Here is a 72089-nt window from a genome sequence, read left to right as displayed (position 1 = left end):
ATCAGCCTTTGAACAATCTTCCAAATTTCTTACCTGTGTTTAGAGCATCATGTTTATTAACATAGCGACTAACTTATTAAGATACAAATCTGTAAACGAGTGTCAAATGCTTACACTTCTACGACTTCCATCAAGCATGACCCCTAACAAAATTTTTGCATTGATTAAGACTCTCCATCCACAAGAGTAGGCATCGTCCTGCTTAGGGACTTTGCAACTAATAATCGTAAGATTCTCATATATGTGCTCTTGTGTTAAAGCTTCAATAGCAAACACAAGCTGCCGAACAGATCTGCGCAAAATACAATTAAATTTCATTAGCAACTTTTAACAAAATTCTAAGCGATGTCGAACAAAATACAAAACCTCTTACCTACGTACTTCACCATGAAATCCATGGGATGAATTAGCAAGGTAGCACCGGTTTCGTTCAAGGTGTAAGAGAACAAGACTCCAATGAGCGCTATTACAAATAAACATAAGCAAAACATATGTCATCACAAAAAATTAGAGTTCAAGATAAAATAATTTCACTATTGAAAACATTGCGTACCCTTCATGATAAGCCAGAACAAAAAATTTTACCGTCTCCATGTTCAATGACTGGAACCAGTCAACTACTTCCACTAAAGATGTATCCTCGGCCGTCAAATCGACCGAGAGGTTTGAGTCAAGGACGGCAACATCATCTTGCATATTCCACGGCAAATTTGAAAGTACAAAACTGTAAAGAAATTCGTGTTATACAAAATTGAATATATTAAAAGAATTTATTGTGAAAAAAAGAATAGCACGCACCAAAGCAAGCAATTGATGATTTGAGTCTGTGAGTTCCCTCGTCCGGTTCTGTAAAATTGCAATCTTGTGGGGGTGATAGGGAAAATACAGAATGCGTCCCCACAGAGGAAGGCCAACATGGAAATAGGGAAACATCAATGACAAATCATCAGCGTTGGCATCGATGATGGCATCTTCCATTTGTTCCTCCATCATCTCAAGGCGCAACTGCTCCAATCTTTCACTTTCGTCTTCTGTTGTGTCCCGCTCGGTGTTGAGACGGGTGCTGTATCCATGCATTTGTGTAGACACTTCATGAACTTTGACCTTGTCAATAGGTGGTATTCTAAGAATATTGTCCATCTTTTGGTCTGAAATATCGACAGGCGATATTGTTTTGTCATACCTGAACCTGAGAAGGCGAAGTGTGTTGATGTCTCACGGCATCGATGTTGCCCTATGGATGTGGGCCGAGAGCATGTAGCTGTCCTAGAAAAGCTCTACAAAAAAATCCTCGGCAGCCTAGTGCAAGCACCCCATTGCACTTCGAGACCACCGAAAATTCAGGTTGTGTTGCTCGCAAATCTCGCGAACAACTCTCTGGAATGGCAGTTTAGGTATTGCCAATGAAATGTGCTTTTGGAGCTTACGAAGTTTGAGTAGAACACTCCTATTTTGCTCGTATCCTCTTCTTCGCATTGTTGCCCGTAACTGCGGCATGGTCTTGCCTGGAATCACCTGCGATGTTGACGGTTGCACTGCAGACGAGCTAGCCTGGCCCTGCGGACCAGACTGGCAAGGATAAATGTTCCTTGTTGTTTGCTTTGTGCGGGCCATGGCCTCAACGAGGAGAATGCGAGGAAATATGGAAATCTGGATGTGGGTAAAAATGCACAGTGACTAGAGACACTTCGGAAAAAACGATGAGAAAAAAGGGGGGGAGGGGGGTGTTTATATTAGTGAAATAAGTATAATGAGAAGAGGCGGCTGCATTAATCATGACATTGCAAGGTATGACGGGAAGCGTGCGAGCATAATGATTACGCACCACGTGGCACATCGGGACTCAACACAATATTAGTGGTGCCGAAATTAGTGGCACTTCGTATTCGCGGTGTGGCACGATGAGGAAAGATGCGTCCCAACGGGTTGCCCTAGCAACAACGGTATGCCGCGGCACAACGCGAGGAGGCGAACCCTGATGGTTCCGAATTGCATTGTTCGCATTGTGGCAAGACAAAATGTTGTCGCGTCATAACGCGATACGTAAAGTCCCGGTTAGTTTGACCACAAGTATCGCACTGTGGCGCGACAAAAAAGCGTTGTGTCACAACACGATACGGGGCGTTCCTGAGTACTGTCGCGCCAAAACGCGATAGTGGTGCTTTTGTGAAGCAACAACACCAGTTTCGCGTTGTGGCGCGACCGTTTCACGACGGCTGATAGGTGGCGTAATCATCACGGCAACTGCATGATGCACGGGTGGCGCGACAAAAAGGCGTCGCGTCACAACGCGATACGGGGCGTTTCTAAGTACTCTGGATTGGCCTTATGGCGTTATGACGCGACAACAAGCTATCGCGCCAAAACGTGATAGCGGTGCTTTTTTGGAGTGGCGGCACCAGTTTCGCGTTGTGGCACAACCGTTCCTCAGCGGCTGACACGTGGCGTAATCATCACGGCAACTGCATGATGCACGGCGGCCCCATGATGCACGTCAATCGATATAATCAATGTCCTCGGGAGTCCTATAAATATGACTTGCTCCCCCATTTGCCCTTTGTTTGGATGTTTTGCTCTCTTATCTATCTTCGCTTTTGAATTTCCGTTATGGACCCCTTCGATGTTGAAGCAGAGGAAGAAGTGCCTTGCTCTCAGGATGCCCCCCAAGAAAAACTATCTCATTTTCTATACTGCATTGGGCTTCAGCATCGTGAGAGAGAGATCAGGCCGATGTTCAATCTAGATTTTTCTTTGCATAGTGGATTGTCTCCGCGCAACATTACCTATGGGGTTTTGAGCAGACCTACCAACAGCAAACGTCCGGTGGCACTGTCGAGATACAAGGAGTTCGTTTTGTTCACATGAAGGATATCAATTCGGACTCCTCCAAGAAACACATATTTTCTAGGAGTTGCCTTAAGCTGCAAGTGCACTTGTGGATAACAGACTACAAGTGTACACTTCATAACCGCAAGTGTCGAGTTGCTGAATATTATGCAGGTTTTATTTTATATTTGCATTTAATTTTGGATGAGCATGTTGATGTTGCAGAGGCCTTGCTAGAGGATCAGACTGGGGAGGGTCAAGAGCCCAAGTCTCGGGGAAGCCTTGCCTTGCAGGTTTCAGAGGGAGTCCAGCTTCAGGAGGGTGCTTTGCCTACTAGTGTTCTACCTACCATACCTATTGGTGATTTTCAGTATGTCATGCTTAACGACATTATGGAGCTTTTTGACCTTTGAGAGGACTATTGCCTTACCATTGTGGCACAGAATCTCGAAGAGGATGATTCTGTCATTGACCCTGAGCACGACAAGTATTCTATTGTAGATGCCCATGTAAGTGAAGATGAGTTCGTTGACCCCGCAAGTGCACTTGTGATGATTTACAATGATGTTTTTAGGTATGAGTGCACGCTTCCAATAGAAAAGGAGTTCATGGAAGTGCAAAAAAGGCTAGGGATTGAAGAAATGGGCAAGGCAAGCACTTCTTCATCATCTTTGGCCTCAACCTCCAATGCGCCCACTGGAGGTCAGGGCGGCAGCAACCTATGGAATGAGGACTTACTTGAGAAAGATGAAAACCAGAAGATAATATTTTTTTATTTGCCTTAACTTTTTGGTTTCTACTTATCTCATTTCATTACTTTAATTTGTTGCAATTGGTGGTCTATGACGATACCTTCATTCCTCGCCCTCGTGGACGAGGCATGGGAGATTTAGGAAAGAATTCCTCTCTCGGCCAATACTTAAAAAATCTTTAAGTATCCGAGTTTTTTGGTCTTCCATTCGTCCTTCTCCAATGACAACGCGGAGCTACCCTTGATGACATTGAAGACACTTTCAAGATATTTAGGAGGGGCCGTCATTAGGTGGAACGCAGATAAAATAATGCTTTTAAAAAAAAGGCCGCATTGTATACGTTTGGCCAAGGGCCAGGAATGTATGGTTTGTGTAGTCGCTATTTTTTGACCCAAGCAGCATATGGTTTGGCATGCTGAATCACTGACCCTGTGCAATTACTAGAGTATGACAAGCATGCTATGTTTCGCAATAAACAATCAATTGCGCATCTTCCTACTGAAGAAATGTCTCTTGTGGCTGTGGAGGTGGAGACAAATGTATTGTCGACAAACGAACCTGCTAGGTTGCAAAAGACCAAGGCAAGAAGAAGACGATAACACACAGCAGGCAAAAAGGCCAGAATATTTTGTAACTTTTCTTGACAAAGATGAAGAATAGAGAAGCTCCAATGTATATTATCGATGCAAAAAAATAGTACATTTTCTATCAAAACAGTGAGTACATTATGTTTCTCACTTTTGTGACTGGTTGTCTTCTCTTCGCACAAAAAATTATATTGTGTTACAATGTGCTATCTTTAGGAAGTCTCAAACAACTTGGGTCGGAATTGTCCAAGTTTTTCCAATGCGTTCTTTTTGAAGTCGCCCCTCTGCATGTCGCGATGCCGCAGAAGATGCCTCCCATATTTCCTTCTTCCGTCGTTTGCTTGCTAATCTCATTGCTTGGCCAATCTGACTGTCTTTGACACATTCCTTTCGGTGTGTTCTATGCATAAGTTTTCGATAAGTCCATTGATGTAGTTCCACCAAACTGTTGGCTTTGTTTGCACCACCTCCGTGACCAGTGTGGCTGAAATAGCCAGTACGGGCTTGGTAGTGAGTTTTCTTCATACCTTGTGTAGACCATATAGCCAAGCTACCATACTGCCTAGCAAACCAAGGCATGTGGTTGCATATGATATGCTGCAAAAAAGACCAGCCTTTTGTTTATATGTAAATATATAATCATAATTTTATCAAATAAAGTAATATACCATGTACTGAGTTATGTGTTGATTTGTCCATGCAGCTATGAAAGACCTGTGGAAGGTCTCCAGAGCGTCTTGAAACAATGTATAGTCAATATCTCTCCAAGTATTGAGCTCACAAAACTTGAATATGAAATCCAAACTTTTCCACACGTTCGCTTTGCGAGTCCTTGCTGCACCATTATCTGCGTGGTCAACCACTGCATTGTGCAGGTTTCTCCACCGGTTGTATCTCAATGTCAACCTTTCTTGAGCATTTTGGATTTTGTGTTGTCTGCCACTTGTTGGCATCGACAAGAAGAGACAGGCTTTCACACCGCCAATAGACAAATTCTTTGGCACATCTCGACCATTCTTAGACCTCTTCTCGTCCTGCTCTATTTTCACATGTCCTCCATGCAAGCCCATATCTGAGAAAACTGTTTCCAATGATAATATAGCCCTTTGTTTTGCTGATGTTGGCCGAGTGGTCCAAGAAAAACAAATGTACAGAAACATAAGTTTCTCAATGATTTTGTAGAGTGCATGCATCGTGAAAATATGTACTCTAGATAGTGGAATATCCAACACTGGGCGGAAGTTAAGGTCCTACAAGTGTCGGTCTGGTGCTCTCCTCCAATTTCTTTTGTCCAAGACCAATGACTCCTCCCATGCAATACAAACAAGGGCTTTTACTTGTTGCTCCTTTTGAGATGTTGTACATACACTTTAGGGTTTTGAGATCTCCAGCCATATGCCACTCTACTGTGTATGAACCCATGCCTAATACATCGAGTGTCTTTCCATTTCTCTGTTGGCTTATGACTTCAAGAATACTTGTTTGATGGAAAACCCAGTTAAGAATATCGAAATTCTCTGCAGGCACCTGAAATGGGAAAACCAAACCAATCAAATGAAACATGTCTAACCATTTTTTTAAGCAAAAACTTGTTGATATCAAACCTTGAATGTGGCTAATAATAAAATATTGTTTTCGGATTGCACACTAAAGTTTCTAGGGTTGTCTGCAGCAATACTTTTATCTAATGCTCTATTCATAAGTGTTATTGTGACACGCTCAACCTTTATCTCTTTCACTAGCTCGCACTCATCCAGTTTAAGCACAAACTTCAAAACTCCATTGCATTCCTCTTGAGAAACCTCGAACAATTGAACAATATATGTCTCCAAAGCTACCAGATCATAAAATATATTATTGTATTTGTCATAGACCACTTCCTCTGTTGATGGCAATCTGTACATTGCTTCAATGTCAAAAGGAGTGCCCAATGTCTGAAGCACTTCCTGGTTGACCTCCAGTCTTGTCTTTCGAATGGAGAAAGGATTTGGCAGCAATGTGTGCTTGAGATTGAACTTCTTACTTTGTTGCTGCATAGTTCTGTAAACAAAAAATTAAGTAAATGGACTATTTCCAAGTTTTCAAATGCTACAGAAGACAATTGATTCAAACACCAGACATACCTAAAAATTGTAGAATAACCTTTGTTGGATCTTCCGGATTCATCCAGAATTGATTGAACATCACATGTTTGGAGTTGATTCTGTTTCAAAAGAGTGTCAAGTTGCTTAGCAACAATCTTGTAGTAGCGCTTATCGTCCAAAAGTCCGGCAACATCTTTGCGTTTTAGTATGAGACCATAAGGAATCGAAGAAGTTGGTGTGATGATGTCAATATGTGACTGAGGATGTAGCAAAGATCTAAGCATAAATATAAAAAGTAAGATATAAAACTACAAATGTAAAGATGAATTAAACATGCTTGAATGATAATCTTACTTGATTGCTTTAACCCTCTTCTTCAAACCCCCAAAACAACCTTCAGTTGTTCAATGTCTCGTAAGCGTCATTCTCTTGACCGAGGAGCCAAGACAATATTTTTTTCTCTGAGATCCTGCGTGAGCTGCGTGATGCTTTCGTCCTTGCCTTTAAGTTTTGCTGAGCGCACTCTGTCACAGTTTGCTTCAAGCAAAAGTTTTCTTTGTGTGCAAGGTCTCTCTCAAGCTTAAGAATATCACTTCTAGCTGCCAAATGCTTGGTGTAGCCATATAAACCAGAATAACCGTCTCCTACGTAGTTCAACAATGACATTATTTTTCTGAACGGTGGAGTTGAGTTGGTGATAGGATGCTCAGGATACATCCTGCCATCCACCCAAAGATCGATGCTTTTTTTACCTTGAAATCTGTAGTTCTCTTTTGAAGCTTCGGAAAGGATGTCTCGCTTATTCTTCTTATGGAGGGGCTCGTATTCTCTGGACAGTTTGATATGCATATGATACACATCGTTTTGACTCCTCGTCTGAGTTCTGTGTGAAGATGATAATGACATTGAGACGACTTGGTGAATGAGAAAGCTCAAAACAGAGGAGAGCACAAGAGTGGAGCAAATGCAAGAGAGCTCAAGGGAAGAGACTACGCGCAGGCGAAAAGCAAGAGAGACGCGAAAGTGAGGAGAAGAATAACATTCAATGCACCTCGTTGAGCTCCAAATCTTAGTTTTGAAAAATCCAAAAGATTGAGATAATCGGCGTTCAATTCGGAGCCGTCGTATGTTATCATTGTCTGAACACTTTTTGAGAGTTTTAATAAACGTACCCCCCAAATCTGATATCTGAGTTTTTTTGAAAGTGAATATCAAAAATGAAATTAGGGACTTTTTATTATCTCTCTCTAAGCTGACCTGGCATTTCGTACAAGGCCCATTTTTGAGTCCAAACTTTTCCTAATGAGATGATTGCAAATTGCATTGCTTTGTACATTGCCATGCTGTGATGGATAGCCTTGATTAAGTCTCTTAACCCTGAGTTTGTTCACATTGTAGGAAGAGATAACCCTGCTATTGCAGGTATGTTGTCAAGGGCCAGGTATGAAGATGAGGAGGAGATGATTACCACCAGTGATGATGTGGGCTTAAAGTTCTACACCTCTTCTATTAACATGCGAGATGTGGTACTAATGTTTGTGTTTTTGAAGTCTTGTCTAAAGAGCTATACGATGGAGAATGGCTTTTAATAGGCCGTTACCTTGGCACTCTTACCAGGCAAGAGGGATGGAGTGATCAAGAGTACAAGAGGATCAGGAAAAAGGCTCATAGCTACTTTTTAGAGGATGGTCATCTATGGAAGCAACCAAAGCATTCAAAAGGGGTACCACAGTTGGTTGTTTGTGATAAAGCAACTTAATAGTAGGTGATTAAAGAGTTTCATCAAATCTTATGGGTTGGACACAGAGGGATATGGGCAACTTTTGTCAAAATCAAGGACCACTACAAGTGGAAGGGAACATACAAAGATGTTGCTCAATTTGTGAAACTTGTTTAGTATGCCAGCAGTACTCTAGTAGACGGCATTGAGATGAATTGCATCCTACTTATCTGCTAGCTATGCATTACAAGTGGGTAGTGGATTTGATTAAAATGCCAGTGGGGGTTTGGTAGATGAGGTATATTGTTCTTGCTAGAGAAGATCTCACAAACCAAGTTGAAGGGAGAGTTTGCATACAAAGGCTACAAGTTCTATGTGTAGATTTTTGTTTGAAGATGTAATTCCTAGGTATGGTTGTGTTGGTAAAATCATTCCTCACAAAAGAGAGCGAGATGCAAATGAATCTCATGAGTTCTTTACTTCTTTGAGCATCAAATTGGCTCTTACTACGGCATACAATCTAGAAGGTAATGGGAAAAGTGAAAGAGGACATCAGCCTATTGTTAAGGATTTAACAAAGTCATGTTGAGGACATATTGGTGATTGGCCTAAGCTGCTATCTTTTCCTTTATGGGCTAATGGCACTATGCATAGTTCTGTTACAAGTTATATGCCATTTGAATTGATGCATGGAGAGAAGACCATTCTGCCTATAGAGAAGGCAGTTATTTCTTGGAATATAATGCCATGGGAAGTAGATATGTCTACAGAAGATTTGCTTGCTTTACGTATTTGCCTACTTGAGAGGCATCAAGAAGATATTGAGCAAGCCAAAGAAAAATTGAAGGAGGCAAGATTGAAGAATAAAGTAGAATTTGATAAAAAGCATAGACTACCACCATACACTATCAAAGATGGAGATTGGTTACTTGTTTATGAAAGTAGATTTGAAAATCAATACTCAGCTATGCAAAAGATGGTCAAACATTGGGTTTGGACCATTGTCAAGAATAATGGGTTCGCGAGATGAGCTGAAGCACCGGGCTGCTCATTGTGGGAAAAATGATAGACCAGATACACTACACCAAGTAAATAGATTGAGTAACACTTAAATGACTTAAAATTGGCACATTAAAAGCCTCAAGCTTGTAATGGTTAATCGAAGGTAAAATTTGATACAAAAGTTGCCATTAACGGCACTGCTTGAGAATTCTCGAGTTGGTGAGAGCTTAATCCTTCCAAAATCCACCCAAGAAGGTAAAATTCTTCCCTGGTTACAGCTTGAACCTTATTTTCTTAGAATGGCTATAATTAGCACTTAGAAATCAGTTCTTCTCTGCTTCGGTAAAGTGGCAAGCAGCCGAGACTTCCATTGCCCAAAGTCTACTTGGTAAGAGTAAGAGATATCACAATGTTGAGCTTTTTGTCCTGCTTTGCATCTCCCACTTCACATCCCTATTGGTATCTCCTTATTCAATGCAAGGCCAAGCCGTCACACTCTTCGCTTCATACCTTCATTGTACTTGTCACCTCCTTCATGTTGTTCTTGAGAACTCCAATAAGCGGAGAGAGAGAGAGAGAGAGAGAGAGAGAGAGAGAGAGAGAGAGAGAGAGAGATTTTATTATTGTCCTCAGAGGTCAAATATGACCTATGGGACCAAAGCTACATGTGATGTAGCATGTGTACGGTTGATGAGTGACTCTCATTGCTCCAAAAGTGTGGTGATGAGAGTCGCAATGGAGATCCCACACTTTGACTGGGAGAGGAAAGTGTGTAGGTCTAAGTTACGGCTGAAAATTTGAGAGAAGCAAGTTCGGATGTGACCAAAAGCTGAGCACTCTAGTAGTGCGTGGTACTCAGACTCTGGAACTTGCAGTGAGCATAATGTGCACAGTCAATTTGACTCTTCTCCATTGCCCCAATGCCTATCTCGCATCGAGGAAATGGGAGCTAAGCCGAATGACTGCGATACTGTGTATCGTCGAGAAGGGGATAGATTTAAGCATGTAAATGTGAGTACGGTTTCCTCTTTCGGCGAAGAACATGGTTTTGTAGTTGGGGACAATATGGGTGGTGTAATGTATGAAGCATGACCCACCGGATTTCTCTCAAGCCGGAATACATTGGTGTTGTAGAAAAGCTTCATTCACAATTGAAGCATCATGTACCAAGTGTAATGCATCCCATCTCCCAAACCACTTCTCTATGTCTTGCATCCATCTCGTGCTCAAGATCTTGGTTTATATGTCTTTTGTACATTTTTGCTTGCTTCCCATGCAATTGTAGAAAGTCGATGTGAGGGGTTTTGACGCATCTTTATCATGTACTCCACAACCCTTTCCATGCCCATAACCTTAATTGGAAGACATCTTGACTCAAGAAGTAGGAGCATATATGGTGTTTGTGTCTTCATTTGGAGAAAGTTTGTGAGAAAACGCTTTTGGACATTCTCAAACGAGTCTTTCCAAGTAGACATTGAGATGCTCCCGCCCCACACTTCAACTCCATAAAGAAGAACTGGTGTCACCAATGCATCAAAAAGATACTTCTTGAGAACCCAACACTTGATGTTTCCCGCATTACACATGTTCTCAAATGCATAATATGTTCTCTTTCCCGCTTCCAAACAACGCATAGCACATTCATGCCACTTGTGATTGGACGGAACCTCAAGGCCAAGGTACTTAAAGCTCTCAACAACTCCAAGTGTCTCATTGTTATACACAATGCATGGCTTCTCCTTATGGTTGGTTTTCACAAGCATAACCTTTGTCCTGGATTCGTTCACAATCAGCCCACTATGCAAGCAAAAGTTCTCAAGGACAAATATAAGCTTTTGTGCATCTTCTAAAGTGTGTGCTAAAAGCACTACATCATCCGCATACAACAAAAGCATAATTACCGCATTGAAAATAGTGACCTCTTCAATGCCTTCTTCTTGCATAAAGTCAAGTACCATTTGTTCCAATTGATCGATGCATACACCAAAGAGAGTTGGTGACAACGGACATCCTTGTTTAACCCCAATAGTGCTTACAAAAAATTCTGAATTTTCTCTTCCCATGCGCAATTGACGAATCACTTTCTCATACATTCAAGAAACCGCAAGCATAAACTCACTTAGCACCCCGCTTGGCACTTGGAGTTCTTCCATCCTTCTCCATAAATTGTTACATGGAATCATATCAAGGGCTTTCTTAAAGTCCACAAAACAACAATACAGTCGCTTGCCTTTCAACTGACTTTCCTCTATGAGAACACGAAGAGTGACAAGATGACCAATGGTGCTATGGCTTCAACGGAAACCTGTTTGTCCCTTTGCACGCTTGTCATTATCTTCAGTCCAATCACTCAATTTCATCTCTATTATGCACCCAAACAACTTTCCCATAAGAGACCCAATCATTATAGTCCGGTAGTTGTTTACATTCTTTACATCCCCTCCTTTATGCAAAGGCTTAACCTAATTAGTACTCCAATCATAAGGCATACATGTTGAAGTTCAAGGTTGAACATATCACACATCCACTCATGGGTAAAAGCTCCCGTTCATTTGATCATCTCCGGCTTGATACCTTGAAGATCTCTCGCTTTGCGAGTGGCCAACTTTTCAAGCCCACCGCATACATCCTCAATAGTAAAAAAGAAGGCATACATGGGAGTGAACCATAAAATGGCATTTTTTCAGCATTTGATTGCTCATATAATTGCCTAAAATGTGTATATATATCCACAAGACTCAAGTTACCAAAATTCTCAACCCGCTTGCCCCTCAAGTTTCTCCAAAATCTTCTACATGCATGTGCCTTTTCTTGGACTTGAAAAAGTTGTTGCTTTACTTCCCATCTTCTTTTCTTCTTTTGAATCAATGCCTTGTATGTATGCAAATGACTTTGATAGTTGTCTTTGTCCATAGTTGCATCAAGCTTTATCAAGGAATTTCGAGCATCTTGACACTCTTTATCAAACCACCTTTTGCGTGATCTATCTTTGTTGATACCATGAAGATGCTTTATAGCAACGCATTCTTCAGCACAAGAACAAATAACTTTCTTGAAAGCTTCCCATTTAGTTTCCAATGGTGCATCATATTGAAGCTTCTCCATCCATAAATTTTGCTCAACCATTTCAATATACATTGGTGCCCATTTGAAATCCATACATAGTGATAATTTCGCTTTCCTTTGGCTGAGATTATCATGCTTAGTTGCTTCTCCACATGAAAGGTCAATACATAAGGTGCGATGGTCAGATTGTGGGGTCCATTGGCCAAACATAAAACTCTTTATGCGATACATGATGGCTTCGGAGAGTAGCATATAGTCAAAAATCACACTTTCCCCATTATGTCTCCTACATGTAAATCCATTGGTTCCACTCCACACAAATACACCATTGGCAATGAGCATACCCGTGCTATTACACATGTGTAAAAGTAACTTTCCATAGTGATCCATCTCTTTCTCATCCATTGAAGAACAAGTATACAAGTGAACTTCCTTCAACTCCCTTGAAATGCATGGCATATCAAATTGTTGAGTATCACATTGCAATGTTTTTGTGCGAGCATTCATATCCCCATATACAATAACATCACCTTCATCTTTGAAATAAGTAATGTCCTCTTCTAAATCAAAAAATGGCTGATCTGTATCCATGCAAGCATAAAAGGGAGAATCATGATGAGGAATGTAGCAACCGGTTACAAAAATGGGTGCTCTTTTTGGTGTCATAATTTTCAGCCATACATAACGTTTGTACTCGTCATCTTTCACAATTGATACAAAATCTTTCAATCCTTTCTTAACCATACATGCTACCCCTCCTTGTCCTCTTCATTGCTTAATATTCTTTGACAACATCAATGAATACAATGTAATTCTCCAAGCCATTGATCCTTTGTGTGTCATGCTCCCAAGTTTCAACAAGAAGTACAACATCGGCATTGCTTGTTAGTTCATCAATGCCAACCCCCGCATTCCATGGGTATCCATTACAATTCCAAAAGCATATTTTCAATTGTAACTCGATCTCATAGGTCACGCATCCCTATTTGCTTAAGGGACTTGCCTCCTCCTTGGGCACATTTTCTTCATGAGAGATATCCTTGTTTTTCTTATTATTTTCCTCATATGCCTTGCGACACATATTTTGTTGCTTAATAGTGCAATATTCACATACAAAACATTTTGTATCCCTCAAATAGATCCAACTATTATCAAGGATAATCTTTCGCTTAGTCTCATCCGGCATGGTGCATACAATTGGCCGTTCTCTCGAGCGAGGAGCTCCTTGCTTCCCCACTCTATGTGCTCCATAGACCATAACTCCGGACATGCCAAAGTGGGTTTTGAAGAAATCTTCAATAACAATGGCAAGAGAAGGAGGTGTCTCTAGCTTCTCTTCGAGAATTCCACAAATAACAATGTTCTTGGAACGTTGCTCCCGTTCCTTCAACTCCTCCACATCCACATTCTCAACATTCTTTGTTTGAGCCATATCTTGCATGAGTGAGGAATTAGCAACCACATTGCTACCACATACATCAGCCCAAGACTTGTTTGTGCACATATTTTTCATGTCGCATACATCCCGGCTCATGGTGTCAAATTTCTCATCTTTCAATACATGGTCATGCTCTACTTTGCTCATCCGCTCCTTCAAAGCATTCAAGTCCACAAGAGAGCGTTTACATTCCTTGATTTCCTCTTCAAGTTGCATCAAACGTGTTGTTTGCATCTCAAGTGTCCTCTTGAGATTCTCATTCTCAACCACAAGTACCCTTAGTGTACCATTCTCCATTGCAAGTGCTCGTAAGTCTTCACCTTGTTTTTTTACGGTCTCTTGCAATGATACCAAGTATGCCATGATCATGGTTTCCGATGTCATTGGTTGGGTGGTTGTGTTGCTATCTCCACACTTAGGAGATCTTGGATCATTTTCCACAATGGTTGTAGACCTCGTTGAAGAAGAAGAACCCTTGCGAGTGCCGGAAGACATTGTATGTAAAATAAGACCCTAAACCTGTTCACTTAGGAAATGCTGTTACATAAATGCCTTCCATAACTTTGAAAATTTTGTCTTTACATCAACACGTAGAGGGCTTTGTGCTCTTCGATTGAGGCTATAGATCACCCAAATCGGAGTTCGGATGAAGAAGTTATGATAGAGAGAGAGAGAGAGAGAGAGAGAGAGAAACTCAAATCCTTCTCCCTTTTGCTTTCCCTTCATTGCCAAGATACAACTCCCTGATTTCTTCTTTCTACGCTTCTCGTGCTTCTCCTCGCAAGCTTACCCTTCGTAGTTAAGCTCAAGACTTAGAGCCTCTTCTAGATGTCACCTTCTCTTCCTACTCGTTATCTTCCTCTCCTTGCAGACCTTGGTCGAGGTCAAGGACGAGAGTGAGAGAGAGAGAGAGAGAGAGAGAGAGAGAGAGACGGAGCCACTTCCCTTCTTTTCCTTCCCTCCTTTCCTTACCAATCCCTGACTCGTTACCTCGCCAACCTCCCTTATTTGTTTATCGAGCCCTGAATTGTTACCTTGCCGAGCTTCCTTATTTGTTTGCCAAGCTCCGACTCTTTACCTTGCCGAGCTCCTTCTTCTTCCACTTCTTGTGCTTCTCCTTGCCAAGATTCCCTTTGCTAAGCCTTCTTTCCCTCCTCGCCTTATCTTCCGCTCGTCTTATGCTAACCCCCGTGACCCTTATCTCTCCTGACCTTGTGTTCGTCCTTTAAAAAAATCCTTTCCCCATAAGTGACGACAATGCCATCGTTGCCAGCGACACATGACTTATCTTGATGACATGGAAGAGGTGGATGTCGAGCGCACCAAAATTGCCAAAATGGATATAAATGGGAGAACCTTGGCAAGCTGAGGATTTTATGTTTCATGGACGAGCTCGGCCGCTCAACCGCATGCGTGAGCGCATCTTTCTCATGCAGCGCTGTCGAGAAATTTGCGGTCTTGCCAGAAAAGCACCAGGCTTATGGCTGTGAGAGTTTGTGAGAGAACTCAACAAAAACTATATGAAGGAGTTAAACCATAGATGTCATGAAAACTAGGGTTTGGAAAGAAGTGCAATCAAAGAAGACTCACTCTTTCTCTCTTGCACTCACACACACACAAAGAAAGAACGCAAAAGAGAATGTTAAAACAATACGAAGATGAAAACATCAAGGCTATGGTCATATCGTATCATGGTAATATGAAAGGGTTAATGGATGAGTTAATGGCATTCAATCTTGGCTGACCAAATAGGCTACGAATTGTTCTTTGGAATTGTAGTTTTGTGCTTACCATAATATATATATTTTGTTTAGTGATTGGGATTAATTGTGTGTACAAATCCTCTTGGTTCATAGCAAGATAACTACGCTTACATCAAAAGAAAAATTATAGTCTATGAGAGGTAGTATGATGGGATCCGGTGATAGAAGTATTTCATTGAGCCTTTCAGGGCCAAAGAGAAACACTATACGTTGTTGAAAGTGTATTTTACGGCTAATCCATACGTTAATTCTAATAGATTGTACAGAGTTAAAGCGATAGAAATGATCATCATGTGGGTTATTCATCTAAGATAGTATGTGAGAAATGTAGATATGAGAGAAGTGAAGAGATGAGAATTTTCCCTCCCAAGCCCTATTCTTGCCCGTAGACAATAAGGATACTGCGGGGAGAGATGTACCTGTAGCAAAGAGAACCTAAAATTTATAGAGAGGATGAATTACTAAGAGTGAGAGAGATAGATTTGGTTAAGGAGATAATATTAGATATATATATATGTTGGATTAGAGATGAAAAAGAAAACAACAAGAAATCAAGAAAACATCAATGTAGAACACATCTTACTTGACAAACCCTTATATATATATATATATATATATATATTGGATTAGAGATGAAAAAGAAAACAACAAGAAATCAAGAAAACATCAATGTAGAACACATCTTACTTGACAAACCCTTTGGCACCATTATTGATGGAGAGAGAAGAAGAGTGGATAATTCCACTTTGATTGATACACCAAGTGCAAGACCTTCTTTGATTAGAGTTGATCTTCCAAGGTTAGCTTGTTACAAGAATGGCTAGTCTCCCTCTAGGAGAAAGTGTAGGCTTGGGCTTATGTTAATGGCTAAGTACAATTAGGCATTACTACTCACTCCCTCAAGAATTCCTCTCATCAATGGCTTGAATGCTTGAGTTCTTTCCAAGGAAGAAGAGGTCCCCTTTTATAGGTGAAGGGAACCCACAAGGGTTTACACAAGAAGAGAGGAGCCAGTGTGAACAGGAATTGGAAAAGTTGGAAATGAGCTGTCCCTGCATGATGTGGGCAGACTGGGGTCCAGTATTTTGATCATATCTCCTCAACCGTGGCTCCAAATAAAAAAGTAAAAATATGGGCAAAAACTTCAGCTCATTAGCTACGATTTTCATTTTAAAATCATTTTCCAATTCGGATTGGAACCTTGTGTAAAAAATTCATCAAAATAGGGTCCATTTCTGGCAACAAAAGTCTTCCCGTGGTCCCCTTAGCCTAGATTTGCATTTAATTCCAAAGGACACCTCATGCCATATGAAAGCATGACATTGCTCCTTGAAAAAATTTTGTAATCATGCTTGTAATAATGCATTAAAATAAGTGTATCTTTGAAATCATGCCACCTAGTGTCCCACTAGGATATGATTCCCTCATAGTAGCTATTTAAAAAGAAATATAAGAAAAATATGAAAAATACATAGAATATATATATATTGGAGTTTATCCTAGATATAGGATCTAGCTAGGGTGTGAGATGATAATGAGATAGTAGAAAAAAAGAATCAATGCTTTTTGCCCCAAGTTAAAGAGGCGGAGCTATTGATGCTTTTCCCATAGTATTTTCTGATGGTAAAGTAAGAATAGGTTACCCTTGAGAAAAATAATAGGATGAGATAGAAAGCTTATTATTATACTTAAATATGCATATGTACATTATAGGAAAGATAATTATGTATCTAAAAAATTACAAGATAACTCTTGTAGCATGCGTTCCCACTATGTACATGTCACAGCACGACAGCGCTGTCACCCTGCCTCTCCATGCCATTGCCCTCTTCCCTTCACACTTCAACCATGTTTTAATAATATGGGTGGCAATTTCATGGGCGGCCATTTTCCCAAACCCCCTTGGGCAGCCATATTTTGATTGGCTTGGGTAGTCATTCGAGCTTTGGGCAGCCATAGTGTCTCATCGGGTGGGCGGCCCTGGCCCCAATGGGCGGCCATGCCCTCAACGGCTCTTGGTGGCCAATTAAGCACACAATCGGCACCACACTTGGCATGCTCATTGACCAAGGCATCGCCTATCACGACATCTTCAGAGTAGGCCTCCGCTGACAATATCATAGTGAATTTTGTTGTCCAACATCTCAAATAATGCCACATGACTTTAAGATGCAGGTATAGGTGATTGCATTCTCCTGAAGGCATTCCGTTCCCATTCGGTTAGAACTTCAATGAGCTTCTTTTCCATAACCTTATCAACATCCAGTAGCCCCTTAATGACAATATCGTTTCAAATTTCATTGCTCATATCAGTGTCTTGAATAATGCCAAAATTTCATCCAGCTCAGCAGTGCCGGCATTTGACACGGTCTCAAGCCGTATTATCTTATCAACCCGAGCTCTGTCTGATAAGCCCTTAATTCTTGTAGGCTTCTCAAACTGCATAGAACGTATACAAACCCTGTTAAGCTCTAAAATTCCCATATGGCACACTGACCTAGGCCATCAACCTGACACGGAACTTGCCCCAAGGGAAACTTAAACTGGTAATAACTTGGCAACCAAATCTCCAATTGCTGATCTAAAAAGATTGACACGCTCCACAAAGTGAGCACTTCAAGCCCATGCATTCATACCAACTTTAACCCTTCATCAGCAGTTATCCGATCCGGTATGGATCGGCATCAACTCAAACTTCAAGCTGAGAAGCTCGTAGAGCACCTCAAGCCCTACAATTCTACCCCATAAACTTCCATTTTTAGTCACCTCAAACATACCTACTTTTAGCATAAAAAACATAAGTTCTGGCCCCTTAAAGCCGCATCTGGCATACATTTAGCATTAAACTTGGCGTGTTAACAAGGCCTGATCACGGCTCAATAAATGTGTAGGCTTCAAAGAAGCTTAGATTGCATCCCTTTGATCTTTTTCCCATCATGAAAGCGGAGAGGCACGACACCGTATGTTGTACTTCATGTTTATGACAATGCAGCATATAAATTATGTGAGCTCGATGGCACTAAGCTTAAAGTGACTTCTGTAGGGAAAAGGATCAAACTGTTCACAAACAAGAAGGTGAGTTTAATTTCTAGGATCAAATCTTAGATCGTCAGCCAAGGGATGATGATGATATGTATGCATCAGATGATGTGTCTGAGGAATCTTTTGATGATGCAAATTATAAGGGAAGACAATTGGCACATGCCGGAGGATGTGCAGGTTCAGAGGGGGTGGATGTCATGCCGCTCCACTTCCATGATGGAAAAAAGGGCCAGGAGATGCAAGTTTAGCTTCTTTGAAGTCCATATATTTATTGAGCACTGACTAGGCCTTGATAACAAGCAAGATTTGATTCTAAGTGTATGCCAGATACGGCTTCAAGGGGCCATAACCTATGTCTTTTATGCTAAAATTGGGTATGTTTGTGGTCATTAAAAAATGAATTTTATGGTTTAAAATTGTAGTGCTCAAGGTGCTCTACGGGCCTGTCTTTACAGCTCGTCAATTGGAGCTATGATGAAGAAGTTATGCCAGGTTGAAGTTGGGATTGATTGCAGATCCGTATCAGATTGGGAAACTGCAGATGAAGGATCAGGGCTGTAGTGAATGCTTGCGCCTGAAATGCTCATTTTTTGGAGCACATCGTTCTTTTCAGATTGGCAATCAAAGCTTTGCTTGCCAAGATATTGATAGTTTAAGCTTCCCCGGGGCCCAGTTCTGTACCGATTTGGTCACCTCGATGAGTGTGCCAACTGGGAGTTTTTGGATTTTGACCAGGTTCTAGAATGTGGTGCATGTAATAGGGAAGTTAGCGGTCAAAGATAATCTTGATCGGAATTTTCTCTCATGCAGTGCATTGAAAGCGGGGTATACTGCCAACAACACTATGGAAGTTGATATGTATGCCTAATGTGGTGATTGGCAGTTCTTGGATGGCAATAATGGAGCTCAATGACAATGCTTTAGCGAGTATCTATGCCTGGGGTGACGCACTTCGAAGAATGTTGATTGCAAGATATGCCCAACTAAGATGTGGCAAAGAACCATTGGTGCTTTTCTAAGGGAAGCTCTTTCGCCAAATCCAATCACCTATACTTGCATCTTGAAGGACGTGTATGATGTTGTGCTAGCTAGGCAAAGCCTTGGGTGACATGTGAACCAGGTAGGCACTAAGGCTGCCCGAATTAAAGTCAAAGGAGGGATGCCCAAGAGAAAGGGTTGTTGGCCACCCATGGGATGGCCGCCTACTTAATTAAAACAAGGTTGAAGTGTGAAGGGAAATAGAAAAGGGGCATGGCAATGGATCAGGCATTGAGCAACGAATGGGTGGGGGGAAAGAGAAGTTCGTGGTGCTATGATGCTCGGATGTACAGATCAAGAAGAGGAAGTTGGTGAGCATAGGATGGCGCCCCTATCCGGCATCATTGGAGGCCAATTTGGTGGAAATATGGGTCTATGAGCTTCCAAGCTATATCATAAGTTCATTTATGCAAAATTTGGGGCTATAAGCTTCCAAGCTATATCGTAAGTAAGACAAGTTCCTCAGAGTGGTTACTTCATTTTGAAGCAGTTTAGCCCTTGTACACATAAAACCCTTAGCCTAGGTATAAAAGGCAACTTTGTAAGGTTTTGAAGGACAAGTTGTATTATCATTAAAAAGGATATAAGGTTTCTCTATACATTGGTGTAGGCAAACCTAATCCAAACTGGAAAGTGGTCTATGCCAAGCGAAGGTTGCAGACAGGAGCAGTGCTGAAGGCTAGAGCAGACATGGAATCTCTGGGCAGACTAGTGGTAGCGAGAATGTATGCTTTGTGTGTCTTTCTAGGCAAGAAAGGCTTCAAAAAGGATCTAGATGGGAATATAGTAGGTGAAGGTGCTTGAAGTACCAAGTCAGTGGTCTAGAATGAAGAGTTCGAGGTGGTCTAAAAGCCTGTCCAGACGGCTCGTCAATCGGAGCCCTCATGTGCAAGATATTACAATTTGAAGTTAGAAGGTTTAGCAAACTTGGGACAGATAGGGCAGCTGGGGACAGGTGGCCACAGTAGATGTGAGAAAATAAAGTTGTAGTGCTTGAGTTATGGAGCATGCACGTCTTCTTGGATTGATAATCAAAGCTCTAGATTGCAAGTTATGGCCAGTTGAAGTTTTGTAGGGGGCCAGTTATGGGCAAGGTTGATCGCATTGGAAATCGTGCCATTTGGCATTTTTCAGGCCTCAATAGGGTTCTAGAGGGAAGTATGTGTTGTGTGAAGACAGCAAGAACTGACGGTTTGTTAATTGGGCTCCAGGGCGGTGAGATATGCTGAGCTCAAGGCGGGTGTAAATGCAGAGAAATGATGCTATATAATTTTTACCCTTTTTTGCGGCCCCGTATTGCAGACTTGGGAATCTTGAGATGCGGCATCCAGACTTTGTGGCTTGGGGAGTCGACCTCAAAGCGGTACATGGGAGCATGGGGAAGCTAGGCCCAACAAAGGGAATGTATGAGGGTTTTTTTGGAAATTTTGAGAGCCTTCGAAGGCTTTATGACCCTAGAGGCACCACATGGTGATTGAATAAGCCCATATGTGGGTTCCTTATGGATGACCGCAAGGTATATATCATGCGGGTGTGAGCCCTCTTGAAGTGTACAAGGGAGTGAGAGTGAGCTCCCCCGGTGGGATTCACCATGGAAAACTTATTGCACCACGTAAGTGCAAGGGAGGGGGGTTTTTTTACAAGTTACATAAGCGTATAAGCTAGGGGCAGGCCCCCATTAAATTATCTCCCAAGCTTAAAAACAAGGGAGGGGGTATCATTTTTTTTTTTTGGGGGGCGGGGGGGGAGTGAGAAAAGGAAAAAATGAGAGGAAGTTTTTGTGTTTCAAAATCATGGCTTCCCAACGTGGGGTGTCCACTTTGAAATATGTAAGATAGCACGTGCGTTCAGTGGAAGTGTATTAAAATTGCTAAAGTCTTACATAATTTATTTTACATTAGGGGCATAAATCATCAATAGATGTAAATTTATTGAAGGGGTTTTTAAAATCCAAAACATCAAGAAGTATGAACATATTTGTTTATGCTCACCCACCTAATAGAGCTGCATTGCTTTACCTACTATACATATAAAGAAATATTTGATGGCATACACGATCCTTACCTCAACACCCAGTGTCGGGCCAGTGCCTTTGTCAATTTGTGATAAGGACCAAGAGATTTTATCTCCCTATGATTAAGATTGTATCCCTCATGCGAATTCTGTCATCTTGTGAAGGTCTTGCATAAGGCCACATGTCTTCAAGTTGCAAGCATAAGTGATTGGATGTGGTGAAAGGTCATCCTTTCACCTTCGGTTAAAACCACCTAGGGTTTCCTTGCCAATGGCCATAACCATGTTGTACATTGTAGTAAGTTTTATTTCAATGTTTCTACACCCTCTATTGGGTATTGATGATGTAGTAGGGATGCCATAGTGTGTAGTCAATAATATGCATGATGAAGCTGATGGTTAAAATGTTCACCATTATGGCATCATATAGGACTACGTGTACCTCTTGAGCACTTTGTGTCGCAGTAACATCAAGCATAAAGGATAGCATATGTCTTATAATCTAATTCAGATCTTTTATGAAAGCTATCAAGAGAAGGCCGATCGCTGCTCCCTCAAACTATATTTTCTTCTTCATATATAGACCACGTGGCTGTAGAACACACATGCCTGATGGTCATAAGTGTAAGTTTCCCTAATTATTAGTGCATTGCCTTCATGTGTACTTAAGGTACTGATAATGAGCATGTTCACTTGTTGTGGGGATAAACACTATGCTCACTCCACCTACTTAGCCGTGTGGGAACATATCCTAGAACTCTCTAGAAGTTTACCTTCAAGCCTATATAACAAGGCTCTCTCAAGGCGCATGTATTTCAAGCTTTTTCATTCTAGTAATTCAAGGTTGCTTTCTTCCCGTCTAAAGAGTTATTCTCTCTCATCCACACACACACACACACAAGTATGAATGCTTCACATGAATATCCACCCTAAATCTCCCAACAACTGGTATCAGAGCCTTGATTGGTCCTTGGGGTCAATATCTAACCATTTAGGCTAGTGTGTGTGTTCTCTCACCTCCCTCTACCTCTCTCTAGAAGCCTCCACGAGTTTTTCCCTTACTTTTAGGAGTTTTTGGCTGCCCACTCACTTGTCCACCTACTCCCTTGACTTTTGGGCTCATCACCCCTCAAATCAAGCAAAAGGTGGCTACTCTCTTGCCGAGTATACCCTCCCAAACTCGTGGGCTGTTGTATCTCCCTCTTTCACCTTCTTCCTGTACATGTTGACATCCTCAATAATATCACCCTTCTCTGCACTCAGCTTTGCATTCACATCCAAGGGAATAGAAATTGGCTTACAATCAGCCATACCATACTTTGACAACATGTCCAAAGCATACTGTCTCTGTGATAGCCATACACCCTCTGGAGTCCTGATCACCTCAATGCCAAGAAAGTAGCGCAACTCGCCTAAATCTTTCATTTCAAACTCCTGTTTGAGAAGACCCTTCACATGGTCAATCTCCATAGCATTGTCACCAACAATAATAAGGTCATCTACATATATGGTAATAACCACAATCCCCACATCACTCTCACGTACATAGAGTGAATGATCAGCATGAGCTCTCCTAAAACCAATACTGACAAGATACTTGGAAATCCTGTCATACCATGCTCTAGAGCCCTGCTTCAAACCATACAAAGCTTTGAGAAGTCTGCATACATAATCTCGGTAACCTGGATCAACATAACCATGTGGCTAATCCATATACACTTCCTCTTGCAACTCACCATTCAAGAAGGCATTCTTTACATCCATTTGATGCATAATCCATCCTCTAGATGCAGCCACTGCTATGACAGCTCTCACAGTCGTCATCTTTGCCACTGGAGCAAAGGTCTCCTCATAGTCTATGCCATACGTCTGTGCATAACCCTTTGCGACCAGCCTTGCCTTGTGACGCTCAATGTTACCATCAGCCTTATGCTTGGTTTTATACACCCATTTACAGCCAATAGCTTTCTTGCCACTTGGCAATGGCACCAACTCCCATGTGTCGTTTGCTTCCAATGCAGCCATCTCTTCATTCATTGCATCATCCCAATGCACATTTCCAACTGCATCCTCAAAACATGTGGGCTCCACATCCTGTATCACCTTAGCCATGTAGGCTTGGTGATGCGCTAGATACCCATCATAAGTCAATTTTTGAACTGGATTTCTGACTCTATTAGATCTGCGCGGTCCTGGGTCACTCCTTTGCCCTCTAGCATCTTCTTGTACTTTCCTTACACCAGGTGTCCTGACAGCCGAAATTCCAAATTCCTCATCAAGACTTTGTTCAGAACCATCTGAATCCATGTCTACATGTGAAAAACCTGATGATGCATCAGCCATAAAGGGAGGTTCATCAACCTTTTCCTTTCCTTTTCGTGATACATTCCCTGTACCTGTTGGTGGAGTAACCTGCGTACGTAGTCTACCATTCCATGGTTTCTCAATAGAGCCACGAGAAGAGGACTCTTGTGGTCCACTCAAAACCTGTGACTGTGGCCTCACATTTTGTACAACCACATCATCTTTTACATCAGCCCCAATAGTGCCATGTCCATTACTGTACCAGCTGCTCATCTCATCAAAGACTACATCTCTGCTCACGCATAATTCTCGTGTAGTAGGATTGTAGCACCTGTATCCCTTTTGTTCAATGGAATATCCCACAAGAGTACATTTCTCTGCTTTAGGATCCAATTTCCTACGCAACTCATCTGGTACATGCACGTAAGCTATGCAGCCAAACACTTTCAAGTGTGCCAAATCAAGCTTTGTACCTGTAAACTTTTCCTCAGGTGTTACATCATGCACCGCAGCTATAGGTGTCCTATTCATAATGTACACAATTGTATTTACGGCTTCAGCCCAGAAATGATGAGGCATGTTCTTCTCATTCATCAATGCACGTGCAACCTCAGCAATGTGCCTGTTTTTCCTTTCTGCGACCCCATTCTGTTGTGGAGTATATCTGCATGTAAACTGCCTGCGTATACCATGCATTCGCAGAAAATCTGAAAAATCATTGGAGAAGTAATCTCCCCCTCCATCTGACCTCAATGTCTTGATTTGCATATCTGTCTCCTTTTCAATCATGACTTTGAAGTCTTGAAAGTGACCAAACACTTCACTTTTGTTACGCATGAAGTAGACCCATACTTTCCTTGTATGGTCATCAATGAAAGAGACATAATACTTTCCTTACTCAAGTGGCTTTTTAAATACATTGCGCTCATGTGGAAATGAGCCCTTTGACTGTTTTCCAAACTGGCATGCTGCACACACTTTATGCATACCATCCACCTTGAATTTGGGCAAACCTTTTACAATCTGTTTTGATTGCATGCTGCGCAATCTCTGCTCATTGACATGGCCAATGCGTTTGTGCCAAATGTCAACATCAGCCACAACAGCTGTGCCCTGTGCAAATAATGCAGCTTTTACCTCAGGCATGTCTACATTCAGCGTAAACATTCTGCCCACACATTTGCCCTCTGTGATCAGCTTACAGCCATTTGGGAAATCTTCTACATAACAGCCATTTACGGGGAAAAAAGAGGAACCATTCACTTTGCAGGATGGTTATCTTCTCCATGGCAATAGGCTATGTGTTACCCACTCCCTTCTTGAGAAATTCATGTATGAATCCCATGCTCCTCCCTATGCGGGGCATAGAGGCATTCAACCTACTCTTCAAGGAGTAGAGACATACTTTTATTGGCCTACCATGAAAGTGGACATACAAGAGTATGTCTCAAAATGTGTAGTATGCCAAAAGACCAAGTATGATAAAGGAAAGCAACCCGGATTACTACAGCCATTACCAATTCCTAATTCACCATGGAAGAGTATATCCATGGATTTTATCTTTGGATTACCAAAATCTATCCATAGGAATACGGGAATATGGACAGTAGTCTACAGGTTTAGCAAGCGAGCACACTTTATCCCTGTCAAGAAGACTATTAAGGCACACCAAATGGCAATTGTCTTCATATCACAAATTTTCAAACACCATGGATTTCCAACGTCCATCGTGTCAGATAGAGATCCTAGAATGACCAGTAATTTTTGGAAAGGTCTCTTTGAAAATCTAGGTACAAGATTGAATTTCTCTTCGGCCTATCACCCACAAACGGTTGGCCAAAGTGAGATAGCCAAACTTACGATTCTTGATCTACTAAAGACCTATGTCACAGAAGTAGATCAACGCTCACAATGGAAAAAGTACTTACCTCTTGTAGAGTATGCGTATAATAATACTATCCATACTTCTACGAGAAAAACACATTTTGAAATCATAGAAGGAAGACCTAAAAGTCCATTGCTACTCAAAGTACATGGGAAGATCTTCGTTGCCGATGAGTATAGCCGTGACCTGCAAACATATTTTCAAAAGATTAAGGAGGCTATATCCATCTCCCAACTAAGGCAAAAAGCTGCTGCTGACAAGCACAGAAGGGTCTTAACGTTCAAAGAAAATGATTGGCTCTTACTTAAGTTTCCTAAGGCTCGATTGAGACAAACGACGAGCAAAAACCATACGGGCCATCAAAAGTATTATGCTAAACTAGCAAAAAGATACTATGGTCCTTTTCAAATTTTGAAGCCAATCAATGAGGTAGCTTATCAACTCAAGTTACCTAACCATTGTCTCATACACAATGCTTTTCATGTGAGGCTACTCAAGCCCTACAAAGGAGAACCTCCAAATGAACCAATTATTGAAGACCCTCCCGAAATCGAAGATCAAGAAGAGGTACTACAACCCGAAGCTATTCTTCGGCATGAAGAAAAGGTACTACGACATGGTAAGATTATCCGATGGTATCTTTTAAGTTCAAAAATTATCCTTTTGAAGATGCTAGATGGATAGTATGAACCTTGTCAACGCTTACAATGCTACATTAGAGTAACCAAATGTACATGTTTCTTTCAAATGATTAATGTTTTTGTCTTATAAGACTAATTCTCTCTTTATTGTGCACAAATTTAAGTAGTATACATACTAAGAATCATGTTTGGGATGACGACGCCTCTCAAACACCATGTAGAATTTGTCACTCTACTTGGGAGGATGAAATGGACTAAAGAGCGGGTATGCTTGCGACAGCTATGTCTCCCAAGTACCAAATGGATTAGTCATCCATCTTGGAATGATGTCGTAGGGTAAAAAGGGATCCTCTACCTGCTAAGACAAATTGACTAATGGCTATGAATTTATCTCTTTTACCTCATAGTCGAGGACGACTATGATTTCAAAAGAGAGGAAATGTCATCAAATATCTAATATCTAACCAACCCAAATGATTTTCTCATATTAAACTGATCATTTAATATGGGATAATAAACGGAAACAAGGGTTAGAATATAGACATGTGCTTAGGGATCTATCTCAACACGAGGCCAATGGTAAAGGGGCCCAAATGAGAGATGGTCTGCCAAAGAGCAAGGTTAATTAATGAAGCTTAAAAGACCTTAAGGTTAGCTTCATTAAATACCTCCAATGGTTAGTGTTAAAAGTTCTTTTGACCTTAAGCAAGCTAGGGTTGCGCTTGAGGTGAGAACCTTAGGCAAGCTAGGGCTGTGCTTGAGGCCAGGGGCGGTAACTTTTTAGAATGTGTATGCTATCACGTGAGTTAACCGGAGAGGATTATTAAAAGATCAAAATGTATCAAAATGTATACATACAGAGGGGGGTGGGGGTTTTTTAAATAGGTACGTAGTGTAAATATAGTACGTATATTGAGGTATTATTAATATCCTCTTGAACGCACGTGATATAGGAAGCTTTTGATAAGTGACTGCCCCGTGGCTTGAGGTGGGAACCCGATATAAACTTAGGAAAGCTAGAGCTGTGATTGAGGTGGGAACCCGACCTAAACTTAGGCAAGCTAGGACTGTGCTTAAGGTGGGAACTCCACCTAAGGTGCTTGTCATGCTTCATGACTAAGGTACTTGAGATACTTGTCACATTTAATGAGGAAGTTGCTTGAGAAGCTTCCTATGCATGGGGGGTAAGATGCTTGAGTCAAAAGGAAAACCTACTCACTTAATGAGGAAGTTGCTTGAGAAACTTCCTATGCATAAAAATCTCAAAGTTAGGGAAATTCTAAAAGAGCACATGAGACACATGTCAGACTCTCACTAAGCTTAACCACATGGATGCTTGAATGCTATTGGTTGGGCTAAAGAGGTGTCCAATGAGCTTTTACTTCCACCTAACAAATATCTAGATATTTTCAAGCTCTCTCTCTCTCTCTCTCTCTCTCTCTAAGAGGTAAGGAGGACACTTGTCAAAAGACTACCCATATGCTTGACTGCATGCTGGATGTGATTGGCTAAGGGGAGAGGGGTCCAATGAGCTTGTAGCAAGTAGAATTTTTGCCCAAAGCAAGAAAGGGGGGTGCTAGGGGGATATACACCATCACACACACTCATTGGAGACACCATTCTCACTTGGTGAAAGTTGAGGAACACCACATCCTTCTCCAAGCTTGTGACAATGAAAGCCTACACCAACACTCTTGGCTATGGAATGCAAATCCAACCAAGAGTCGTGCTTCAATGCTTAAGCTTGTCATCTTCTCCATCTCCATTACTACGCTATTATGTATGCTAACGAGAAAAGTAAGGATAAGAGAGGAACTACTTCTTTCACCTATGGCATGTTTCTTCTTCCTCTTCCCTATCCTCATTCCCCGCTAGCTCTCTCCACCTTTGAAGGTGTTTGAGGCCTTGGGACTGAGGCTTGGGATAGTTAATGCTTTCTTCAAGTTTATGTTATGTTATGTTTGTGATGCATGAAGCTTTCCATCTTCATTGCATCACCAAGGTCACAAGGAACACAAAGATTGTATTGTACCAAGTCTCTCTTGATGGGAGAAACTATAATACAAATGCCTATTGGAGGGGGGACAGGCTCCATATGAATCCGGTCCTCAACTATTGTCATGTTCTCTAAACTCTCTCTCTCTCTTGCAAAAGTATTGTTCATGCCAAGTTAACTATGTACCATGTTATGTTGCTACCATCAATTAAGTTCACCCGCTATGCTCACAAAGTAATCTCTTAAAAGTGCTTCACCTACTTTCCTAATTCCGCTACTCTCAAAGTTCATAGGCCATTTCCATTACAGCCAACAGCACTATGGTAGTTGATATGTATGCCTAATGTGGTGATTGGCAGTGCTTGGATGGCAATAATGGAGCTCGACGACAATGCTTTAACGGATATCTATGCCTGGGGTGACACTTCGGAGAATGTTGATTGCAAGATATGCCCAACTAAGATGTGGCAAAGAACCGTTGGTAGTTTTCTAAGGGAAGGTCTTTTGCCAAATGCAATCACCTATACTTGCATCTTGAAGGACGTATATGATTCTGTGCTAGCTAGGCAAAGCCTTGGGTGACATGTGAACCAAGTGGGAGCCCTAAGGCTGCCCGAATTAAATTCAAAGGAGGGACGCCCAAGAGAAAGGGCTGTTGGCCACATGGGATTGCTGCCTACTTAATTAAAACAAGGTTGAAGTGTGAAGGGAAATGGAAAAGGGGCATGACAATGGATCAGGCATTGAGCAACAAGTGGGTGGGGGGAAAGAGAAGTTTGTAGTTGGTGCTATGATGCTCGGATGTATACGAGCAAGAAGAGGAAGTTGGTCAGCACAGGATGGTGCCCCTATCCAGAATCATTGGCGGCCAATTTGGTGGAAATATGTGTCTATGATCTTCCAAGCTATATCATAAGTTCATTTATGCAAATTTTGGGGCTATGAGCTTCCAAGCTATATCGTAAGTTAGACAAGTTCCTCATAGTGGTTACTTCATTTTGAAGCAGTTTAGCCCTTGTACACATAAAACCCTTAGCCTGGGTATAAAAGGCAACTTTGTAAGGTTTTGAAGGACAAGTTATATTATCATTAAAAAGGATATAAGGTTTCTCTGTACATTGGTTCAGGAAAAGCTGGTCCAAACTCAAAAGTGGTCTATGCCAAGCGAAGGCTGCAGACAGGAGCAATGCAGAAGGCTAGAGCAGACATGGAATCTCTAGGCAGACTAGTGGTAGCGGGAATGTATGCTTTGTGTGGCTTTCTCTGCAAAAAGGCCTTCAAAAAGAATCTAGATGGGATAGCAGATAAAGGTGCTTGAAGTGCCAAGTCAGTTGTCTAGAATGAATTTTCCGAGGTGCTCTAGAAGTCGGTCCAGACGGCTCGTCAATCGGATCCCTCATGTGCAAGATATTACTGTTGAAAGTCAGAAGGTTTAGTAGAGCTGGGATGGATAGGGCAGCTGGGGACAGGTGGCCAGAGTAGATGTGAGAAAATAAATTTGTAATGCTTGAATTATGGAGCATGCACGTCTTCTCGGATTGATAATCAAAGCTCTAGATTGCAAGTTATGGCCAGTTGAAGTTTTGCAGAGGGGGGCAGTTATGAGCCAGGTTGATCGCATTGAAAATCGTGCCATTTTCAAATTTTTAGGCCTCAATAGGGTTCTAGAGGGAAGTATGTGTTGTGTAAAGACAGCAAGAATTGACGGTTTGTTAATTGCGTTCCAGGGAGGTGAGATATGCCAATCTCAAGGCGGGTGTAAATGCAGAGAAATGATGTCAGATGATTTTTACCCTTTTTTGCGGCCCCGTATTGAGGACTTGGGAATCTTGAGATGCGGCAACAACCTGGGATTCCAAGTCAGCACAATGAAATTGCGGCCAGGCTTTGTGGATTGGGGAGCCGACCTCAAAGCGGTACATGGGAGCCTGGGGAAGCTAGGCCCAACAAAAAGAATGTAGGAGGGTTTTTTGGAAATTTTGAGAGCCTTCGGAGGCTTTATGACCCTAGAGCCACCACATGGCAATTGAATAAGCCCATATGTGGGTTCCTTATGGATGACCACAAGGTATATATCCTGGGGGTGTGAGCCCTCTTGAAAGTGTACAAGGGAGTGAGAGTGAGCTCCCCCCGGGGGATTCACTCTATATACAAAATGGGATGCCACCTGTGAGCGGATAACTTTGATAAAACCCCTCTATACGACTCGTATTAGGAAATGTGTCCCCCCTTTCTATGGTTATATGAAAATCAATGAAGAAAACTATCATACTCCTATCTTACATATAAAATTTAAGTCTAACCCTCCGAACCGCTTTAACCCGATCAAATAAGTTGAGAGAAGGAGACAAAAAGAGATCAATGTATGATACGACTATCGATAAGTACATCTCCGTAGCAAGTGTTCACTCTCAATGAATAGTGGATTGGATCCACAACAAGCTTAAGCAATTTTGAACATTACAGCTTGCTATTCTTTGTGCGGACCTCCAATTTTGACGATCTTTTCTTTCAATATCACCTTGTTGAAGACCATGCTCCACAACCTTGAAAGTTTGATATAAAAGAGCTACATGATTTAAAGTAGCCACGTCTTGGCCAAGGACTAATCTTCTAGATGCATTATCAAGAGGATTAATCAATTTCTTTCCATTGTGAATGAAATCTGAATCATCCAAACCAGAAATAGACCCATCAATCTCAACGAAAGCCATGAAAGGCCAAGATTGCCATGACATTGAGAATCTATTGCCAGAGATTATGTATAATCCTCTAGCATAAGCTTTCTTCGCCTCAAGCCTCCATCAGAAGCATGGCCAATTAAGGGACCCACAATGCTTCTCACAAATTTATTCCAATAGAGGGAGATTCCCATCCATTGTTCTTTGATAAACAAATAATCAAACTTGTTGCATGTCAATTGAACTAAAACAACCAACTTTGTCAAGCAATCAATCAAGGGATTTGCTATGAAGACTCTTGCATAATGTGCAATCACATTATTTTGAAAAGAGTCAATAATCACGTTGTAATTACCCTCATATTTTTGACAATTTCTCATACTCTCATATATAGACAAATTCTCATATTTACCTGAGATGATTTTGGATACTTAGTTGGCTTACCTTTGTGCAAGTTGTCTCCAACTTAATATAGCTTTGATTATTTAAGGTATACCTAAAATGTTTTTTTTCATACCTAAAATGGTATTCCTTACAAGCTTTGTAATTCACCTAAAGATAATCTTGGATATTTAGTTGGATTATTTTGGTCGATATGTAGCTAGAGCACCTTTTCCTTAACTTAATATAGCTGTTGGTATTGAGTGCCTACCTTACTCTTTAACTTGGCTTTCTCGTTGTGGATAGCTAATGGGCAAAATGGATGTCCTTGTTAAAATTAGCACATGTAGTTATGGCTACCCATTTGGGCCGTAAGCTGGGACGCAGATTCTGCTTAAGGTATTTATACACATGCCTTTTGAAGCCTGTGCATGCACAACCTACTGGTACAGAGCGTCTGTGCATACAATATCTCAAGCTCGCACGCCTACTCTCAGACCTACATACACTGCAAGCCAGTACATACACACACACACACCCACACACACACACACACACACACACACTCGAGATATCATCACTATCTTCTACAAAGCACACTTCTCAACCTGGTGTTACCCGTTGGTATTCGTTGTGAAAGAAAATTGACTCCGTTACGTGCATTCACATATTGGAAAATGGCCGTTGCTTTGAATCAACAGGTAGGTGTTTACCTACCGGGATTAATTGGAAAGTGTTTTACTATGTGCCTCAGATAAGTAAACACACACACACACACATAGTGGTTTCCATAGCTATCTGACTCGCAACTCATTAAACCAGCTGGCAAGAAATGTCGACCAAATTCCCTTAATTTATATACTGCGTTGCTCTTGGGAATATTGTGATGCTAGATCTTCTCGCAGTCCGTGAGAAAATGTTCGTAAAAATAAAGCTTGTTCTTCATCTTTTTGAATCCCAGTGGACAAGTGATTTTGAAGAGACATTTTGTAAGTATTTCTTTCCTTAGGTACACTAGTCAAAATATTTTTAATCTGCTATCCATGTATAAAAAGCAATATATAAGTATAGGTATCCATTGATTTGAACTAGCAACCAAAGAACAATAAAAAAATAGTACAAAATTAGAATATTAGCATCATTCCATGCCATCGATTTTTTTTCTACTTAGGTTCCAGCAGCTTGGTTATGATCTATCAAGTCTCACTTGATTTGGATATGATTTGACCAACAAACAATCATTTTCTCTATTTCAGTGACAACCTAGAAAAAACTATTAATTTCTACAAAATTTAATCATGGCAAAATTAAAAAAGAGGCCGAAGAAGTACGAATGGCTGTTTGTTGAAAAAAAAGACACAAACAAGTAGCATGCTTTGTACTTGAGGAACCATGAGCATTTTTTTCACTTGTATTATTTACAATCTTATTGATCGACATTCTACTGTTTTTGGGCGATAATTTTTGCCAAACATTCAAACTTCAGGCCCACTTCATGCTTCAAGCCAAATTAATAAACAAGAAAGCAAAAAATAAGTCTTTGTTACTAAGGGTGCAAATTAGCTAGAACAAACACGGGTAACGTCCTCTCATTTTGTCGCATGTACAATCCAAGATGAAGTCAACTACCACAAAGACTACATGTTAAAAGCTTGAAAGCTATGAAAACTTTAAAAATGAAGCCAAATCCTGAGTGAGGAACGAGCCCTCACCTCTTATGTTGCTAACATTTTGCGAGAAGCTATCAACATTTTGATGGTCGAGAACAAATACCTACATAACCAAACAAACATCATTTTATTACCTTGTATACAACAAATTCTTCTCAAATTGCATAAACAACTTAAATAACATTTGCAAACACAACAACAACCGCAGCAACCTTTGACTTATATAGGTCGCGTTGTTTCCGTGGAAGGTAAGAGCCAAGCAGCATTGGGGCCTATGATGCAGGCAATGTTGAGGAAAGGAGTCCTGTTAGTTTTGAAAGAAGCTTTAAAGTGAGTACAACACATAGCAAACGATCAACGCAACATAATGTGACATCAAAGGAGGCCTCTCCCACTTTCAAGATCACAAGGCACCAACTACAGAAGGATAAGGAAGAGCTAGTGAGCCTAGAGACGATGTGGAGAAGGGGGATGTTTGATACTACGATACTTGATGGGAATCTTTCCATTATGGTTGATGAGAGCCAAGGACAGTATGAGAGTGTTGCTATTGCTTTCTCAAGGATCCTGCAGATAGACGATGCCCTTAATTCTCTGGGTGCCGATGGGGTCCAATTTCTTATTGCATGTATCATTGAGAGCTATGTTGCTCTTACGGATTGGGACGCATTGGAGCTACAAACTTTGCGATTTCAGCATGCAAGTAAGGCTTATGCAGGGGCTTTGAAAATAGTTGGACATGACATGAATTCTATACATTCATTCGATTGCTTTGACATTGGAGATGTACAAGGAGCTTGGGGTCCTAGTATCACCTCAGAGTTACAAGGAGGTGATTGATACAATAATGAAGTTTGTAGCCATGTCTATAAATGTATCACACATGAATTAATAAAAAAATCTTCAACCTAAAGCGTCTTCTCTCTCTCTCTCTCTCTCTCTCTCTCTCTCTCTCTCTCTCTATATATATATATATATATATATATATATATATATATATATATATATATATATATATATATATATATATATATATATATGTATGTATGTATGTATGTATGTATGTATGTATGTATGTATGTATGTATATATATATATATATATATATATATATATGTATATGTATATATATATATATATATACATACATATGTGTATGTGTGTGTGTGTGTGTGTGTTGGTGTGCCACCATCTCTCTCTGTCTATGGTGTTCATCACACTTCAACCTGGTATCATCGACCTCTTTCCTGGAAGCCTGACGCGCCCACTTCCCTGCTCACAATGCTCCTTTCCCTTTCACCTAGCTTTCTGCACATGCTGATCTTGAGCACCACCCTTCTCTTTGGAATGAATTAACATTATTATAATAAAATTATTCCGCTAAAGCTCCTCCTTGGCGACGGTTTCCACATTCCCAATTCTCGTGTGTGACGATGTCTCTCTTCTTCTCAAGCGACGACAACTTGATGCAGTGGATCAATGATCAATTCACCGAAGCTAACCTCTAAACTCCTCTTTTTATACTTCAAACACTTCCATAATTTTTTGCACTTGTAGCACGTCCATACTTGGAAATGCCCACTCGTAGGCTATCCAAGGACAAACCTTCCTACTCTAAGGCTACTCGTCATTAGGCAACATAATAACATACATACAACAATATGGCCTCTAATGTCAATAAAGACTACACCACACACAAGATCGATCATCTCACAAATACAAACTACCGAACATGGTCCATTCGTGTGCACATGCTTTTAGTGCGCTTTGAGTTATGGCCTTATGTGTATGGCACAGTACTATGTCCCGTCCCTGTGTATGCTATTCATGCCAGACCCAATGACCCACCTACAAATGAAGCCGATATAACTACTTGGCAAAAAGCAAACTCTAAGGCTATGGCTGACATTTTACTAAGTATAGGCGATCGACAAGTAGAGTTAGTACACCATCTCTCTACATCTAAGGAAATTTGGGAGAGACTAAAATTACTCTACGAGCACTCTGACATTGCCTCACAAGTGTCTGCCCATCGATGCTTAATAAATTTATCCCTACTAGATGGTTCTCCTGTACCTAACTTCTTAGAAGAATGGAAAGCTCTTTTAAATGAGACCACCACTATGGGTCTCAATTTCACTGACTCTCAAGTAGTAACTATGCTCTTGAGTGCCTTACCTTCATCATGGAATTCTTTTGTTACTACCCAAGGTAGCATTTCCAATCTAACTCTTCCCATGCTTATTGATCGTATCTTGCAAGAAGATCAAATGCGTAGAAATTGTGACCATTCAATTAGAACCATTAGCAATACTAGCCCACTCGTAATGTATGCAAAAAGTTCCATAATACCTTCACCTTCCCCAGAAAGAAGAAACACCTGGCGAGATCGTGCTTCAACTTCACGATCTTCAAGAAGTCCATCGCCCTCACCCCAACCGAGGAATATTACATGCACATATTGTTTTAAGCTAGGACATTATAAGGAAGATTGCTGGAAGCGTGCTTATGACAAGCAAAAATCTTGGGAAAATGCTTCAACAGAATCACACTTTGCAAAGGGAGGGGGGGAAAGAGGATGTATTTGATAATGAAAATGATAACTGTGATCTTCATTCGCAAAATGCTACTAATTGTTTGTGCTCCTTGAAAGGTGTTCAACAAAGCGTGGATGAAAGGGGATGACAAGAGCATATCGAAAGATCCACTGTCAGGCAAATATACAAAAGAAGAAGCCTATGATTGTCAGTAGCATTCAAGTGAAAATTTTTAATCTAATTTTCCCTTCAGGAGAGGGTAAATATTGAAAATAATAATTTATTATTGATTATAAGGCATCTGGCATCGAAACGGTGCTGCAAGCCATGTCTATAAATGTAATTAATAAAAAAGTCTTCAACCTAAAGCGTCATCTCCCTCTCTCTCTCTCTCTCTCTCTCTCTCTCTCTCTCTCTATGAGGTTTTAACACCCTTCATAACACTTCAACAGCCATGCCGTTGCCGACCTTGGTGCAGACCTCAAATCTGCCAAAATGCCACCACCGTTGTGCTCCAAGATGTCGCCGCCAACCCTGATACTAAATCCCTTGCTGTGGGTAAATCCACAAGGAGCAAGCTGCCCCTTGCAGACGATGCCTTCCTTGGGAACCAGGCTTCTGCAGGTCAAATCGATGATCCTGGCTCACATTGGTGGTGCATTACTTCACTGCGCAGCCCTCACCTCCACATCTCCATGGCCTCAACACTGGGCCTCTTAGCACGATCAGCAACCTCAACAACAATTCTCTTCAAAAGTTCCAAGTTGCAGCCAATGCTGCTGTTTCTATTAGCACCAAATGTCCCCTCGCTGGCAGTCATCCTGCTGTTGATGAAGCATTCCAATGTTTAGTTGTAGATTCTCAGCTTGCGCCCACCCTCGATCAAATTTGCTATCTTGTTGCATGTATGTGTCCAGACATCTGCTTTGCTGCTGATCAGCTTTCCTGCTTCATGCATAACCCAGGCGCGTCTCACATTCAATCTCTCAAGCGCCTGTTGCACTATTTATAGGAATCTCAACCAATTGAGTTCTCGACTCATCCTATTGCTCATACCCATCTCCCTTTCCCTTGGCTTCCTTGATCGAGTCTTTTTCTATTGAGCCCCTCCACCAAACCAACAGACAGGTCACTCATACTCCCTTGTGTCCTTTTCCTTTGACGAGAGCCTCTTCTACTACCACCTTTGACCCTGGTGGCCCCACCTACAAGAGCCCTATCTTGCAATATTCAAAGCTGGAACTAATCCTCAGATATTTGTGCACCTTATCTTCATTTCGACAAAAGGATATTTCATGTTTTCATTTCGCTTGCTGGGGTCCAAACTCATGAAATCACTCAGGCAGTGGACCTGATGGAGTCCTTCAAAGCTCGACCTCTGATGGCTGTGCCTAGTTTAGGTGCCAATGTGTTCAAGTGGGGATCCATCAATTGGGCAGAAGAGAGAGCTAAAACTCTACCGAGTGGCTGAGCCATGCATGGCCTCATTGCATTTTGTGTTGTATCTGCCACTCACCATGTAGCCAAGTAGGTTAAACCGAGAGAGAGAGAGAGAGAGAGAGAGAGAGAGAGAGAGAGTTCGCCACAAACGCCTAGGCACAACACAAAGAAAAAAATTGCTCCAGGTGTACCCTATTCCGTTGCTTATCTACGTACCCTATTCTGTTGCTTATTGACGCTTGATAAAGCTCAGCTTTCCTCACATCATTAGAGCAGAAATCTATGGCGGATTGGTCTCTACATGCTTAAGCTCAGGCCAAACGCAAAAAAAAATAAAAATGGAAGGTGCATGTCTGTGTTGCAGGTGGAGAATTCCGTTTCATGTTCTTTTGGCAGGTGGACGTTTCTAGTTCAGAATTTAGAAACGTTTCGTGCAACACAGGTGCATGTACCTCAAATCTCCTAGCGTTGCAGTCAAGCTTCCTCGTCGAGCTCCTCTACTTTGGCTGTTCTGCATTCCTCGATGCCTCTGCCTCTGCCTCTGCCTCTCTCTCTCTCTCTCTCTCTCTCAATAGAGCATGTTCAACTCACTCGCCATTTTTTGGGGGCATCTACTATTGAATTCTCATGCAACTTTGGAACTTGAGCTCTTAGACTTACATCACACACGGACACGGACACACGGACATGGACATAGTGCACATTGAAACGGATTTAGTAGTGTGAATATCCCAATACTCACTTGATTATTGGCAACAACTCCTCCATGACCACCTCAACATGTTGTAAGATGCCTCTTTGAGAGCTTGCCTACTTGCTTTGGTTTACGTTAAATGTCGTCCAGCTTATAATCATGGCCAAGCACTCGTAGTTGATTGCCAATAAAATGCAAGCGACTGCAGGCTGGTTGACCAAAAGCGTCAAAGCGCTTTCGATGAGCAGCCTTCGATGTAGTATGTTTATGGCTAATGAGTGACTCTCGATGCTCCAAAATTATGGTGATAAGAGTCACAATGGAGAGCCATTTTTTGTTAAATGGAGGGGGAGAAAAAGAGAGAGATAGATATTTTTTGTCTGCCTTCACCATGCCTTGAGGGTACTGTCGAGGTTAAGCACGTCAGAAATCGGACCCAAAGTGCATTCTCACATGCGCTCCATAGCCCCGCCATACAATCGCATGCACAAGTAAAACCCTAGCTGGGTTCACTTCACACTCAAATGAACACTAATGCCCGTATCACACTATCACACTAGGGTGCTCATCCCCTATTACAGTGTTGCATAGCCAAGAGCTACCACCATTCGAAGCCTATCAAAATGCTTCGTGCATTTTACTTTTTGAAGGTTGGCTCATGAAAAGATCGTCGGGCTTGCTGGGTCGCCCCTCCAAGCAACAAACTTTCACTACTACCTTGTCAATTTAGCACACGCCATCTCAACACAGTCGTGGTATATATGCTTGCCCCAGTGTGACAGGGGCTGAAACTAAAGTCAATAGTCCAAAAATACCTCTATCCCGCCAACAAACTTTGAAAGTTACCTCTAACATTGAAATTTCAAATTTGGCTCTAAAATTTAAATTTGCATGCAGGTGGGAATTTGGAAAAGAGAGCAGCTCTCATCGAGGAGGACGGTGCTTAGACGGGAATCAAAAACTGCATCTTTGCATTTGTATGTAACAATAAGTGTGAGCCTTGAGGAAGCTAGCATAGGGAATGTTTAGAGCAATGCACGATAGCAAGGATGAAGCCCTAGTCTAGTCCAATAAGTGTGAGCCTTGAGGAAGCTAGCATAGGGAATGTTTAGAGCAATGCACGATAGCAGGGATGAAGCCCTAGTCTAGTCCAATGGAGATGTGATGGGTTAGCAATTTTTTGGCCACTACACTAACACCATTATCTTCATATGGGAGAAACAACATCTCTTTTATTGCCAAAAAGACTGGCTCAACATCGGAGCTCCTTACTAGCTCCTCTACCTTACTTGTGCCTTATTTCTAAAAGCGGTCATGCAATTTGCCACGTCACTTGCAAAAAAAATGAACATTTCACAAAGGCCTCCGCGTGGCAGGCCAAAAAGATTGGAAACGCCATCGATGAGGGCGCACATGAGGGAACAAAGCAGAGGGCAACATGCCACATTTTCCCAAAAAAAAACAACAATCGCTTTGAGCCCACACAAGATGGAGGGAAGACACCTACTTATGTGTTCTTTTAAAAAGGGACCATGCCACATAGAGAAAGACCAAACTCGAGCAAATCCTCAGCCCCCCCCCCCCCCCCCACTACCACCACCACAACAAATGGCAACCAACTAGTTCGCTTTACAAGTTCCTCATTCATCAGTGATTGATTGTCGCCATCACCCATTAGTAGTGACATGTTGCTGAAAGAATGTTTTTCCGCCTTTTGCTACTACAAAGCCCGAAAATGCCTAAACTACATGACAATATGCCATATTGGACATAGATCCAAGCATACCCATGTCCCTCTCCATACCTACCCACGTTTAAAGAAAACAATTATGGGCATGACCAATGCATATAGATCAATGGCATTGACATTACAAGTGTTGGGATATTTAGGGTGGATACTCATGTGAAGCATTCATACTTGTGTGTGTGTGTGTGGATGAGACAGAATAACTCTTTAGACAAGAAGAAAGCAACCTTGAATTACTAGAATGAAAAAGCTTGAAATACATGCTTGAGAGAGCCTTGTTATATAGGCTTGAAGATGAAATTCTAGAGAGTTCTAGGATATGTTCCCACACGGCTAAGTAGGTGGAGTGAGCATAGTGTTTATCCCCACAAATCCCCCCTAAAACACGTGCTTCTACCACCTAAGGTTCACAATGGAAAGAGGATGAGGTACATAATGGTTCTCATATGGATACAACGTTATGTCCTTCATTACAATCATAAGGGATTCATCACTTAATGATCATTGATGGTTCTCAATTGGATTCATCATCATGTCACAAGCGGTTCACACAAAGAAAGTACTATAACCTTCACATGGATTCAACAAAGGGGTAAATAAGTTAGCAATTCCTCTTCAAAGTATGTCATCACCACTTTCATGAAAGTATGTTTTCTTACCCTTTCTGGGGCTGTCCTTAGCATGAACTTTATTAGAAAAAGAGGAGCTAGAAGAAGTGGATGCACGAGGAGAAGAAGTAGTTGAAATAAAATGTAGCTCATCATCCGTGAGAGTGCCGTTGTCGTCATTGTCGTCTTCATCATCACTATGAGTGTAGAGAATACGTCTTCCCTTGGAGGAGGTGTTGTTATTGTTTCCGCCATGACTTGGAATGCCGCCGCTACCACCTTTAGGGAAAAATTGGGGTGGATGCCCAACCTTACCGCACTTCACACACTTCTTGATCTTGTAGCAATTGATAGAAGCATGATCTGTTTTCCCACAATGGATACATGGCTTGAAGCTTTTAGAGTTAGAAACAAATAATGCTTGAGATGTAGGTGCTTCATTGGTGTGAGTGGCATGAGTATGCTTGTTCTCTTCCTCTTGAAGAGAGTGAACAATGCTCTCAAGTGAAGGAATAGGTTCCTTTTCCTTGAGCACGGTGACAATATTCTCATATTTCATAGGCATGGCTTTAAGTAGAATAGCAATTTTATCATCCTCATCAATGTTACACTCTATATAGGATAATTGAGTGCATATGCTCTTAAGCCTATTGACCATACTTGAAAGAGTTTCATTCTCATGCATAGTGAGTACATATAATTGCATCTTGAGAGAGATTTTAGAGTGTTTTCCCTTAGCCCCAAATTTTCTTTCAAGAGTATCCCATGCATCTTTAGCGGAAGTAGCTTGATCTAAGTGATGAACAATCTCATCCGCAACACTAGTGAGTAGAATACCTAAAGCTTTCTCTTCCATTTGGTGACGTTCTCTTTGTTGTGCAGCCATTAGGTTATCCCCTCCTTTGCTAGTGATTATACTCCATAAACCCTTCTTCATTAGGAAGCCTTTAAGCTTGACTTGCCATGTATGGAAGCCAATGCCATTAAAGATAGAGATGTCGTTATTACCCATAGTGTATGCTAGATAATGTAAGCAAGGCGGTCCTATTTTGAGACTCTCAAAATGGTGTCTACCCTTTTACAAAAGCAATGTATGCGGTAATGAAAAATAAAGGCTTAAAACATGCACAAATTAGCTTCAAATGTTACCGAAGTGTGCCTTGAAGTATACCAACGTGTCGAGATGATTTGTAGAAGCTCTCCTTGATGAATGAAGCTAACAATGAGTGCAAAACAGAGAATTAATTCTCTGATTTTAAGTTGAGTCCTTGTTGAAGCAAAACGGCCTTCGAAATGAGCTCTTTTCCTCCCGAAATCGATGTAGATGGTGCCCAAATTGAACGCCCTTGTAGCTCAAGCTTCGGAATAGCTTAAGGAAGCCTCGAACAATGATTTAGAGGGCTTAAAATGAGTTTTTAATTCTCTATTTTGAAACAGAAAATTAAAAACATGTATAAATAGACTAGTTTTGGTTGCATAAGCTAGCTAGTCTTGACCTTTTGTCGTGTAGAGCTTGTAGAACACTAATGACAAGATTAAGAGTGGATTAATGATGATCTAATGAGGTTTAATGGACTATTAAAATAGAAAATGAAAAGCCTCTTATTAGAGAGAGAAACTAAAGAGAGAAAATGAGCTAGTCTAGAGCTAGTTTGCACCAAAAATGATGAGAAATGGTGGGAATGGTTATGGGCTATTTAGGAGAGCTTAGAAGCTTTCCATGGAAGCTTGAGGGAGATGAGGAAGAAGGTGAAAGAGGGAGATACAACAGCCCACGAGTTTGGGAGGGTATACTCGGCAAGAGAGTAGCCACCTTTTGCTTGATTTGAGGGGTGATGAGCCCAAAAGTCAAGGGAGTAGGTGGACAAGTGAGTGGGCAGCCAAAAACTCCTAAAAGTAACGGAAAAACTCGTGGAGGCTTCTAGAGAGAGGTAGAGGGAGGTGAGAGAACACACACACTAGCCTAAATGGTTAGATATTGACCCCAAGGACCAATCAGGGCTCTGATACCAGTTGTTGGGAGATTTAGGGTGGATACTCATGTGAAGCATTCATACTTGTGTGTGTGTGTGTGGATGAGAGAGAATAACTCTTTAGACGGGAAGAAAGCAACCTTGAATTACTAGAATGAAAAAGCTTGAAATACATGCGCCTTGAGAGAGCCTTGTTATATAGGCTTGAAGATGAACTTCTAGAGAGTTCTAGGATATGTTCCCACACGGCTAAGTAGGTGGAGTGAGCATAGTGTTTATCCCCACAACAAGTGAACATGCTCATTATCAGTACCTTAAGTACACATGAAGGCAATGCACTAATAATTAGGGAAACTTACACTTATGACCATCAGGTATGTGTGTTCTACAGCCACGTGGTCTATATATGAAGAAGAAAATATAGTTTGAGGGAGCAGCGATCGGCCTTCTCTTGATAGCTTTCATAAATGATCTGAATTAGATTGCAAGACATATGCTATCCTTTATGCTTGATGTTACTGCGACACAAAGTGCTCAAGAGGTACACGTAGTCCTATATGATGCCATAATGGTGAACATTTTAACCATCAGCTTCATCATGCATATTATTGACTACACACTATGGCATCCCTACTACATCATCAATACCCAATAGAGGGTGTAGAAACATTGAAATAAAACTTACTACAATGTGCAACATGGTTATGGCCATTGGCAAGGAAACCCTAGGTGGTTTTAACCGAAGGTGAAAGGATGACCTTTCACCACATCCAATCACTTATGCTTGCAACTTGAAGACATGTGGCCTTATGCAAGACCTTCACAAGATGACAGAATTCTCATGAGGGATACAATCTTAATCATAGGGAGATAAAATCTCTTAGTCCTTATCACAAATTGACAAAGGCACTGGCCCGACACTGGGTTTCTCTACATTTACACCCGCCTTGAGCTCAGCATATCTCACCGCCCTGGAGCCCAATTAACAAACCGTCAGTTCTTGCTGTCTTCACACAACACATACTTCCCTCTAGAACCCTATTGAGGCCTGAAAAATGCCAAATGGCACGATTTCCAATGCGATCAACCTTGCCCATAACTGGCCCCCTACAAAACTTCAACTGGCCATAACTTGCAATCTAGAGCTTTGATTATCAATCCAAGAAGACGTGCATGCTCCATAACTCAAGCACTACAACTTTATTTTCTCACATCTACTGTGGCCACCTGTCCCCAGCTGCCCTATCTGTCCCAAGTCTGCTAAACCTTCTAACTTCAAATTGTAATATCTTGCACATGAGGGCTCCGATTGACGAGCCGTCTGGACAGGCTTTTAGACCACCTCGAACTCTTCATTCTAGACCACTGACTTGGTACTTCAAGCACCTTCACCTACTATATTCCCATCTAGATCCTTTTTGAAGCCTTTCTTGCCTAGAAAGACACACAAAGCATACATTCTCGCTACCACTAGTCTGCCCAGAGATTCCATGTCTGCTCTAGCCTTCAGCACTGCTCCTGTCTGCAACCTTCGCTTGGCATAGACCACTTTCCAGTTTGGATTAGGTTTGCCTACACCAATGTATAGAGAAACCTTATATCCTTTTTAATGATAATACAACTTGTCCTTCAAAACCTTACAAAGTTGCCTTTTATACCTAGGCTAAGGGTTTTATGTGTACAAGGGCTAAACTGCTTCAAAATGAAGTAACCACTCTGAGGAACTTGTCTTACTTACGATATAGCTTGGAAGCTTATAGCCCCAAATTTTGCATAAATGAACTTATGATATAGCTTGGAAGGTCATAGACCCATATTTCCACCAAATTGGCCGCCAATGATGCCGGATAGGGGCGCCATCCTGTGCTCACCAACTTCCTCTTCTTGATCTGTACATCCGAGCATCATAGCACCACGAACTTCTCTTTCCCCCCACCCATTCGTTGCTCAATGCCTGATCCATTGCCATGCCCCTTTTCTATTTCCCTTCACACTTCAACCTTGTTTTAATTAAGTAGGCGGCCATCCCATGGGTGGCCAACAACCCTTTCTCTTGGGCATCCCTCCTTTGACTTTAATTCGGGCAGCCTTAGTGCCTACCTGGTTCACATGTCACCCAAGGCTTTGCCTAGCTAGCACAACATCATACACGTCCTTCAAGATGCAAGTATAGGTGATTGGATTTGGCGAAAGAGCTTCCCTTAGAAAAGCACCAATGGTTCTTTGCCACATCTTAGTTGGGCATATCTTGCAATCAACATTCTTCGAAGTGCGTCACCCCAGGCATAGATACTCGCTAAAGCATTGTCATTGAGCTCCATTATTGCCATCCAAGAACTGCCAATCACCACATTAGGCATACATATCAACTTCCATAGTGTTGTTGGCAGTATACCCCGCTTTCAATGCACTGCATGAGAGAAAATGCCGATCAAGATTATCTTTGACCGCTAACTTCCCTATTACATGCACCACATTCTAGAACCTGGTCAAAATCCAAAAACTCCCAGTTGGCACACTCATCGAGGTGACCAAATCGGTACAGAACTGGGCCCCGGGGAAGCTTAAACTATCAATATCTTGGCAAGCAAAGCTTTGATTGCCAATCTGAAAAGAACGATGTGCTCCAAAAAATGAGCATTTCAGGCACAAGCATTCACTATAGCCCTGATCCTTCATCTGCAGTTTCCCAATCTGATACGGATCTGCAATCAATCCCAACTTCAACCTGGCATAACTTCTTCATCATAGCTCCAATTGACGAGCTGTAAAGACAGGCCCGTAGAGCACCTTGAGCACTACAATTTTAAACCATAAAATTCATTTTTTAATGACCACAAACATACCCAATTTTAGCATAAAAGACATAGGTTATGGCCCCTTGAAGCCGTATCTGGCATACACTTAGAATCAAATCTTGCTTGTTATCAAGGCCTAGTCAGTGCTCAATAAATATATGGACTTCAAAGAAGCTAAACTTGCATCTCCTGGCCCTTTTTTCCATCATGGAAGCGGAGCGGCATGACATCCACCCCCTCTGAACCTGCACATCCTTCGGCATGTGCCAATTGTCTTCCCTTATAATTTGCATCATCAAAAGATTCCTCAGACACATCATCTGATGCATACATATCATCATCATCCCTTGGCTGACGATCTAAGATTTGATCCTAAAAATTAAACTCACCTTCTTGTTTTTGAACAGTTTGATCCTTTTCCCTACAGAAGTCACTTTAAGCTTAGTGCCATCGAGCTCACATAATTTATATGCTGCATTGTCATAAACATGAAGTACAACATACGGTGTCGTGCCTCTCCGCTTTCATGATGGGAAAAAGATCAAAGGGATGCAATCTAAGCTTCTTTGAAGCCTACACATTTATTGAGCCGTGATCAGGCCTTGTTAACACGCCAAGTTTAATGCTAAATGTATGCCATATGCGGCTTTAAGGGGCCAGAACTTATGTTTTTTATGCTAAAAGTAGGTATGTTTGAGGTGACTAAAAATGGAAGTTTATGGGGTAGAATTGTAGTGCTTGAGGTGCTCTACGAGCTTCTCAGCTTGAAGTTTGAGTTGATGCCGATCCATACCGGATCAGACAACTGCTGATGAAGGGTTAAAGTTGGTATGAATGCATGGGCTTGAAGTGCTCACTTTGTGGAGCGTGTCAATCTTTTTAGATCAGCAATTGGAGATTTGGTTGCCAAGTTATTACCAGTTTAAGTTTCCCCTGGGGCAAGTTTCGTGTCAGGTCGATGGCCTAGGTCAGTGTGCCATATGGGAATTTTAGAGCCTATCAGGGTTTGTATACGTTCTATGCAGTTTGAGAAGCCTACAAGAATTAAGGGCTTATCAGACAGAGCTCGGGTTGATAAGATAATACGGCTTGAGACCGTGTCAAATGCTGGCACTGCTGAGCTGGATGAAATTTTGGCATTATTCAAGACACTGATATGAGCAATGAAATTTGAAACGATATTGTCATTAAGGGGGTACCGGATGTTGATAAGGTTATGGAAAAGAAGCTCATTGAAGTTCTTTCCGAATGCGAACGGAATGCCTTCCGGAGAATGCAATCACCTATACCTGCATCTTAAAGTCATGTGGCATTATCTGAGATGTTGGACAACAAAATTCACTATGATATTGTCAGCCGAGGCCTACTCTGAAGATGTGGTGATAGGCGATGCCTTGGTCAATGAGCATGCCAAGTGTGGTGCCGATTGTGTGCTTAATTGGCCACCAAGAGCCGTTGAGGGCATGGCCGCCCATTGGGGCCAGGGCCGCCCACCCGATGAGACACTATGGCCGCCCAAAGCTCGGATGACCACCCAAGCCAATCAAAATATGGCTGCCCAAGGGGGTTTGGGGAAATGGCCGCCCATGAAATTGCCACCCATATTATTAAAACATGGTTGAAGTGTGAAGGGAAGAGGGCAATGGCATGGAGAAGCAGGGTGACAGCGCTGCATGAGAAAGATGCGCTCACTCATGCGGTTGAGCGGCCGAGCTCGTCCATGAAACATAAAATCCTCAGCTTGCCAAGGTGCTCCCATTTATATCCATTTTTGGCAATTTTGGTGCGCTCGACATCCACCTCTTCCATGTCATCAAGATAAGTCATGTGTCGCTGGCGACGATGGCACTGTCTTCACTTAGGGGGAAAGGATTTTTTTAAAGGACAAACACAAGGTCGGGAGAGATAAGGGTCACGGGGGGTAGCATAAGACGAGCGGAAGATAAGGCGAGGAGGGAAAGAAGGCTTAGCAAAGGGAATCTTGGCAAGGAGAAGCACAAGAAGTGGAAGAAGAAGGAGCTCGGCAAGGTAAAGAGGCGGAGCTTGGCAAACAAATAAGGGAGCTCGGCAAGGTAACAATTCAAGGCTCGATAAACAAATAAGGGAGATTGGCGAGGTAACGAGTCAGGGCTTGGTAAGGAAAGGAGGGAAGGCAAAGAAGGGAAGTGGCTCCCTCTCTCTCTCTCTCTCTCTCACTCTCGTCCTTGACCTCGACCAAGGTCTGCAAGGAGAGGAAGATAACGAGTATGGGAAGAGAAGGTGACATCTAGAAGAAGCTCTAAGTCTTGAGCTTAACTACGAAGGGTAAGCTTGCGAGGAGAAGCACGAGAAGCGTAGAAAGAAGAAATCAGGGAGTTGTATCTTGGCAATGAAGGGAAAGAAAAAGGGAGAAGGATTTGAGTTTCTCTCTCTCTCTCTCTCTCTCTCTCTCTCTCTCTCTCTCTCTCTCTCTCTCTCTCTCTCTCTCTCTCTCTCTCTCTCTCTCTCGATCATAACTTCTTCATCCGAACTCCGATTTGGGTGATCTATAGCCTCAATCGAAGAGCACAAAGCCCTCTACGTGTTGATGTAAAGACAAAATTTTCAAAGTTATGGAAGGCGTTTCTGTAACAGCATTTCCTAAGTGAACAGGTTCAAGAAAATTGACTCTCGTCTCTTATTTTACATACAATGTCTTCCGGCACTCGCAAGGGTTCTTCTTCTTCAACGAGGTCTACAACCATTGTGGAAAATGATCCAAGATCTCCTAAGTGTGGAGATAGCAACACAACCACCCAACCAACGACATCGGAAACCATGATCATGGCATACTTGGTATCATTGCAAGAGACCGTAAACAAACAAGGTGAAGACTTACGAGCACTTGCAATGGAGAATGGTACACTAAGGGTACTTGTGGTTGAGAATGAGAATCTCAAGAGGACACTTGAGATGCAAACAACACGTTTGATGCAACTTGAAGAGGAAATCAAGGAATGTAAACGCTCTCTTGTGGACTTGAATGCTTTGAAGGAGCGGATGAGCAAAGTAGAGCATGACCATGTATTGAAAGAAGAGAAATTTGACACCATGAGCCGGGATGTATGCGACATGAAAAATGTATGCACAAACAAGTCTTGGGCTGATGTATGTGGTAGAAATGTGGTTGCTAATTCCTCACTCATGCAAGATATGGCTCAAACAAAGAATGTTGAGAATGTGGATGTGGAGGAGTTGAAGGAACGGGAGCAACGTTCCAAGAACATTGTTATTTGTGGAATTCTCGAAGAGAAGCTAGAGACACCTCCTTCTCTTGCCATTGTTATTGAAGATTTCTTCAAAACCCACTTTGGCATGTCCGGAGTTATGGTCTATGGAGCACATAGAGTGGGGAAGCAAGGAGCTCCTCGCTCGAGAGAACGGCCAATTGTATGCACCATGCTGAATGAGACTAAGCGAAAGATTATCCTTGATAATAGTTGGATCTATTTGAGGGATACAAAATGTTTTGTATGTGAATATTGCACTATTAAGCAACAAAATATGTGTCGCAAGGCATATGAGGAAAATAATAAGAAAAACAAGGATATCTCTCATGAAAAAAATGTGCCCAAGGAGGAGGCAAGTCCGTCAAGCAAATAGGGATGCGTGACCTATGAGATCGAGTTACAATTGAAAATATGCTTTTGGAATTGTAATGGATACCCATGGAATGCGGGGGTTGGCATTGATGAACTAACAAGAAATGCTGATGTTGTACTTCTTGTTGAAACTTGGGAGCATGACACACAAAGGATCAATGGCTTGGAGAATTACATTGTATTCATTGATGTTGTCAAAGAATATTAAGCAATGAAGAGGACAAGGAGGGGTAGCATGTATGGTTAAGAAAGGATTGAAAGATTTTGTATCAATTGTGAAAGATGACGAGTACAAACGTTATGTATGGCTGAAAATTATGACACCAAAAAGAGCACCCATTTTTGTAGCCGGTTGCTACATTCCTCATCATGATTCTCCCTTTTATGCTTGCATGGATAGTGATCAACCATTTTTTGATTTAGAAGAGGACATTACTTATTTCAAAGGTGAAGGTGATGTTATTGTATATGGGGATATGAATGCTCGCACAAAAACATTGCAATGTGATACTCAACAATTTGATATGCCATGCATTTCAAGGGAGTTGGAGGAAGTTCACTTGTATGCTTGTTCTTCAATGGATAATAAAGAGTTGGATCACTATGGAAAGTTACTTTTACACATGTGTAATAGCACGGGTATGCTCATTGCCAATGGTGTATTTGTGTGGAGTGGAACCAATGGATTTCATGTAGGAGACATAATGGGGATAGTGTGATTTTTGACTATATGCTACTCTCCGAAGCCATCATGTATCGCATAAAGAGTTTTATGTTTGGCCAATGGACCCCAGAATCCGACCATCGCACTTTATGTATTGACCTTTCATGTGGAGAAGCAACTAAGCATGATAATCTCAGCCAAAGGAAAGCGAAATTATCACTATGTATGGATTTCAAATGGGCACCAATGTATATTGAAATGGTTGAGCAAAATTTATGGATGAAGAAGCTTCAATATGATGCACCATTGGAAACTAAATGGGAAGCTTTCAAGAAAGTTATTTGTTCTTGTGCTGAAGAATGCGTTGCTATAAAGCATCTTCATGGTATCAACAAAGATAGATCACGCAAAAGGTGGTTTGATAAAGAGTGTCAAGATGCTCGAAATTCCTTGATAAAGCTTGATGCAACTATGGACAAAGACAACTATCAAAGTCATTTGCATACATACAAGGCATTGATTCAAAAGAAGAAAAGAAGATGGGAAGTAAAGCAACAACTTTTTCAAGTCCAAGAAAAGGCACATGCATGTGGAAGATTTTGGAGAAACTTGAGGGGCAAGCGGGTTGAGAATTTTGGTAACTTGAGTCTTGTGGATATGTACACACATTTTAGGCAATTATATGAGCAATCAAATGCTGAAAAAATGCCATTTTATGGTTCACTCCCATGTATGCCTTCTTTTTTACTATTGAGGATGTATGCGGTGGGCTTGAAAAGTTGGCCATTCGCAAAGCGAGAGATCTTCAAGGTATCAAGCCGGAGATGATCAAATGGACGGGAGCTTTTACCCATGAGTGGATGTGTGATATGTTCAACCTTGCACTTCAACATGTATGCCTTATGATTGGAGTACTAATTGGGTTAAGCCTTTGCATAAAGGAGGGGATGTAAAGAATGTAAACAACTACCGGACTATAATGATTGGGTCTCTTATGGGAAAGTTGTTTGGGTGCATAATAGAGATGAAATTGAGTGATTGGACTGAAGATAATGACAAGCGTGCAAAGGGACAAACAGGTTTCCGTTGATGCCATAGCACCATTGGTCATCTCGTCACTCTTCGTGTTCTCATAGAGGAAAGTCGGTTGAAAGGCAAGCGACTGTATTGTTGTTTTGTGGACTTTAAGAAAGCCCTTGATATGATTCCATGTAACAATTTATGGAGAAGGATGGAAGAACTCCAAGTGCCAAGCGGGGTGCTAAGTGAGTTTATGCTTGCGGTTTCTTGAATGTATGAGAAAGTGATTCGTCAATTGCGCATGGGAAGAGAAAATTCAGAAGTTTTTGTAAGCACAATTGGGGTTAAACAAGGATGTCCGTTGTCACCAACTCTCTTTGGTCTATGCATCGATCAATTGGAACAAATGGTACTTGACTTTATGCAAGAAGAAGGCATTGAAGAGGTCACTATTTGCAATGCGGTAATTATGCTTTTGTTGTATGCGGATGATGTAGTGCTTCTAGCACACACTTTAGAAGATGCACAAAAGCTTATATTTGTCCTTGAGAACTTTTGCTTGCATAGTGGGCTGATTGTGAACGAATCCAGGACAAAGGTTATGCTTGTGAAAACCAACCATAAGGAGAAGCCATGCATTGTGTATAACAATGAGACACTTGGAGTTGTTGAGAGCTTTAAGTACCTTGGCCTTGAGGTTCCGTCCAATCACAAGTGGCATGAATGTGCTATGCGTTGTTTGGAAGCGGGAAAGAGAACATATTATGCATTTGAGAACATGTGTAATGCGGGAAACATCAAGTGTTGGGTTCTCAAGAAGTATCTTTTTGATGCATTGGTGACACCAGTTCTTCTTTATGGAGTTGAAGTGTGGGGCGGGAGCATCTCAAAGTCTACTTGGAAAGACTCGTTTGAGAATGTCCAAAAGCGTTTTCTCACAAACTTTCTCCAAATGAAGACACAAACACCATATATGCTCCTACTTCTTGAGTCAAGATGTCTTCCAATTAAGGTTATGGGCATGGAAAGGGTTGTGGAGTACATGATAAAGATGCGTCAAAACCCCTCACATCGACTTTCTACAATTGCATGGGAAGCAAGAAAAAACGTACAAAAGACATATAAACCAAGATCTTGAGCACGAGATGGATGCAAGACATAAAGAAGTGGTTTGGGAGATGGGATGCATTACACTTGGTACATGATGCTTCAATTGTGAATGAAGCTTTTCTACAACACCAATGTATTTCGGCTTGAGAGAAATCCGGTGGGTCATGCTTCATACATTACACCACCCATATTGCCCCCAACTACAAAACCATGTTCTTCGCCGAAAGAGGAAACCGTACTCACATTTACATGCTTAAATCTATCCCCTTATCAACGATACGCACTATCGCAGCCATTCGGCTTAGCTCCCATTTCCTCGATGCGAGATAGGCGTTAGGGCAATGGAGAAGAGTCAAATCGACTGTGCACATTATGCTCACTGCAAGTTCCAGAGTCTGAGTACCACGCACTACTAGAGTGCTCAGATTTTGGTCACATCCGAACTTGCTTCTCTCAAATTTTCAGCCGTAACTTAGACCTACACACTTTCCTCTCCCAGCCAAAGTGTGGGATCTCCATTGCGACTCTCATCAGCACACTTTTGGAGCATCGAGAGTCACTCATCAACCGTACACATGCTACATCACATGTAGCTTTGGTCCCGTAGGTCATATTTGACCTCCGAGGACAATAATAAAATCTCTCTCTCTCTCTCTCTCTCTCTCTCTCTCTCTCTCTCTCTCTCTCTCTCTCTCTCCGCTTATTGGAGTTCTCAAGAACAACATGAAGGAGGTGATAAGTACAATGAAGGTATGAAGCGAAGAGTGTGACGGCTTGGCCTTGCATTGAATAAGGAGATACCAATAGGGATGTGAAGTGGGAGATGCAAAGCAGGACAAAAAGCTCAACATTGTGATATCTCTTACTCTTACCAAGTAGACTTTGGGCAATGGAAGTCTCGGCTTCTTGGCACTTTACCTAAGCAGAGGAGAACTTATTTCTAAGTGCTAATAATAGCCATTCTAGGAAAATAAGGTTCAAGCTGTAACCAGGGAAGAATTTTACCTTCTTGGGTGGATTTTGGAAGGATTAAGCTCTCACCAACTCAAGAATTCTCAAGCAGTGCCGTTAATGGCAACTTTTGTATCAAATTTTACCTTCGATTAACCATTACAAGCTTGAGGCTTTTAATGTGCCAATTTTAAGTCATTTAAGTGTTACTCAATCTATTTACTTGGTGTAGTGCATCTGGTCTATTATTTTTCCCACAATGAGCAGCCCGGTGCTTCGGCTCATCTCGCGAACCCATTATTCCTGACAATGGTCCAAACCAATGTTTGATTATCTTTTGCATAGCTGAGTATTGATTTTCAAAGCTACTGTCATAAACAAGTAACCAATCTCCATCTTTGATAGTGTATGGTGGTAGTCTATGTTTCTTATCAAATGCTACTTTATTCTTCAATCTTGCCTCCTTCAATTTTTCTTTGGCTTGCTCAATATCTTCTTGATGCCTCTCAAGTTGGCAAATACGTAAAGCAAGCAAATCTTCTGTAGACATATCTACTTCCCATGGCATTATAGTCCAAGAAATAACTGACTTCTCTATAGGCAGAATGGTCTTCTCTCCATGCATCAATTCAAATGGCATATAACTTGTAATAGAACTATGCATAGTGCCATTAGCCCATAAAAGAAAAGATAGCAGCTTAGGCCAATCACCAATATGTCCTCAACATGACTTTGTTAAATCCTTAACAATAGGCTGATGTCCTCTTTCACTTTTCCCATTACCTTCTAGATTGTATGCCGTAGTAAGAGCCAATTTGACGCTCAAAGAACTAAAGAACTCATGAGATTCATTTGCATCTTGCTCTCTTTTGTGAGCAATGATTTTACCAACACAACCATACCTAGGAATTACATCTTCAAACAAAAATCTACACATAGAACTTGTAGCCTTTGTATGCAAGCTCTCCCTTCAACTTGGTTTGTGAGATCTTCTCTAGCAAGAACAATATACCTCATCTACCAAACCCCCACTGGCATTTTAATCAAATCCACTACCCACTTGTAATGCATAGCTAGCAGATAAGTAGGATGCAATTCATCTCAATGCCGTCTACTAGAGTACTGCTGGCATACTAAACAAGTTTCACAAATTGAGCAACATCTTTGTACGTTCCCTTCCACTTGTAGTGGTCCTTGATTTTGACAAAAGTTGCCCATACCCCTCTGTGTCCAACCCATAAGATTTGATGAAACTCTTTAATCACCTACTATTAAGTTGCTTTATCACAAACAACCCACTATGGTAACCCTTTGGAATGCTTTGGTTGCTTCCATAGATGACCATCCTCTAAAAAGTAGCTATAAGCCTTTTTCCTGATCCTCTTGTACTCTTGATCACTCCATCCCTCTTGCCTGGTAAGAGTGCCAAGGTAACGGCCTATCAAAAGCCATTCTCCATCGTATAGCTCTTTAGACAAGACTTCAAAAACACAAACATTAGTACCACATCTCGCATGTTAATAGAAGAGGTGTAGAACTTTAAGCCCACATCATCACTAGTGGTAATCATCTCCTCCTCATATTCATGCCTGGCCCTTGACAACATACCTGCAGTAGCAGGGTTATCTCTTCCTGCAATGTGAACAAACTCAGGGTTAAGAGACTTAATCAAGGCTATCCATCACAGCATGGCAATGTACAAAGCAATGCAATTTGCAATCATCTCATTAGGAAAAGTTTGGACTCAAAAATGGGCCTTGTACGAAATGCCAGGTCAGCTTAGAGAGAGATAATAAAAAGTCCCTAATTTCATTTTTGATATTCACTTTCAAAAAAACTCAGATATCAGATTTGGGGGGTACGTTTATTAAAACTCTCAAAAAGTGTTCAGACAATGATAACATACGACGGCTCCGAATTGAACGCCGATTATCTCAATCTTTTGGATTTTTCAAAACTAAGATTTGGAGCTCAACGAGGTGCATTGAATGTTATTCTTCTCCTCACTTTCGCGTCTCTCTTGCTTTCCGCCTGCGCGCAGTCTCTTCCCTTGAGCTCTCTTCCATTTGCTCCACTCTTGTGCTCTCCTCTGTTTTGAGCTTTCTCATTCACCAAGTCGTCTCAATGTCATTATCATCTTCACATAGAACTCAGACGAGGAGTCAAAACGATGTGTATCATATGCATATCGAACTGTCCAGAGAATACGAGCCCCTCCAAAAGAAGAATAAGCGAGACATCCTTTCCGAAGCTTCAAAAGAGAACTACAGATTTCAAGGTAAAAAAAGCATTGATCTTTGGGTGGATGGCAGGATGTATCCTGAGAATCCTAACTCAACTCCACCGTTCAGAAACATAACGTCATTGCTGAACTACGTAGGAGACGGTTATTCTGGTTTATATGGCTACAGCAAGCATTTGACAACTAGAAGTGATATTCTTAAGCTTGAGAGAGACCTTGCACACAAAGAAAACTTTTGCTTGAAGCAAACTGTGACAGAGTGCGCTCAGCAAAACTGAAAGGCAAGGACGAAAGCATCACGCAGCTCACACAGGATCTCAGAGAAAAAAATAATGTCTTGGGTCCTCGGTTAAGAGAACGACGATTACGAGACATTGAACAATTGAAGGTTGTTTTGGGGGTTTGAAGAAGAGGGTTGAAGCAATCAAGTAAGATTATCATTCAAGCAGGTTTAATTCATCTTTACATTTTTAGTTTTATATCTTACTTTTTATATTTATGCTTAGATCGTTGCTACATCCTCAGTCACATATTGACATTATCACACCAACTTCTTCGATTCCTTATGGTCTCATACTAAAACGCAAAGATGTTGCCAGACTTTTGGACGATAAGCGCTACTGCAAGATTGTTGCTAAGCAACTTGACACTCTTTTGAAACAGAATCAACTCCAAACATGTGATGTTCAATCAATTCTGGATGAAGCCGGAAGATCCAACAAAGGTTATTCTACAATTTTTAGGTATGTCTGGTGTTTGAATCAATTGTCTTCTGTAGCATTTGAAAACTTGGAAATAGTCTATTTACTTAATTTTCTGTTTACAGAACTATGCAGAAACAAAGTAAGAAGTTCAATCTCAAGCACACATTGCTGCCAAATCCTTTCTCCATTCGAAAGACAAGACTGGAGGTCAACCAGGAAGTGCTTCAGACATTGGGAACTCCTTTTCACATTGAAGCAATGTACAGATTGCCATCAGCAGAGGAAGTGGTCTATGATAAATACAATAATATATTTAATGATTTAGTATCTTTGCAGACATATATTGTTCAATTGTTCGAGGTTTCTCAAGAGGAATGCAAAGGATTTTTGAAGTTTGTGCTTAAACTGGATGAGTGAGAGCTAGTGAAAGAGACAAAGGTTGAGCGTGTCACAATAACACTTATGAATAGATCATTAGATGAAAGCATTGCTTCAGACGACCCTAGAAACTTTAGCGTGCAATCCGAAAACAATATTTTCTTATTAGCCACATTCAAGGTTTGATATCAACAAGTTTTTGCTTTAAAAAATGGTTAGACATGTTTCATTTGATTGGTTTGGTTTTCCCATTTCAGGTGCCTGCAGAGAATTTCGATATTCTTAACTGGGTTTTCCATCAAACAAGTATTCTTGAAGTCATAAGAGAACAGAGAAATGGAAAGACACTCGATGTATTAGGCATGGGTTCATACACAGTAGAGTGGCATATGGCTGGAGATCTCAAAACCCTAAAGTGTATGTACAACATCTCAAAAGGAGCAACAAGTAAAAGCCCTTGTTTGTATTGCATGGGAGGAGTCATTGGTCTTGACAAAAGAAATTGGAGGAGAGCACCGGACCGACACTTGCAGGACCTTAACTTCCGCCCAGTGTTGGATATTCCACTATCCAGAGTACATATTTTCACGATGCATGCACTCTACAGAATCATTGAGAAACTTATGTTTCTGTACATTTTTTTTTCTTGGACCACTCGGCCAGCATCAACAAAACAAAGGGCTATATTATCATTGGAAACAGTTTTCTCAGATATGGGCTTGCATGGAGGACATGTGAAAATAGAGCAGGATGAGAAGAGGTCTAAGAATGGTCGAGATGTGCCAAAGAATTTGTCTATTGGCGGTGTGAAAGCCTGTCTCTGCTTGTCGATGCCAACAAGTGGCAGACAACACAAAAGCCAAAATGCTCAAGAAAGGTTGACATTGAGATACAACCGATGGAGAAACCTGCACAATGCAGTGGTTGACCACGCAGATAATGGTGCAACAAGGACTCGCAAAGCGAACGTGTGGAAAAGTTTGGATTCCATATTCAAGTTTTGTGAGCTCAATACTTGGAGAGATACTGACTATACATTGTTTCAAGACGCTCTGGAGACCTTCCACAGGTCTTTCATAGCTGCATGGACAAATCAACACATAACTCGGTACATGGTATATTACTTTATTTGATAAAATTATGATTATATATTTACATATAAACAAAAGGCTGGTCTTTTTTGTAGCATATCATATGCAACCACATGCCTTGGTTTGCTAGGCAATATGGTAGCTTGGCTATATGGTCTACACAAGGTATGGAGAAAACTCACTACCAAGCCCGTATTGGTATTTCAGCCACACTGGTCACGGAGGTGGTGCAAACAAAGCCAACACTTTGGAGGAACTACATCAATGGACTTATCGAAAACTTATGCATAGAACACACCGAAAGGAATGTGTCAAAGACAGTCAGATTGGCCAAGCAATGAGATTAGCAAGCAAACGACGGAAGAAGGAAATATGGGAGGCATCTTCTGCGGCATCACGACATGCAGAGGGGCGACTTCAAAAAGAACGCATTGGAAAAACTTGGACAACTCCGACCCAAGTTGTTTGAGACTTCCTAAAGATAGTGCATTGTAACACAATATAATTTTTTGTGCGAAGAGAAGACAACCAGTCAAAAAAGTGAGAAACATAATGTACTCACTGTTTTGATAGAAAATGTACTATTTTTTGGCATCGATAATATACATTGGAGCTTCTCTATTCTTCATCTTCGTCAGGAAAAGTTACAAAATATTCTGGCCTTTTTGCCTACTGTGTGTTATCGTCTTCTTCTTGCCTTGGTCTTTTGCAACCTAGCAGGTTCGTTTGTCGACAATACATTTGTCTCCACCTCCACAGCCACAAGAGACATTTCTTCAGTAGGAAGATGCGCAATTGATTGTTTATTGCAAAACATAGCATGCTTGTCATACTCTAGTAATTGCACAAGGTCAGTGATTCCGCATGCCAAACCATATGCTGCTTGGGTCAAAAAATAGCGACTACACAAACCATACATTCCTGGCCCTTGGCCAAACATATACAATGCGGCCTTTTTTTTTAAAAGCATTATTTTATCTGCGTTCCACCTAATGACGGCCCCTCCTAAATATCTTGAAAGTGTCTTCAACGTCATCAAGGGTAGCTCCGCGTTGTCATTGGAGAAGGACGAATGGAAGACCAAAAAACTCGGATACTTAAGATTTTTGAAGTATTGGCCGAGAGAGGAATTCTTTCCTAAATTCTTTCCTAAATGAGATAAGTAGAAACCAAAAAGGTAAGGCAAATAAAAAAATATTACCTTTTGGTTTTCATCTTTCTCAAGTAAGTCCTCATTCCATAGGTTGTTGCCGCCCTGACCTCCAGTGGGCGCATTGGAGGTTGAGGACAAAGATGATGAAGAAGTGCTTGCCTTGCCCATTTCTTCAATCCCTAGCCTTTTTTGCACTTCCATGAACTCCTTTTCTATTGGAAGCGTGCCCTCATACCTAAAAACATCATTGTAAATCATCACAAGTGCACTTGTGGGGTCAACGAACTCATCGTCATTTACATGGGCATCTATAATAGAATACTTGTCGTGCTCAGGGTCAATGACAGCATCATCCTCTTTGAGATTCTGTGCCACAATGGTAAGGCAATAGTCCTCTCAAAGGTCAAAAAGCTCCATAATGTCGTTAAGCATGACATACTGAAAATCACCAATAGGTATGGTAGGTAGAACACTAGTAGGCAAAGCACCCTCCTGAAGCTGGACTCACTCTGAAACCTGCAAGGCAAGGCTTCCCCGAGACTTGGGCTCTTGACCCTCCCCAGTCTGATCCTCTAGCGAGGCCTCTGCAGCATCAACATGCTCATCCAGAATTAAATGCAAATATAAAATAAAACCTGCATAATATTCAGCAACTCGACACTTGCGGTTATGAAGTGTACACTTGTAGTCTGTTATCCACAAGTGCACTGGCAGCTTAAGGCAACTCCTAGAAAATATGTGTTTCTTGGAGGAGTCCGAATTGATATCCTTCATGTGAACAAAACGAACTCCTTGTATCTCGACAGTGCCACCAGACGTTTGCTGCTGGTAGGTCTGCTCAAAACCTCATAGGTAATGTTGCGTTGAGACAATCCACTCATGCAAAGAAAAATCTAGATTGAACATCGGCCTGATCTCTGTCTCACGCTGCTGAAGCCCAATGCGGTATAGAAAATGAGATAGTTTTTCTTGGGGGGCATCCTGAGAGCAAGGCACTTCTTCCTCTGCTTCAACATCGAAGGGGTCCATAACGGAAATTCAAAAGCGAAGATAGACAAGAGAGCAAAACATCCAAACAAAGGGCAAATGGGGGAGCAAGTCATATTTATAGGACTCTCGAGGACATTGATGATATCGATTGACGTGCATCATGGGGCCGCCGTGCATCATGCAGTCGCCGTGATGATTACGCCACGTGTCAGCTGTCGTGGAACGGTTGCGCCACAACGCGAAACTGGTGCCACCACTCCAAAAAAGCACCGCTATCGCGTTTTGGCACGATAGCTTGTTGTCGTGTCATAACGCCATACGGCCAATCCAGAGTACTCAGAAACGACCCGTATCGCATTGTGACACGACGCCTTTTTGTCGCGCCACCCGTGCATCATGCAGTTGCCGTGATGATTATGCCACCTATCAGCCACCGTGAAACAGTCGCGCCACAACGCGAAACTGGTGCTGTCGCTTCACAAAAGCATCGCTATCGCGTTTTGGCGGGACAGTACTCAGGAACGCCCCATATCGTGTTGTGACACGATGCCTTTTTGTCGCGCCACAGTGCGATACTTGTGGTCAAACTAACCGGGACTTTACTTATCACGTTTTGACGCGACAACATTTTGTCTTGCCACAATGCAAACAATGCAATTCAGAACCATCAGGGTTCGCCTCCTCGTGTTGTGCCGCGGCATACCGTTGTTGCTAGGGCAACCCGTTGGGACGCTTCTTTCCTCGTCGTGCCACACCGCGAATAGGCAGTGCCACTAATTTCGGCACCACTAATATTGCGTTGAGTCCTGATGTGCCACGTGGTGCGTAATCATTATGCTCGCACGCTTCCCATCATACCTTGCAATGTCATGATTAATGCAGCCGCCTCTTCTCATTATACTTATTTCACTAATATAAACACCCCCCCCCCCCCCCCCCCCCCCCCCTTTTTTCTCATCGTTTTTTCTGAAGTGTCTCAAGTCACTGTGCATTTTTACCCACATCTAGATTTCCATATTTCCTCGCATTCTCCTCGTTGAGGCCATGGCCCGCACAAAGCAAAAAACAAGGAAGGTTTATCCTTGCCAGTCTGGTCCGCAGGGCCAGGCTAGCTCGTCTGCAGTGCAACCGTCAACATCGCAGGTGATTCCAGGCAAGACCATGCCGCAGTTACGGGCAACAATGCGAAGAAGAAGATACGAGCAGAATAGGAGTGTTCTACTCGAACTTCGTAAGCTCCAAAAGCACATTTCATTGGCAATACCTAAACTGCCATTCCAGAGAGTTTTTCGCGAGAGAGAGAGAGAGAGAGAGAGAGAGAGAGAGAGAGAGAGAGAGAGAGAGAGAGAGAGAGAGAGAGAGAGAGAGAGAGAGAGAGAGAGAGAGAGAGAGAGAGAGAGAGAGAGAGAGAGAGAGAGAGAGAGAAAGAGAGAGAGAGAGAACTTTTTGAGAGAGTTCGCCACAAACGCCTAGGCACAACACAAAGAAAAAAATTGCTCCAGGTGTACCCTATTCCGTTGCTTATCTACGTACCCTATTCTGTTGCTTATTGACGCTTGATAAAGCTCAGCTTTCCTCACATCATTAGAGCAGAAGTCTATGGCGGATTGGTCTCTACATGCTTAGCTCAGGCCAAACGCAAAAGGAAATAAAAATGGAAGGTGCATGTCTATGTCGCAAGTGGAGAATTCTGTTTCATGTTCTTTTGGCAGGTGGACGTTTCTAGTTCAGAATTTAGAAACGTTTCGTGCAACACAGGTGCATGTACCTCAAATCTCCTAGCGATGCAGTCAAGCTTCCTCGTCGAGCTCCTCTACTTTGGCTGTTCTGCATTCCTCGAAGCCTCTGCCTCTGCCTCTGCCTCTCTCTCAATAGAGCATGTTCAACTCGCGCCATTTTTTGGGGGCATCTACTATTGAATTCTCATGCAACTTTGGAACTTGAGCTCTTAGACTTACATCACACACGGACACGGACACACGGACATGGACGTAGTGCACATTGAAACGGATTTAGTAGTGTGAATATCCCAATACTCACTTGATTATTGGCAACAACTCCTCCATGACCACCTCAACATGTTGTAAGATGCCTCTTTGAGAGCTTGCCTACTTGCTTTGGTTTACGTTAAATGTCGTCCAGCTTATAATCATGGCCAAGCACTCGTAGTTGATTGCCAATAAAATGCAAGCGACTGCAGGCTGGTTGACCAAAAGCGTCAAAGCGCTTTCGATGAGCAGCCTTTGATGTAGTATGTTTATGGCTAATGAGTGACTCTCGATGCTCCAAAATTATGGTGATAAGAGTCACAATGGAGAGCCATTTTTTGTTAAATGGAGGGGGAGAAAAAGAGAGAGATAGATATTTTTTGTCTGCCTTCACCATGCCTTGAGGGTACTGTCGAGGTTAAGCACGTCAGAAATCGGACCCAAAGTGCATCCTCACATGCGCTCCATAGCCCCGCCATACAATCTCATGCACAAGTAAAACCCTAGCTGGGTTCACTTCACACTCAAATGAACACTAATGTCCGTATCACACTATCACACTAGGGTGCTCATCCCCTATTACAGTGTTGCATAGCCAAGAGCTACCACCATTCGAAGCCTATCAAAATGCTTCGTGCATTTTACTTTTTGAAGGTTGGCTCATGAAAAGATCGTCAGGCTTGCTGGGTCGCCCCTCCAAGCAACAAACTTTCACTACTACCTTGTCAATTTAGCACACGCCATCTCAACACAGTCGTGGTATATATGCTTGCCCCAGTGTGACAGGGGCTGAGACTAAAGTCAATAGTCCAAAAATACCTCTATCCCGCCAACAAACTTTGAAAGTTACCTCTAACATTGAAATTTCAAATTTGGCTCTAAAATTTAAATTTGCATGCAGGTGGGAATTTGGAAAAGAGAGCAGCTCTCATCGAGGAGGACGGTGCTTAGACGGGAATCAAAAACTGCATCTTTGCATTTGTATGTAACAATAAGTGTGAGCCTTGAGGAAGCTAGCATAGGGACTGTTTAGAGCTATGCACGATAACAGGGATGAAGCCCTAGTCTAGTCCAATAAGTGTGAGCCTTGAGGAAGCTAGCATAGGGAATGTTTAGAGCAATGCACGATAGCAGGGATGAAGCCCTAGTCTAGTCTAATGGAGATGTGATGGGTTAGCAATTTTTTGGCCACTACACTAACACCATTATCTTCATATGGCAGCAACAACATCTCTTTTATTGCCAAAAAGACTGGCTCAACATCGGAGCTCCTTACTAGCTCCTCTACCTTACTTGTGCCTTATTTCTAAAAGCGGTCATGCAATTTGCCACGTCACTTGCAAAAAAAATGAACATTTCACAAAGGCCTCCACGTGGCAGGCCAAAAAGATTGGAAATGCCATCGATGAGGGCGCACATGAGGGAACAAAGCAGAGGGCAACATGCCACATTTTCCCAAAAAAAAACAACAATCGCTTTGAGCCCACACAAGATGGAGGGAAGACACCTACTTATGTCTTGTTTCAAAAAGGGACCATGCCACATAGAGAAAGACCAAACTTGACCAAAATTTTAGGGGTTTTTCGCACAAGTTTCTGAACAGGTCTCCAAAGTGCAATATACAGAGATTTACTGTACAAGTACAGTGGTTGTATGTACGCTTGATTGTGGACACTCGTTGAGTGTAGAAAGCGTTACAGGTACCACAATAGCAGGTTCAGCAGATTTGCAGGTTTTTGCAGATTGCAGCTATTTTGTCTTAGTGCTTCAAGATGTCTGACGGTTTCAGTCAGATTGTTACTGAGAAGCTTGAGAAAAATAACTACCCTGCATGGAAGTTCAGAATAACAAATTTCCTAAAAGGAAAAGTTTATTGGGACTATGTAGAAGGAGACAATGAAAAGGAACCAGAGATTCCCGAGGCAAATGCTACAGCAGAACAAAGGAAAGCTTTAAGGGACTGGAAACAAGGCCAGAGCAAAGTGATGTATTGGCTTTCTATGAGCATCACAGATGGCATGATGGGCTATCTACAGGATGCTGAAACCCCCGCCATTGCATGGAGACAAAGCAAGGGCTGACAGTATGTCTTTAAAATCAGTGTCAGTAGCATACTCATCTATCATAGAAGATAGATCATTGTGAGTTGTTATTGACACAGCATTAACTTTTTGTCATCGCAAAAGTGCATCAACCACTTGATTGTGCTTATCAGCAATGTGAGCAATGTCAAAATTAAATTGTGAAAGAAAATTTGCCCACCTCATTTGTTTGTCGGAAATCTTTGTTTGCGTCGTGAAGTACTTGAGACTTTGATGGTATGTTCGTAAGATGAATGGAGTCCCCAATAGATAGTGCTTCCATGTGTTTAGGGCATGTAGAATAGCTAACAGCTCTTTCTCATAAATGCCTAAGACCCGTTCATCCGTGTTGAGCCTTCGGCTCTCATAGGCTATGGCATGCCCTTCTTGAAGCAAGACTACTCCAAGGCAATCGCCACAAGCATCACATTGGACCTCAAATGGCTTTGAGAGATCCAGAAGCATAAGGACAGTCATAAAATCTAATATCTAACCAACCCAAATGATTTTCTCATATTAAATTGATCACTTAATGTGGGAAAATAAATGGGAACAAGTGTTAAGATATAGATATGTGCTTATAGATCTATCTCAACACGGGGCCAATAGTAAAGGGGCCCAAATGGGAGATGGTCAATCAAGAGCAAGGCTAACCAATGGAGCATAAGACCTTAGGGTTAGCTTCATTGAAGACCTCCAATAATGTGTGTAAAAGTCCTTTGACCTTAGGTAAGCTAGGGCTGAGCTTGAGGTGGGAACCCGGCCCAAGCTCAAGGTGCTTGTCGTGCTTGAGGTGCTTGTCCTGCTTGAGGTGCTTGTCATGCTTGAGGTGCTTGATTAAGATGCTTGAGGTGCTTGACTGGCTCCATGCTTGAGGTGCTTGACTTGGTGCATGATTAAGGTGCTTGAGGTGCCTTGAGAAGCTTGCCTGAGATGCTTGTGGGAACACCCCCTACTTCAAGTGCTTAGTCATGCTTGATGACTAAGGGGCTTGCTCATCCAAAGTCAAAAATATCCCTACAAGGAGGGGGGCGAGCCTACAAGGGGGGGGGGGGATGAGAGAGAACACACACACACACACAAGGGAAGCCCCAGCTTGAAGAGGCAGCAAGGACACTTGTCAAGTTCCTCCCCATGTTGCCCTCATGGTGTGCCTGAAGCCTATTGGTTGGCCACCCAAGGGGTCCAATGATAATTTAGGATATTTAATTAATTGATTTTGCATTTATCAAGTCCTCTCTCTCAAAGGGGAAAGGGGGACACTTGTCCCAAGGCTACCCATGTTGCTTGTAATGGCTCCTGCTTGTGATTGGCTAGGCCTGGAGGGGTCCAATGAGCTTCAAGCATGAGCTACGAGGGGGGGTCGACCCAAGCAAGCTAGGGGGGTGCTTAGGGGGTATACTCACCCACAAACACTCACAAGCACTCTCATTGTGTACTATGCAAAGTGCAAGAGCTTCCTCTCCTTCTCCAAGCAAGTAGAGATTGAGAGCCTACACCAACACTCTTGGCTATGGAGTGCAAATCCAACCAAGAGCCATGCTTCAATGCTTAAGCTTGCCATCTCCTTCTTCTTCATTACTATGCTATTATGTATGCTAGCAACAAGAGTATGATAAGTGAGGAACTAATTCTTTCTCCTACGAAATGTTTCTTCTTTCTCTTCCCTACCCTCATTCCCTGCTAGCTCTCTCCACCTTCGAAGGTGTTTGAGGTCTTGGGACTGAGGCTTGGTATAGGTAAAGCTTTCTTCAAGTTTAGGTTATGCTATGATGGTGATGCATGAAGCTTTCCATCTTCATTGCTTCACCTAGGTCACAAGGAACACAAAGAATGTATTGTAACAAGTCTCTCTTTATGGGAGAAATCATAATACAAATGCCTATTGGAGGGGGGACCGGCTCCACATAAATCCGGTCCTCAACTGTTGTCATGTTCTCTAAATTCTCTTTCTTGCAAAAGTATTGTCCATGCCAAGTTAACTAATTGCTATAATTATGTTGCTATCTTCAATTATGTCTACCCGCTATGCTCACAAAATCATTTCTTGAAAGTACTCTCATTAAATTCCGCTACTCTCAAATTGAATAGGCAAATTCCATTACAAGGACTGATTGGGAGATAAGCTTCTCTTTGAGCTTGTCAAAAGCACTTTGCTCCTTAGCATTCCATAAATACTTAACGTTTTTCTTTGTTAAGTCATGTAATGGTCCTGCTATTTGAGAGAATTTTTCTATGAAGCGTCTATAGTATGCACACATACCAATAAAGCTTCTTAGCTCATGTAGATTCCTTGGATTAGGCCATGCTTTTATTACCTCCAACTTTGATGGATCCATACCGATACCATCTCGAGAGATAATATGACCTAAGTATTGAATCTCTTGAAGGAAAAATTCACCTTTCTTTTGATTGAGAAAAAGCTTATTCTCCCTTAATGCTTGAAAAATCACTTGGAGATGTTGCTTGTGTTCCTCCAAGGAATTTGAGTAGATGATGATATCATCAAAGAACACTCCAGTGAATTTACGTAGGGTCTAAAAATTTTCTCCATTAATCGATTGAATGTAGCTGGTGCATAAGTCAAGCCAAAAGGCATGACTAGATATTCATAAAGGCCAAACGTTGTACGAAACGCAGTCTTTAGGATATCTTCATTCACTATCCTTATTTGATGGTAGCCACTTTTAAGGTCAATCCTACTGAAGTAGGTAGAGACTTGTAGCTTATCAAACAAATCTTCTACCCGAGGTACGGGAATTCTGTTTTTGATATTGATATGATTTAGTGCGCGATAGTCCACACACATGTGGTATGTACCATCTTTCTTTTTCTTTAAAAGGACTGGAGAGCAAAAGGGAGAGGAGCTAGGCCTCACCATTCCTTTGTCTACCAATTCTTGTACTTGCTTCATGATCTCCTCTTGTTGAGCTTGTGAAACTCGATAGGGAGGTTTGTTAGGCGGTGAGCTTCCTAATAGGAGCTCAATTCGATGGTCATCATCCCCTCGTTTTGGAGGTAAGTCCATAGGGATATCATCAATGAACACATCTTGGAATTCTTTTAGAAAGTTAGACAAGTCTAACTCTTCTTGATTTCTATCATTCACCTTTGATGAAACATTAGGATCTTTTTGGGATTCTTTGACAAAAATCATGTACACAAAAACTGAGCTTTTCATTGATTTATCAAGGGCGAGAGGATTTACAAGTGGTATAGTACGACCAGACTCATTAGCATCTATATACATAGTCTTTCCCCTGTAGGTGAAGTAGATTCTCCTTTCAGGGAACTTCATGTTGGCAGCCATGCGGTTGAACCATGGTATCCCTAGGATAACATCCTCATGTTGGAGAGGAGAGATGAAGAAGTCTTCTTTGTCGACATAGCTTTGGACATGAAGCCTCAACTTCCCAATCAAGGGAGTAACGGAGGCTTATTGTCCCTTGAAAGCGGCATCGGCCGTTACAGCATCTCCCATCTCAAAAGCTTGAATGCCCAACTTGGTGGCCAACTCCATTGATATGAAGTTGAGACCAGAACCAGGGTCAAATAGGATGAAAGCATCATGCTCCCTTACCTTTCCCCAAGCATAGGAGAGAGGTGATCCTTTGCAATGAGTATCCTCTTTTGAAGCTTCGATAGTGGAAGCTCTAGGAGTCTCATTGCGAGCATTTCTTTTGGGGCAAGAACGATATCCATGTCCTTGCTCCCCACACTTAAAACATTTGTGATCCTTGCGAAAAGTTTCAAGCTCTTCACGAGAGAGTTTATTTTTACCTTTGTAAACTCCTTTCTCCTTGGACCGATTGTTGTTGTTGTTGTTGGAATGGCCGTGGGAAAAATTTTGGGCATTGATTTTTCCCTTTGCATCACTTTTGTCTTTATTTTCCATGGGTTTGACATTCCGTCTAACCCCTTGTTGGAAATTGATGCGTGAAGCAACCATGGTATGGTGGATTACTTTGCTGATAGAGTCATGCTGTTGAGAGTTGACATACTCGGCCATCTCCTCAGGTAATCCTGCACAGAATTGTTGTTTTTGCTCAGCAAAGTCTATCTTTTGAAAGACAGTAGCCTTGAGATGTAAATCCCAAAACTTGTCCACATATTTGTGGATAGACTCATGAGAGAGAAGCCTTAAACTCCACCATTCGGTGAGCACTTTTTCCTTTGCATCACTTGCAAGGAATTGCTTCATGATGAAAACTCGTAGAGTTTTCCATGTCTTTGGTGCTTCGCCATTGCCTCAAAGACTAGCCCACCATTGACGAGCCATTTTTTGGAAGTGCATAGCTACATGGCGTAGCTTGAAGGACTCCGTGAAGCCCTCGTCTCCAAAGGCCGCATCAAATTGTTGGATGAAGGCCAATACTTTGTCGGTAGCACCAAAGGTTCGATCATAGGTGAGAAAAGAGATACTCTTTCCTCCCTCTTTGAACTTCTTGAGCTTTTGTGACCTTCGCCATGCAGGGTAAGATTTGTGATGTCCTCCCCTCTTATATTCTCTAGGAGAATAGGCATAGCTTTCATCGGTAGAGGAGGAAGGTGAAGAAGAAGGAGAAGAGGGTGACCTCTTTCTTGCCCTTTTCTTCCTTGGTTTCCTCTCTTCCCTTTTGGAGTGACGAGGAGAAGGACTATGGGTTAACCGTTTCCTCTTGGGAGGAGTTGGCGATCATTTAGTCCTCCTTCTTCGTGGAGCCACATCTTCGGAGGAATTTAGGGATTCATTGCTTTCTTGATCTTTGGATTCCTCCTCTCGTATGTGAGAGAGTCTTCTTTTGGGGGTCTCTTCAAGAGGCCTCGTAAGCTCTCTCTCCTCTTGGAGAGGAAAGGAAATCCCATAAGCACGAAGTTGTTGAGTAACTTCGGCTTGCAAAGTGGGGTTGCCCATAGCTTGTTGCAACCTAGTGACAAGATTATTAACAAACATGGGAGCATCATCATTGGCACCTTCATGTGCAAAATTAAAGTTATCAATGTTCATTCTTCTCTCTTGATTATTGTCAGCCATGCTAATTAAACTTACGTGTTTACTTAGTGTATGCTTTGGCGATTCAAAACCTTAGTTGCTACTCCTCTTAGCCTTTGAAAATAGGCACTTAAGTATCTACACCCACGGCTCGAACTAGTTAATTATAGAGAGTAGTGAGGTGAGTCTAACATAGCGAAGTTGTCAAGGGATAGCTTCTGTTGGACTTCTTATGGCTCAATAATGGTAAAGCCATAGGCAAGTCTAAATAGACTCCATTATTAAGTCCAAAGCTCTCGAGGTGTGCACCATATCCCACATAGTGGGCTCAACAAAACTGATAATAGATCCCAGTCCCACTTACCCTAATATAATTAACAAAATCAACCATTAATAGGCTACTTAAGGACCTCTCTTCTTAAACAAGAAAAGAGAAACCAAATGCTCTGATACCATTGTAATGGAAATGGCCTATGAACTTTGAGAGTGGCGGAATTAGGAAAGTAGGTGAAGCACTTTAAGAGATTACTTTGTGAGAATAGCAGGTGAACTAATTGATGGTAGCAACATAAACATGGTACTTAGTTAACTTGGCATGAACAATACTTTTGCAAGAGAGAGAGAGAGTTTAGAGAACATGACAATAGTTGAGGACCGGATTCATATGGAGCCGGTCCCCCCTCCAATAGGCATTTGTATTATAGTTTCTCCCATCAAGAGAGACTTGGTACAATACAATCTTTGTGTTCCTTGTGACCTTGGTGATGCAATGAAGATGGAAAGCTTCATGCATCACAAACATAACATAAAATAAACTTGAAGAAAGCATTACCTATCCCAAGCCTCAGTCCCAAGGCCTCAAACACCTTCGAAGGTGGAGAGAGCTAGTGGGGAATGAGGATAGGGAAGAGGAAGAAGAAACATTCCATAGGAGAAAGAAGTAGTTCCTCACTTATCGTTACTCTTCTTGCTAGCATACATAATAGCATAGTAATGGAGAAGGAGAAGATGGCAAGCTTAAGCATTGAAGCATGACTCTTGGTTGGATTTGCATTCCATAGCCAAGAATGTTGGTGTAGGCTTTCACTCTCACAAGCTTGGAGAAGGAGGTGGTGTTCCTCAACTTTCACCAAGTGAGAATGGTGTCTCCAATGAGTGTGTGTGACGGTGTATATCCCCCTAGCATCCCCCTTTCTTGCTTTGGGAAAAAATTCTACTTGCTACAAGCTCATTGAACCCCTCTCCCCTTAGCCAATCACATCGAGCATGTAGTCAAGCATATGGGTAGTATTTTGACAAGTGTCCTCCTTACCCCTTAGAGAGAGAGAGCTTGAAAATATCTAGATATTTTTTAGGTGGAAGTAAAAGCTCATTGGACCCCTCTTTAGCCCAACCAATAGCATTCAAGCACCCATGTGGTTAAGCTTAGTGAGAGTCTGACATGTGTCCCATGTGCTCTTTTAGAATTCCCCTAACTTTGAGATTTTTATGCAAGGGAATTTTCTCAAGCAACTTCCTCATTAAGTGAGTAGGTTCTCTTTTTGACTCAAGCATCTTACCCCCCATGCATAGGAAGCTTCTCAAGCAACTTCCTCATTAAATGTGACAAGTACCTCAAGTACCTTAGTCATCAAGCATGACAAGCACCTTAGGTGGAGTTCCCACCTCAAGCACAGCCCTAGCTTGCCTAAGTTTAGGTTGGGTTTTCACCTTAATCACAGCCCTAGCTTGCCTAAGGTTCTCACCTCAAGCACAACCCTAGCTTGCTTAAGGTCAAAAGGAGTTTTAACACTAACCATTGGAGGTCTTTAATGAAGCTAACCCTAAGGTCTTTTAAGCTTCATTAGTTAACCTTGCTCTTTGGCATACCATCTCTCATTTGGGCCCCTTTACCATTGGCCCCATGTTGAGATAGATCCGTAAGCACATGTCTATATTCTAACCCTTGTTCCCGTTTATTATTCCATAATAAATGATCAGTTTAATATGAGAAAATCATTTGGGTTGGTTAGATATTAGATATTTGATGACACTAGCAGTATACCCCGCTTTGAATGCACTACATGAGAGAAAATTCCGATTAAGATTATGTTTGACCGCTTACTTCCCTATTACGTGCACCACATTCTAGAACCTGGTCAAAATCCAAAAACTCCCATTTGGCACACTCACCGAGGTGAACAAACCAGTACAGAATTGGCCCCCGAGGAAGCTTAAACTATCAATATCTTGGCAACCAAAGCTTTGATTGCCAATTTGAAAAGAATGATGTGCTCCAACAAATGAGCAGCTGTAAAGACAGGCCCAATTGTAGTGCTTCATCGTAGCTCCAATTGACAAGCTGTAAAGACAGGCCCATAGAGCACCTTGAGTACTACAATTTTAAGCCATAAAATTTATTGTTTAGTCACCACATACATACCCACTTTTAGCATAAAAGACATAGGTTATGGCCCCTTGAATCCGTATCTGGCATACACTTAGAATCAAACCTTGCTTGTTATCAAGGCCTAGTCATTGCTCAATAAATATATGGAGTTCAAAGAAGCTAAACTTGCATCCCCTGGCCCTTTTTCCCATCATGGAAACGGAGAGGCATGACATCCACCCCCTCTGAACCTGCACATCCTCCGGCATGTGCCAATTGTCTTCCCTTTTAATTTGCATCATCAAAAGCTTCATCAGACACATCATTTGATGCATACATATCATCATCATCCCTTGGCTGACGATCTAAGATTTGATCCTCAAAATTAAACTCACCTTCTTGTCTTTGAACAGTTTGATCCTTTTCCCTACAAGAGGCACTTTAAGCTTAGTGCCATCGAGCTGACATAATTTATATGCTGCATTGTCATAAACATGAAGTACAACATACGTTGGCGTGCCTCTCTGCTTTCATGATGGGAAAAAGAGCAAAGAAATTCAATCAAAGCTTCTTTGAAGCCTACACATTTATTGAGCCGTGATCAGGCCTTGTTAACACGCCAAGATAATGCTAAATGTATGCGAGATGCGGCTTTAAGGGACCAAAACTTATGTTTTTAATGCTAAAAGTGGGTATGTTTGAGGTGACTAAAAATGGAAGTTTATGGGCTAGAAATGTAGTGCTTGAGGTCTCTACGAGCTTCTCTTTGTGGTTTGTCAATTGGAGCTACGGTGAGGAAGTTATGTTAGCTTGAAGTTTGATTTGATGCAGATCCATACCGGATTGACAGCTACTGATGAAGGGTTAAAGTTGGTATGAATGCATGGGCTTGAAGTGATCACTTTGTGGAGCGGTTCAATCTTTTTATATCGGCAATTGAAGATTTGGTCACCAAGTTATTACTAGTTCAAGTTTCCCTTGGGGCAAGTTTTGTGTCAGGTCGATCACCTCGGTCAGTGTGCCATCTGGGAATTTTAGAGCCTCAACAGGGTTTGTATACATTCTATACAGCTTGCGAAGTGTACAAGAATTTAGGGCTTATCAGACAGAGCCTGGGTTGATCAGATAATACGGCTTGAGACTGGTGTCAGATGTCGGCACTGCTGAGTTGGATGACATTTTGGCATTATTCAAGACACAGATATGAGCAATGAAATTTGAGACGATATTGTCATTAAGGGGTTTCCAGATGTTGATAAGGTTGTGGCAAAGAAGCTCATTGAAGTTCTAACCAAATGCGAAGGGATTGCCTTCCGGCGAATGCAATCACCTATACCTACATCTTAATGTCATGTGGCATTATCTGAGATGTTGGACAACAAAATTAACTATGGTATTGTCAGCTAAGGTCTACTTTGAAGATGCTGTGATAGGTGATGCCTTGGTCAATGAGCATGGAAAGTGTGGTGCCAATTGTGTGCTTAATTGGCCACCAAGAGCCATTGAGGGCATGGCCGCCCATTGGGGCCAGGGCCGCCCACCTGATGAAACACTATAGCCGCCCAAAGCTCGAATGACTGCCCAAGCCAATCAAAATATGGCTGCCCAAGGGGGTTTGGGGCAATGTCCGTCCATGAAATGGCCACCCATATTATTAAAACATGGTTGAAGTGTGAAGGGAAGAGGGCAATGGCATGGAGAGGCAAGGCGACAACGCTACAGGAGAAAGATGCGCTCGCGCATGTGATTGAGCGATCGAGATTGTCCATGAAACATAAAATCCTTAGCTTGCTAGGGTGCTCCCATTCAGATCCATTTCCGGCGGTTTTCGTGCGCTTGACATCCGACCTATGCCACGTCATCAATATAAGTCATGCGCCGCTAGCAACGATGGCACCATCTCACTTAGGGGGAGGGGATTTTTTTTAAAGGACGAACACAAGGGTCGGGAGAGATAAGGGTCACGGGGGGTAGCATAAGACGAGTGGAAGATAAAGTGAGGAGGGGAAGAAGGCTTAGAAAAGGGAATCTTGGCAAGGAGAAGCACTAGAAGTGGAAGAAGAAGAAGCTT

At 41.9% G+C, this 72089-nt stretch overlaps 1 long non-coding RNA gene across 1 annotated transcript; it reads right to left on the bottom strand.

The window, feature by feature from the left end:
- Positions 1 to 32627: 32627 nt before the first annotated feature.
- LOC147446101 (uncharacterized) lies at positions 32628 to 37453 on the bottom strand. Its single transcript, XR_015189925.1, has 4 exons — positions 37319 to 37453; positions 33102 to 33193; positions 32932 to 32992; positions 32628 to 32844 (listed from the first exon to the last, which is right to left on the bottom strand). It is a non-coding gene; the product is annotated as an uncharacterized LOC147446101 (long non-coding RNA).
- Positions 37454 to 72089: the final 34636 nt, after the last annotated feature.

Source organism: Adiantum capillus-veneris, chromosome 12 (assembly GCF_014529385.1).
Source record: "Adiantum capillus-veneris isolate H3 chromosome 12, ASM1452938v2, whole genome shotgun sequence".
In the NCBI taxonomy this organism is placed as follows: Eukaryota; Viridiplantae; Streptophyta; class Polypodiopsida; order Polypodiales; family Pteridaceae; genus Adiantum; species Adiantum capillus-veneris.
Note: the sequence above shows the minus strand (reverse complement) of the source record. Positions and strands in the feature narration are given on the sequence as shown.